The sequence below is a fragment of the Podarcis liolepis genome, assembly GCF_965112155.1.
Source record: "Podarcis liolepis genome assembly, chromosome: 16".
Classification (NCBI taxonomy): Eukaryota; Metazoa; Chordata; class Lepidosauria; order Squamata; family Lacertidae; genus Podarcis; species Podarcis liolepis.
The window spans coordinates 3526837-3587784 of record NC_139567.1 but is presented as its reverse complement, the minus strand read 5'-3'; the positions used below and the strand labels follow the sequence as shown (position 1 = coordinate 3587784).

Here is a 60948-nt window from a genome sequence, read left to right as displayed (position 1 = left end):
TTTTATCCTTAAGTGGCCAAAATGGCACCACTCACGGACAAGGGGGAACCTCTACATTTTGTATAGGTTCAGAACATCATTCCGGGGAAGACGATCCCCCCCCCCAAAAAAAAATTAGCGAGGCGAAGCCTGAGCCTGCAGAGTCGGTTCATAAGGCTAACTGTTTGGATCCAATAACGGGCGGGCGGGCGGGGGGAGTCCAGGGAAAGGGCGCGGCTGGCTAGAACCCTGGACAGTCGTGCTCTGCACTGCAACACTTTATTGCAGGTAATAGTAACAGTGAAATTATATCTTTAAAGAAAGAGCACGACAAAAGACGTGACGGGTTGCGAACTAGGCGTGGCTAAAAGGGAAGGGGGTGGGCCGAGTCGTTCCACGGGAGATACTCGGGGCCCTGCATTGGGAAGGCCGGAAAAGGCAAGGGGTGTCTGGCCGGCCGGCCGGGGAAAGGCTCCGCCTGCCCGCCTTCCCTTTGCGCAGAGAGCCTCGCTCTTCTCCTTTGGCACCCAGTCCTTCGAGCTGTCGTAGCTGCGTCAGAGCCTCCCCGGCGGTATAAATAAGAGCGAGCGTGAGCAGCAGTCCGCAGAGCAGCCTCTCCCCTTCTGTTAGACGGCGGCAACTTCTCCTCTTCCTCTTTCTCCCCTTCTCGCAGCGCCCGAGCGGCAGCCGACACCATGAGCACCTACGGCTACGAGACTTACTTCCCGTCGTACAAGCGGCGCTACGTGGACAGCTCCCGGGTGCACCTGTCCAGCGCTCGGAGCAGCAGCGGCGGCGGCTATGGGGTGGCTCGCTCCACTTATTCGAGCCTCTCGGCGCCCGTCTCGTCGGTGTCGGTGCGCCGGAGCTACACGTCGTCCTCCTCCTCCCTGCTGCCCTCGGTGGACAGCCTGGACCTGACCCAGGTGGCGGCGATCAGCAACGACCTGAAGACCATCCGGAGCCAGGAGAAGGCTCAGCTGCAGGACCTGAACGACCGCTTCGCCTGCTTCATCGAGCGCGTCCACGAACTGGAGCAGCAGAACAAGGTGCTGGAAGCCGAGCTGCTGGTGCTGCGGCAGAAGCACTCCGAGCCGTCGAGGTTCCGTGCGCTGTACGAGCAGGAGATCCGCGAGCTGCGCCTGGCCACCGAGGAGGCCACCCACGAGAAGCAGGCGCTGCAGGGCGAGCGCGAGAGCTTGGAGGAGACCCTGCGGGCCATGCAGGCGCGCTACGAGGAGGAGATCCTCAGCCGCGAGGACGCCGAGGCCCGCCTGCTGGAGGTGCGCAAAGGCGCCGACGAGGCGGCGCTGGCCCGCGCCGAGCTGGAGAAGCGCATCGACAGCCTCCTCGACGAGCTGGCTTTCCTCAAGAAGGTGCACGAGGAAGAGCTGGCCGAGCTCCAGGCCCAGATCCAGTACGCTCACCTCTCCGTCGAGATGGACGTCTCGGCCAAGCCGGACCTCTCCTCCGCCCTGCGCGACATCCGCGCCCAGTACGAGAAGCTGGCGGCCCGCAACATGCAGAACGCCGAAGAGTGGTTCCGCAGCCGCTTCACCGTCCTCACCGAGAGCGCCGCCAAGAACACCGACGCCGTCCGCGCCGCCAAGGACGAGGTCTCCGAGAGCCGGCGCCTCCTCAAGGCCAAGACGCTGGAGATTGAAGCCACCCGTGGCATGAACGAAGCCCTCGAGAAGCAGCTGCAGGAGCTGGAGGAAAAGCAGAACGCCGACATCGCCTCCCTCCAGGTGGGTCTTTATCCTTTTATTACACTGACACCCCCACCATTCTTCCAAGGGCCCCCCCCCAAGTTTAGGTTTAAGGCAAAGCGCTGGCGACTGGTCCGGGTCACCCACTGAGCTTTTATGGCTGAATTCTGGGGATTTGTAGGTCCTGGTGGCACTCCCGACCCAGGGACGGGGAGCCTGTGCTCTTCCAGAGCCCACCAGCTTCGCTGGCTGGGGCTGATGAGAAGTGGAGAGCAACAACCTCTGGAGGGCCGCAGGTTTCCAATCCCTGGGTCTTAGGATGCTGGTGGAGTTTTTGTTGAGCGCATTTCATTTGCAACCAGACAGAGGAGAGGAGAGAGCATGAATGAGAGGAGCCAACCCAATACACCTTTTTTTGCTGTCCAAGGCAGAGCAGAAAATGGTGTCCTTCTCTCCCCTCTCCCAGAAGGAAACGAAGTACAACTGCAGTCCTATACTCACTGAGTAGATCTGCATTGGAGTGCATGATTAATAACGATCAGTTTGCTGCCCTTTCATGACACCTCAAAATCAGCTGCCTGGGGCAACTACCTCACTGCCTCATGGTAGCAGCCACCCACCCCACCCTGCCCATGGGAGGAGGTAGCCTCTCCTCTGCAACTGAGTGAGGAGAAGCTAACACTGGCATCCCCCCCCCTGCTCTGTTTCCTTTGTATGAAAGAGTGTCTCCATGCTTTATGCAGCCATGAGTGTGCATATGCCTCCCCACCCCCAAGATGGGTGGCAGGATTTTTATTAGAGAAAAAAGCACAGGGGGAAAAGGTTAACTTTCCCTTCTTCAGCATAGACACACTGCTTTCAGACTTTGAAAAGCACAGTTGTGTGTGTCTTTTAACACCTTTGTACTTTGGCTTGGGCAGCTGCTATCCAATGATAGGGTCCAAGGTGGGTGTAAGGATGTGTAGCTCTCATCCAGACATTTTCTGTTTGCCAGAGGACACAATGGGTGTGTCTGCAGCAGACATTTCTGCTGCACAAGGCAGACCCACTCTGACTTGACAGACGTCTTAAGCACTGACTGGGAAGCCACTTCCGATGCCATCAATGGTGCTTACTTTCAGGTGGCATCTTCTCATTTAAGGTAGAGTGTTTGGGACCCCTGAGACACGGGCTTGAAGTGAGTCAACCCCAGAACTTGTTCAGCTAGAAAATGCATAGAAATAGCCCAGTGCTCTTAATAACAGTCCATGTGGCATGTGTGCTTGCTAATGAATAGGTATTAGCATGGTTTCTCCCCCGGCTCCCCATCCCCAATTTTTATTTTCCAAGCAATTTTGTATTGTGACATTTCCCTCTTTCTCTCACTCACTCTCTCTCTCTCATCAATGTGGAGATTCAGTCAGATTGAGACTGAACTGTATGACTGGGCAGGAAAAATGATGTATCTCCATGTGTAGCATGAGGTTGCCAACTATCTACTTTGCACCCCCATTTTTCTCTCAGTATGTAATTTGACTATGAATCTTAAGTAAATTCTGCTGAAACCAATGGAGGGTGGTCTAGAACACCACCCTAATCCACAGCTCAAGATGCTTGGGATTTAACCTATTATAATGCAAAGTGGAAAGAAGTTTGCTTGGGTACATGGTTTTAATGGACTCTTCTTCCAGGAAAGTGGTTTTAGAAAACATTGGCCAACCTCATGGATTTCCATGAGATTTACCTGTGCAGTCCCATAAGCACTCACTTGGTAGTTGGGTTATGTCATAGCAAACACAAATGTCATATATCTGTTTAAATTCTGCTTAGATTGTGAATTAGGCTGCTTGTTTGGGTCTTTAGGAGGTTCTGAGAAAGTGGCGGTGGCAAATAACAGACAGTCTCATCACAACACCCTTTGAATCAAATACGTGCCCTTTATCTGGTTACCACATGACACATCTAAGGAGAAGGAAACAGGTCCTTTCCACCGCATATCACAGTAGGCATTATTATGTATTATCTGTCACTTTTGCCCATAGATGCACCACCAGGCAAATCTTGCTGAGTTTGTAAAAGTCACCCATCAAATGGCAATGTCCCCTGTATCCATCACCCCTTGATAACTTTCTTCTCAATCAGTCCATGTTAGATGTTTGAGACATTTTGGGATATACGCAAGTTCAATACTGCCATGATTAAAGTGTTTATGTTGGCTAAAATTCATGCATTCCATTTAATACATTTAATAATACTTGTCCTAGACAAAGAGCTAGGTTTTCTCATCCTAACAAAACGTGGCAGCAGCCTCCAAGTAGGTAATGGTGCAATGCACCAACATCTGCTGGAGGAGGCACCAACATCCACCTCCACTTTTGCCCCACCCAGTTTAACCTGGGAGCTGTCCAGCACACCAGGGTCTGAAACCAATGCCTGCTTGCTGCAATACAAGATTCCTAGCCATGTAACAATGTTATCTATCCTTTTTATCCTTAAGTTCTAAGGCACCAGCTGTATCACCACACAAACCTATCTAGATTTAATCCAATTTATTCCCTGGGGTCTTCAATATTTAAAGGTAACTAAATAATCTTTGTAGCATCATATGACTGGAGGTTGAGTCTAATCTAGTCCCTTGATTCTAATCTAGTCCCTCGTGATATAGCATAATTCAGAATCAAAATCTTAAATCTAGATTCCAATTTATCTAGCTCAATTCATTTTTAAACTAGGCTGTATGGGAGGTTTTGGAGTTGGTAGAGATTTTAAAAACGCAATTTCTTGTTACACTAAGACCTAAATTCAGGGTCACCCCATAATTTATTGAACAAAGTTTGGTAAGAACAAGAGCAAATGAACTTAAACCCTTGTAATGCGTCTGACTTAAATTTTCTTCTGTTTTAATTCTTGTTACTTTGTGGTGCCTTGCAAAAAAAAAAAAAAAAGATAAATGGACAGTGCTAAGAATACATTAAATAGTAAGTTCCATTGTTGCTGTTTTTAAATGGAAAGTTCTCAAAATGAAAAAAGAGGGGGGAAACCACCTTTCAAAACTGATATGGAAATGATATGGAAAAACTGATATGAAACTCCTCACTTTGGCAACTATACAATATATTCCCAGTTCAATATATTCCTGCATTGCATTGGGGTACCTTCCAACTCTACAATTCTATGATTCTATCTATGATTCAATGATATCTGCAGGGATAGAGAGAGAAAAAATCTGTTATAAAATGCTCCCTGTTATGAAACAAAGAATTAGAAATACTCCAGTTAATTCAGATAAATAACTGTTACAATTTAATAGGCAGCACAAACTATAAAATTATTAAGCTTCAGCTTTTGGATCAAAACTATACATACAATACAATCCTAAGCCTACTTACTCAGAAGTTAGTCCCGTTGCATCCTTTGTCTCATTATAAGCAACGAAGTTAAAACTAGCATAAAACCAAATGTTCCAGTTTCACTGGACTTAGCATTATAGTCAACAGCTAAAATCAAATACATGCTATTAACAATGCATAGTTAAAGTACTATTCAGTTGCATGAATATAATTTTAATTCTGGGTGTTTGCTTGTATGTGTGATTCTTCATAAGGATTATATTAAAATAAATGATGTTTCTTTGTTTATGCCATGCCTATTTGTTATTATGCTGGAAGACTGAACTATTATGCTGGAAGCTGCTATCCAATGAACAGGAAACTGTGTTAATTCTTCATGACTTTCATTAGCAAGATCATGCTAAAAAATTCAAAAGATACAGGGAAAATTATTGATAAGCGCAGGGAAAAAGAACTACCGGGAGCTCATTATGCATTAAACAACCCTCTAAATGTAGCCATTGAGGACTGCAAATGGAATATGTTCTTGTCAATTTGACCTACAATTTAGTAAAATAGCAGCAGCTGAATTTAAGATTGACTGTTTCTGGAGTTTGATCTGATGAAACAAGTTCCAGAATCATAGCCATATTACTCTGTTGCTGCAAAACCAGTCTTTTTGCACAATATAAAGACCAACACATTTATTATGGCACAAGCTTTTGTAGACTCAAATCCACTTCACCAGATGCACTGCCTAGCCCTCGGGTTCCCATCATGGCATCCATGGGCACCACAACAATCTCAGAAAATCCTTGGTACTCAACAAGGTTCCAGGCCCCTCTGAAGTTTTAAGCTTCTTCTTTTTTTAGTGGATTTTTGTTTTGGTTGCTTGGGGAAAGTGTGCCTGTTTTGGGATGTACTGCCTGTTTCTTTCTATCTCTGATTTGTTTGGGTTTGAGGGAGGGGGAGGTTTTGAGCACCACCAGTTTTTCTTCTTTGAAACAGGCATCTTGTGAGCCTATTAGATGTGTCCCCAGATCCAAAAAGGTTGGGAACACTTCATCTAGCCCATGAAATCTGATGTGACAATGTTTCTTAGTCTTTAAGGGGCTGCAAGAGTGCAAACTTACCTATATCAGCAGTGAGTCAAAGTGAATTCAATGGGACGTTCTCCTAAGTTTGTAGCCTTAGCTGGTTTTTGAATGAGACCAGCATTATAAGAAGATTTTGTCCAATCTACAGCAAGTGAAGTAAAGAAAGCAAAGGGAATAGGTGTGTCTTGGGCTTCTGTGAATTGTGCCCATTATGTAGAAGCAAGTTCTAGTAGGACAAGTTGGGTATAAACTCACTTTCTTTAAATCTTAAATCAATTTAACAAAATTTGTGGACCAGGTTTCTAGCCCCATTCTTAACCATGGATAACGCCAACAAATTCAGCAGTGAAAAAAATTGATTTAGGCTGTGAACACACAGAGCACTTAAAGTAGCCCCCCCCCGAATTCTGAGAACTGTTGTTTACCAGAGCTGCAGTTCCCACCATCCTTAGCAAACTACAGTTCCCAGGAATCTTGCAGGAGGTGTATTTAAAATATATGGCATGTACCCAGCATAACACATAGGGCATACAGAGTAGACCAGCTTAGAATAAATACAACTCTCTTTTTCAAACCCTCCTGAAAGTTGTTTGGTTTTTTTAATTCGTGGAAATGCAAACAAGCTTGTGATGGGTTACATGAAAAAAAGTTAGAAGTTTCAGATACCTTTTGAAATTTCAAGCATTACAAAGTGACTGGACCACTGAATGTGAGGAACACTCTCCTTTGTCAAGGAAGAAAGAATGTAGCCTCTGACCCATCCAATGGTGGCATTTCTCTGAATTTTACTAGAATGAACGAGTTCGTGCTCTTATCTCTGTCCTTGCTCCCAACAGGATACAGTCAGCAAATTAGAAAATGAACTGAGAACTACAAAGAGTGAAATGGCTAGGTATCTGAAGGAGTATCAGGATCTTCTCAATGTGAAAATGGCTCTGGACATTGAAATCGCAGCATACAGGTAGGTAATCTCAGAAAAATGTTCAGCAATCACAGATTTATTTATCCCTCCTTCTAAAAATAAATAAATAAATGTATTTTTTATTTTTATTTTTGTGTTGAAGACTGTGGTCCCAATTCACCTTTTTATTTAAGTGCTTTCAGCTGAAATTGGTGGTGGCCTTTACACATGCAATGTTTGACAACGGGAGTTAAATATTTCGTTCAGTTTCTCTGCTTCAGCTAGTTCCAAAATAAAGAATTGTAACTGATTTCTAACATATGATTTCACTGAAAACTTAGAATTAACACTTTTGTTGGAATTTGGCAAGCAGTATAGCTGTGAGCTGCATTGATCTTTCACAGACCAGTGAAGATTTAAAAATTGACAAAGCTTCTAAATAGATTTCATGACCAGACTTCATGGCCATTGAAAGCATGAAAGTATTGAAAGTATGGCCATGAAGGCCATGAAGTTCATGAAGGCACTTTGAAGGCAGCCTCAACACCATCACAACCATCTAGTGAGGGTGATCCCATGTGAAAATTAACATCTGAGTATCAGTCCTCAGCTGACATGAATCCCATGTGAAAATGAACATCTGAGTGTCAGTCCTCAGCTGACATGAATCATGAATCCTGCCCCCAAATGATGCCACATACAGCCTTGGTCATCTGCAGTTTCTTTGAGCAGATGAAGACTCTGTCTCAAAGAAATGGTTGCCCAGCTTTGATGGTGATGATCATGCATAGCTCCTCAACAGATGGCACCAGATGGAGAAGATGGGAGCCTCCTGACTCTCAGACATGTTCTGGGAGTAGTTGGAACGCACCCAAAGGGTGCATTTTGGAAACTGAAGCTCAGCAGATTATATGTATTTTATAAAATTATAGTTTCAGACAAATAGAAGATCAGGCCATGCCCTCAATGTCACAAACTAAAAAGACAAGGGGAGGTGAGTGGAAGGCAAAAAGTAGAGAATAGAGATCTGTTTGATGATGTCAGAAGAGTGTGGCAAGCTTGAAATGGGTGCTTCTATACCCCTGGGCCCAGGCTGCTTTCTTTCTGAGAGCAGAAGCCATTTCCTCAGGGCTGCTTCTTTGGTTAGGGCATGTAAATATGATTGATTTGTGTGTGTGTGTGTGTGAGAGAGAGAGAGAGAGAGAGCGTGCATTTTACTCACTCATGGTAAATCCATTGACATGATATCATTGTCTAATAGCAATCTTCTTTAATAAATTTCCATCTTGGTTTCTATTATTCCGATTGCCTGATGCTCATGTGCTTCTTCCTCCCCCTCCCCCAGGAAACTTCTGGAAGGTGAAGAGACCCGGCTTAGTTTCACCAGCGTTGGAAGCATTAGCAGTGGTTATACGCAGAGCGGCTCCACCTTTGGAAGGTCAGCCTACAGCGGTTTGCAGAGCAGTTCCTACTTGATGTCAGCCCGCTCCTTCCCTGCCTATTACTCCAGCCATGTGCAAGAAGAACAGATTGAAGTGGAGGAGACGATTGAAGCATCCAAAGTAGAAGAGGCCAAAGAGTCTCCCCCTTCAGAAGGAGAGGAAGAGGAGAAAGAAGAAGGGGAAGGAGAGGGAGAGGGAGAAGGGGAAGGAGAGGAAGAAGGTACAGTTGCTGTTTTCTCTCTTCCCTAACAAAAAGAGCACACAGTACAACAATAGTATATATCAACAGTTATTAAGGTGTAAGATTGGCCTTGCTAGCCAGTAGAGGAGCTTTAGTCTGTAGATACTGATTTTTATAAAACAACAACAACACTTTTGCTGATATGAAAAACATAGTATGATATGTAAAGATTTATTTATTTATTTTTAAAAAACACTAGTAAATGAATCCCAAAAATTTGCACATTTGAAGTTTCTTATCTGAATTTGCTTTGGTTCCAATTACTTCAATGAGATGGTGTCCATTATGGAGCAGAGTGCTGTTGGTTCCAGTGTATTATTTATTCCATTTAAACAGAACTATTTGCAGAATCAAAGAATCCAAGATTAGCTAAAATCAGAAAAATAATTTTTAAAATCTCTTTTGAAGACTTCAGAAACAGGGCTGGCCCAATATGCTCTGCTACTTGAGGTAAAGCATGAAGCCCCTTCTTCCCCATCATGGTGCATAGTATCCCTGGCCATGCACAGAAACTGGTTTAAAGGAACCTTCTCATTCAGATTAATAAGTAGAGCAAACATAGGGTTGTAGCCAATGCTAGTCCTATTCAGAGTGGATGCACTGAAATGAATGAACCTCACTTCCACTGGATGTCTGACTAATCCAAAAAGCTCTGCATAAACTTTGACTTATTTCAAGCACCCGCCTTCTGGACAAAACAGAGTTTCCCCTTGTTGGAATTTAAACCCATCCTCTTTGTACTAATCCAAAAGTAAGAGCTGTTCCACAGTGGAACAAACTCCTTCTGAAGTTGGTGTACTCCTTCGTTAGAGGTTTTTAAGCAGAGGTTGGATGGCCACCTGTCATGGATACTTTAGCTGAGATTCCTGCATTTGAGGTCCTTTCCAACTGTACAATTCTATAATTCTGTGATTCTGTGTCTGTGGACTTCAGTGGGTCTGTTTGGAGCAGAATCAGCATTGGCTACAACCCATAATCTACTTTACTATCCATGTTGGGAAGGCCCGGGAAGTGAGGGGGGCAGCTGCTGTCCTTGCCTTCTGCCCCCTTCCTTTGCCTTCTCATGTTGAGAAATGTATTACCATGAAATGCTTTCAAGCAGGGCTTACTCCTGGTCTTCTCCAAGTGACTATAGAACAGCATCCATTGCCAACTCTGCCTACTTCATGCTGCAGTGAACCATTCACTCTTTTTGTTGTTGTTGTACCTTTTCTTCCAGGAGCCACGGAAGAAGAATCTAAAGAGGGTGAAGGAGAAGAGGAAGAAGGCGAAGGCGAAGAAGGAGAAGGAGAAGGAGAAGGAGAAGAAGAAGAGGGAGGAGAAGAAGAGGCTGCTGAGGAAGCAGATGAGGGAGAGAAAAAGGAAGGCGAAGATGAACAAGAGGATGCTGGTGAAGAAGAAGCTCCTAAAGAGAAGAAGAAGGATTGATATAGACTTGGATGTAGGTTTCCCAGATAGTTTAAGTGACTGAGCTAAAATTGCTGTGCCATGTATTTAAATCCCCCTACTGTTCTTAGGTTTAAAGAAGTTAATTGTCTCTATGCCTCTGTTCCCCCTCTCCCCTTTTGATGCAAAGGAACCCTAACGCTTGCCATGTGTCCCACTGGCTGCTACCAAACTAAGCATGGTGTCTTCTAATGAGTCCCAGAGCAACGTGCAATTTGACTGATTCAAACCCAAATAGATACCTACGTATATTAAAAATCAAATCAAATCAAATTTTAAAAAAGCAGGGAAGCCAGTAGGGAAGGGGGGGAAATATATATATGTCAAAGCTACTTTCAAAGTTGTTCTGGAAACCTTGGATGGTGATAAACAATAATAACAACAATGAAGTCTGTGAAATCAAGCTAGTCAATAAAGTTAAAACAAAGCTGCATACACAATTTTTTGTTGTGTGTCTTCAATATTTCCCATTCATGATTTACTGCAAAAAGTTTACAGCCAATTCTATAAATGATTGGAAGTAAGACTTATCATGTTTTGCAGGGCTTACTCCCACGTAAGCCCTTGTCTGATTGCTACATTTGAAACTAAACACATTGATGGTGAAGAAACCAATGCTGAATGGTGAAATCCATCCATTTCAGTGATGGCAACCCCACCAGATGCTCCTGGGCATCTTCAGGAAGCAAGGCTGTGAGAAGCTTTGCTTGAGCATCTCATTTATTGCCTGAAGAGCTTCCACATGCAACAGTGAGCAACTTTAAGCCTGCCTCTGGTGGAAAATAATTGTTGGAGCCGAGATAATGAAACAAAAAGAGTGTGAAGAGGATGTGTTGGGATAACACTGAAAGTGATTCCCCTCAAAAGCTTTGCAGAGTAGAATAGTGAAAAGGGAATTCACACCTCTGGTGTCCTCATTAAGAATAGGCAGGCAGGAAATCATCACACATTTCCCCTGGAATAATCCCAATCAGATGAGGAGGACATAACACCCTTCAACTCAAGAGTGGGGGACTTGTAGCTCTCCAAACATTGTTGGACTACCATTATTCCTAACCATTGACTTTGCTGATTGCTGGAGCTTACGGGAGTCCAACAACATCTGGAGGGTCATATCCCTCCTTAACATCTAAGGAACCATTCACTAGCACAGCCCGTGTAATTCCCAATTAAATGGATCATGTAAATTAATCTTGGCCCAGCACAAACAGCATCTTGTGGTATCTTTCAAGCTAACAGTTATTGTGGCAGAAGAATGGCCCACATCACCTGATGCACTGTAAATTTCACTGTAAAGAGTGGTGCCACAGGATACAGAGAAGGAGTGAGCAGCACACTGAAATGAAACAAAGGGGCAGCGTCTGGACTGGGTTAGAATCATAGAATCATAGAATCATAGAGTTGGAAGAGACCAGAAGGGCCATCGAGTCCAACCCCCTGCCAAGCAGGAAACACCATCAGAGCACTCCTGACATATGGTTGTCAAGCCTCTGCTTAAAGACCTCCAAAGAAGGAGACTCCACCACACTCCTTGGCAGCAAATTCCACTGTCGAACATCTCTTAATGTCAGGAAGTTCTTCCTAATGTTTAGGTGGAATCTTCTTTCTTGTAGTTTGGATCCATTGCTCCGTGTCCACTTCTCTGGAGCAGCAGAAAACAACTAGTTTGCAAAACTAGAGTTGCAAAACTACTAGTGCTGTGCTGAAATTTCATAGCATTTGCACCCCAAGAGGGGCTTGTCTTCCCAGCAGCACAACAGTGGATTCAGAGGCACCCTAAGCACCATCCCTGTGTCTCTATAATAGACTGCTCCAGCCAGCATGGCTGCTGCCCTCCAGTCCCCACATGGAATTTTGCCCACTTCCTCCCCCTCCTCCTCAGTAGCACTTGCAGAAAACCAGTCCTGTTTCAAAAGGACACCTTTCTTCATGTGGTAACAACACACCACTGTGTTACCCCTGGCCACCCCCTTCTCAATTCTTCTGCTTTTGTCCACTTCCACAAGCCAGGGGAAGGAGAGTATTTGCATGGCTCAGTACTTAGTGCTCCTTGTGTTGCTAACGGTATCACTATCAGTGATCTCCTGAACAGGAGAACTGGTCCAGCCTGTGTTTTGCACTGGCCTGGTATCTTACTTTCATACTCCAAAAATCAGCTAAATTCTACTCCTTTACTAAATTTAGGGTTAAGGGGAGACTACCCCACCCCCCAAAAAACTCTAACAATAATTACCTCCTTTGTAGTCTTGTGGTAGCCAAGGCATGGAGAACATTTGACCCTCCGGATGTTGCTGAACTACAACTCCCATCAGCCCCAAGAAGTGTGGCCAATGGCCATGGATGATAGGAACTGTGATTCATCAGCATCTGGAGGGCCAAAAGTGCCCAACACTTGGGTTAACTTGATGCAGTCTGATAAAGGTATATTAAACCAGGAATCTCCAATCTTTTCAGATGCACTTCCCACCCAAACATCCATTTGGGGACCCATTTCCTAATCTTTTACCATATGATTGTATGGTGGTCATTCTCCTGTTGCAGCCCACCTTGGTTCAGGTTGTGATCCAGTAAGTGGATTGGATAGATTTTAATGAGAAGGAGAGGATAATTTATTTAATAAATGTCCTTTCTCTTTTCACATGTGTGAGAATGCAAGTACCTACAGTAATTCGGCAGAGTTAAAAATCACCACTGTGTATAGCTTATATTTAGAAGTTATTTGGGACAAGGTTGCATAACTTTCTACAACAATTATGATATCCAAGGATGCTTAGGCAGACTTGGATCATCTTTTCCCTCTTTATGTTTCCCTCTTAACAAAGAAATTACTCAGACTGTTTAAGTAAACAGGAAAAATACAAGGTTTACTCACATCATAGTCTTGCTCAGATTCAACAATTACAGTGATGAAAATCAGACAGGCAATAATTCATAAAAGTTACAAAAGTCCACAGTCCAGTTCAAAATGGAGTGGAGCATTCCCCAGAGAGCTTAGCAGACATCCTACCCCATTGCAGGTAAGAAGAGTGCGGTGACAGGATGAAGAAGTAAAGGTTAAGTTTCTATTGTTTCCATTTCCACCACGCAAGTTTGGGGATATGGGATCTTAGAGTCCCCTGTTCATGACTATCTAGCAATCATGCATTTGTGATTTGACTGCAGATCCTCCTAGAGGTCCCAATCCACTAGCTGAAGAGCAGTGTCTTCACCCACATGTAGGGAACTGTTGTTGCTGTTTATAGCTGGTGAGAGCCACAGTCCCTCAGAGGGCAACCCACGAGGGCTCACTTATTAATTATGGGTGGGGTCTCTCTCTCTTTCACTGCACTGCACTGGACTGCACTGTTTGTTTTGCCAGGTGTTTAAATTGCTTGTTGCAGAGGACTTTTGAAACTAGGCTGCATGAAGCCCTACTCCTAGGGCCACAGATTAATCACACTTGTGTCAACTTTTGAAATACGTGATTGGATTTATGCCAAGGGTATATTAATGTGTGTGCAAGCGCTCAGAGTAGGAATTTGAAAGAAAGGCACTCTGCACATGCCTAGTCACTCATTTTGTTGGAATAGTAATACCTTGAGCATAGCCAGGATTTATTTTAGGGGGGCCGGCATGGGGGGGAGCAGAACCAAGTTATCTGCAACACAGTTGAGCAGTTGGTTATTTCTACTTATTTGATTTTGGGGAGCAGCTCCCCTCCCACCCACCTGGCTATGCCCATGATTAAGACACCAATTTAGGGGTTTCCTTGCTCATTTTTCAAAAATAAATAATAAAACCAATTTAGGTCTGAACTAAGACATGGGTGGCGCTGTGATGTAAACCACTGAGCCTTGGGCTTGCCAATTGGAAGGTCGGCGGTTCAAATCCCTGCGATGGGGTGAGCTCCTGTTGTTCAGTCCCAGCTCCTGCCAAACTAGCAGTTTGAAAGCACGTCAAAGTGCAAGTAGATAAATAGGTACCACTCTGGCGGAAGGTAAAAAGCATTTCCATGTGCTGCTCTGGTTTTGCCATATGACCTGGAAAAACTCTGCGGACAAATGTTGGTTCCCTCGGCCAGTGAAGCGAGATGAGAGCTGTAACCCCAGAGTCGTTCATTTTACTGTGTGTGAATCATACATACATATGCATTCTGCTGTACACCTGAAAAACACTTTCCACCATGCAGTACATTAGCATAGGACCAAATTGTTATGATAATTAATTTATCATGTTGGGTGGGAGAAGCATGATCCCTCACCTTCAGCACTGAGCAGAATTCTACCTCCTTAGTGTTACTGCCTCATTCTGAGTAAAGGGTGATTGACATAGACATAACTGGTGCACCTAAATCAACTTCTAATGATGCTGGCGTTGCAGCCAGGAAGACCATGGACTGCTTGGAATGGAAGCCTGCAAAACTGCTCTCCTTTTAGTGAGTGGAAAAGTCAAGGTGAAATGAACAAATAAACAGCAGGGAAAGAAATGAGAGTGCTATAATAAAACCTCTGATTATCTAATGGGAACACATCTTGTTCAAAAACTTCAACTTTACGGCACTTTAAATAAATTTGAGGTGGCATAAGCTTTTGTGTATGTCGAGTCTACTTCATCAAATGCATGAAAGCTTATGCATAAGTTTGTAGATTTGTTAATCTTTAAGGTACTGCAGGACTCACTGTTATTTTTGCTGCAACAGACAGACTAACTTTCCCACTGGATCCTGCTCAGATATTTTTTGGATCCTTTTCTTTTCCATTACTAGTATTTAATTGGTTTAGAAGCAGTGGTGTCCAAACTTTTTTCAAAGAGGGCCAGATTTGATGAAGTGAAGGGCCACCAGGGCTGCCCAAAGGGCCACCTAAAGTTGTTGACCTTTTTTTAGGATTGAAGTTGGGGCTGGATTTAACTGACCAGTGGGCCAGATTAGGCCCCCGAAATGGACTTTGGACATGCCTGGTTTGAAGAAACAGTAAAAGTACAAGAGAAACATATATCAGCAAATGACTCTAGGGTTTTAGAAAGTAGGGTTACGACTGCAGCCTAAGTCATTAAATATCCCAAGAATAAGGTAATGTTTAGGATGGTGGTTATAAACAAATTAATACAGAACACATAAACTTTTGAATTTAACATTAACTTTAAAAGATTGAGAAACAGAGGTTAGCCTTGGGCTATAAACAATTGATTCTACAGAAATCAATAAATGACATCCAATTTGCATTAAAATTATTCAAGTTTTGCTTTCTCTCCCCACCTCTTAGTCTTTGCAGAATTCATTAATTTTGCCATAAATGCTGAGCTCAGCTCCACATCCCATCTATTCTAGTAGGGATGACATCTCCAATATTTTGCTTTAAGAACTGCAGTATCTTGGGTGCTTTTACTATATATGCTGCTAGATCTCTGTGAATTGTTCAATGAAGCCATCACTATTCCAAATGGAAGTAAAGATCAAGGGAGCTAAAGGGATATGGGGGGCATTGTTCCACCATCACTTTTTCAAACATCTTGTAAAACACAGGAGTGTATCCAATTAACAATTACTTAGAGTAGACCCATACTCTAATAGACATAAGTTAGTCACTGTCGATAATTTCAGTGAGTCTACTCTAAATGGACCCAGCATTGGATGCAACCCACATCTTTTGGTTAAGGCTTTCTCTGACCCATAAAATTGCACCCTGTTAAATACCTGCATTTTAATCCAGTTTTACTGAATTTTTATGGGATATATGGGATATTGCTGCATACCGCTTAATAACTTTTTAAAAACAAACAAAACCCTAACTGGTTTAGAAAGGCTGTTAAGTAAATCAATAAAAGTGTGTTAGAAAGAGCGAAAGTTCTTTTGTCCTTGCCGGTCGGGTTTTTGTTTCTTAAAGGAAAAATGTCTGAAGTTCTGAAGGGCTGCGGTAGAGTCCCTAAGCTGCTCATGAATACAGACTGCGCTCCAGCAGACAATTGGGGGGAGGGCTTACTTTCCGAAGCTCAGGGAAATCCAGCAGCCACAGAGCACCGCCGCCGCTCCTTTGGCAAACCTGCGTCTCCGTGGGACGTCCCTGCTGGTTTCGCTAGGAACAGTCACCTCGTCGGTCTCGTGGCTCAATCTCGGAGCTTCGCTTTGACGCATTGCAGTAAAAGAGAGCCGCGTACCAGGCAAATTGGAGGGCGGAGGAGGTGGGGGAGAGGGGGGAAGAAAAGAAAAGAACCGAGACAACTTTTGCTGGCGCTTTACATCCTGCCCGGCAAAGACAGAGATACAGAGACAGACAAAGTAACTCCAGCTGAATTAAAGGGGGCTTGTTTATGTTGGAGCCTTGCAGACAGAGCAGAAATGGGTATCATTTTACCCAGCGAGGACCCCTTTAGTAGGTTTTCCAAACTGTGGAGATATTTTCTGGGGGCAGACTAGTTTTTCCAGGGCAACAGAAGGCAATGCACTCTGCTCATGTGTAGCGGTGCCCTTATTTGTAGAATTACTTCACGCCCGTTGAGGCTTAGCCTTTGCATTAAATCATATTCCATGACTGATTTTTATTATACCCAGGCACTCCCTTCATCCCCAGACAGTTCAAATACTAAGGAATACTTTGTGGGGGGAGACAGGGCACAATTAAGGGTGTGTATAACCTTGGACTAGGGACGCGGGTGGCGCTGAGGGTTAAACCACAGAGCCTTAGGACTTGCCGATCAGAAGGTCGGCAGTTCGAATCCCCGCAACGGGGTGAGCTCCCGTTGCTCGGTCCCTGCTCCTGCCAACCTAGCAGTTCGAAAGCACGTCAAGTGCAAGTAGATAAATAGGTACCACTCCGGCGGGAAGGTAAATGGCGTTTCCATGTGCTGCTCTGGTTCTCCAGAAGCGGCTTAGTCATGCTGGCCACATGACCCAGAAGCTGTACGCCGGCTCCCTCGGCCAAAAAAGCGAGATGAGCGCCACAACCCCGAGTCGGCCACGACTGGACTTAATGGTCAGGGGTCCCTTTACCTTTATAACCTTGGACTAAGTGGCCTTGCAGGAAAAATTCCGCAAAATGATAAATTCTGTTGAAACAAAGTGGCTCTTTAGTGTAACAATTGACATCTTTTTCTGGTTGTGAAATGTCAGGGCTCTTTGGCTAGTCATGGCATGATGTCTTTATCTCTATCTCAGTGATGGCTGGTGTCCACTGGGACTGATGGGATAGAAAGCAGGGAGCCCAACAGCAGGTAGCGTCAGAGACAATGACAGGCAGAGCCTGACTCATTCTAGTTTTGGTCCCCATCCTCATCCCTGCTGAGTTCCACAAGGGCAACGCTGAGACTAAGGAGGAGGAGGAAGCTGACAGCAAGAGCCACCCCATAACTGGTTGCAAGTAAAAAGGCAGGCAGGCAGGGGTTGGCTGAGGACAAATTGAGGTTGGTGGGGCAGTGCCCCACTAGCCCTAAAGGACCACCCTCCATCGCTAGATCTGATCTATATCTATGCATCTGCTCTAAATTTCCCCCCACAGTTAAACAGAATCTGCACAGGCTTTGTGAAGGATTAACAATCTTTTGAGGGTTTCTGAATCAATTATTCCCATCAGAAGTTTACACTGTGTTTAACACACACACACACACACACACACAGAGAGAGAGAGAGAGAGAGAGAGAGAGAGAGAGAGAGAGAGAGAGAGAGAGAGAGAAGCATTAGTGCAGATTGGACAAAAGAGAAAATGCTTGCACTTCTCTGTATGATGTTATATGTCAGCAGATGAAACCTCATGGCAAAATGAAATATTCATCAGAATTAAACTCTCCTATTTATAAATATTTTGAAATGGCAACTCCACTGGGCATTTTAGATGCATAAATGTATTTGGGGAAAACACTCAAATTGGCTTGTTCTGCACATTCACACACACACTTCAGCTGTAGATAAAAAAGTACTAATGCTGAATCTACAAAAGGATGCTGGAGATACAGCTTTGACCCATGGGTGGAAAGGGAGGGTCTTGCAGAAGAATATGCAAGACCTTGCTCCCTGGAATTCAATGACAGATCTTGATAGCGTAATGGCTAGATCAGGGATGGGTAACTTGTCCTCCAGAAGTCTCCAGCTCCCATCATCCCTGACCACTGGGCATGCTGTCTGTGGCTGATGAGACTTGATATCCAGCTATATATTTGGAGACCACACGCCTGGGTAGAGGACTTATACCATAGAGACCCTGGCAGTGGATACAAATCCTGCCCAGCCACAAAGCCAACTGGGTAACTTGGGGCCCTTAGCAATTTAGCCCTTTGTGCTTGTATGCATGAGTGGAAGAGAAGGATAGACACACATGCACGCACACACATTCATGTTTACTTCCATGCATAGACCAAATACATGGCAGGGGAGGAGGACCATGTCTGAAGGCCCTTTGTTTACCAACCAGCCCCCCTGCCTTCCTTACCAACTGTGTGTTAGGTGCTATGTGTACAGCTGTATGCACATAAGCAGCTGTTACCAAAGTTGCACTGGACATAAAGATGTATGGGGCAGGCAGGCAATATCAGGGGCAGGTCCAGTATGTATGGTCTCCTCCACAGGTATAGCCTTCCTGAAAGCAAGATCAAGAGTGAGTGCAAAAGAGACCCTTCACTGTATTGAAGAAGTTGCACAATGAAATGACAGGTCTTCTTAATGGAGGTAGAAATGTAACCCAGACAGTGGCTGTTTTTGCATTCACCTCTATGAAAGCTAGAGTTTGGGGCATTACATTGCCTGCAGGCAGATAGCAAATTGGGATGATGTGGTTTTACATTTATTTATTTCCTCTTTAAATTGAGATAACTGACTGCATAATAGTGTGGAGTTTGGTAGTTTCTTTTGCAGAACCATATACTTCATAAGGGGTATGTATCTTGTCTTCAGGTGCTCAGCAGCCTTTTCGATTCCAATGCATGGAAGCAGCACATAAATGTATGAGGATGGTGGGGGGGCAGAACTTAGATCAGAACCTGCTGAAAAAAGATGTGTAGTAGATCAGCAAGGATTTCTAATAGTCAATAGTGTACAATTAATCTTTTTTTTTAAAAAAATATCAAAATATTATGCTTATCTCTCAACTTCAGTATTAAAGGTAAAGGGACCCCTGACCATTAGGTCCAGTTGTGACCGATGCTGGTGTTGTGGTGCTCATCTCGCTTTATTGGCCGAGGGAGCCGGCGTACAGCTTCCGGGTCATGTGGCATGACTTCTGCCGTGACTTCTGGTGAACCAGAGCAGCACACGGAAACGCCGTTTATCTTACCTATTTATCTACTTGCACTTTGACGTGCTTTCTAACTGCTAGGTTGGCAGGAGCAGGGACCGAGCAACGGGAGCTCACCCCATTGCAAGAATTCAAACCGCCAACCTTCTGATCGGCAAGCCCTAGGCTCTGTGGTTTAACCCACAGCGCCACCCACGTCCCTCACCTATAAAATATCAATATTAATTGATTGACCAAGTTTGCTCAGCATGGGTGGTCTGTTTTCAAGTTTTGTATTAGATGTGATTTGTGTTTATGTTTGTGGATATATGCAGGTTAATCAGTGAATGACTTATGGGCTGCTACCAGTAACTGGCTCCATACTCTGAGGCATCGTTTTGCTTCTGATTGTGACTGATGGACATCAAGCAGTCCTGAAATTTGCCTACCTCTGTTCTAGAACTTCTTCAGCCTTGGGCTGCAGCTTTACTCCCAGTCTGAATTAGGGATCTACTTGCAGAGCACAATCTTATGGGCTGTATCACATGCTAATACTGCTCAGAGCTGACCCACTGAAGTTAGAAACGCCTCAGGTTACAAACACTTCATGTTACAAACTCCGCTAACCTGGAAGAGTTACCTCGAGTTGAGAACTTTGCCCCAGGATGAGAACAGAAATCGTGTGCTGGTGGCGCAGTGGCAGCAAGAGGCCCCATTGGTGAAAGCACGCCTCTAGTTAAGAACAGCTTCAGGTTAAGAACAGACCTCCGGAATGAATTAAGTTCGTAACTAGAGGTACCACTGTATTCTGAGTAGAACTTAGTGGGCATGTTTGCTGAGAAGCAATTCCCACTGTCTTTGCTGTGAGTAAACATGCATAGGATTGTAACCTAACTTTGGGCAGGGTCCATAAAAACAGACAATTGCTCCATCTAGCTCAGTATTGCCTACTCTGGCTGGCAGAAGCTTTCCAAGAGTCCACACAAGCATCTTTCCCAGCAGGGACTAAACCTGGGGCCTTCTACATGCATGGTTGAAAAGCAGTTGCTGTATAACTGAACTATGGTTCTTCCCAGTGGTAGATCTCATTATTTGCCTGCAGAATGTTTGAGGGTCATTCTTATCTCCATTTAAAGTGTCAAGTATTGAGTGATGGAGAAAAACTCGGGCTGAAGCCTTAGAGCATGGGTAGGCAAACTAAGGCCTGGGGGCTGGATCCGGCCCAATCGCCTTCTAAATCCGGCCTGCGGATGGTCTGGGAATCAGTGTGTTTTTACATGAGTAGACTGTGCCCTTTTATTTAAAACACATCTCTGGATTATTTGTGGGGCATAGGAATTCGTTCATATTTTTTCCCCAAAATATCGTCCGGCCCCCCACAAGGTCTGAGGAACAGTGGACCGGCCCCCTGCTGAAAAAGTTTGCTGACCTCTGCCCTAGAGAACTGCTGCAAATAGGATGGAGAATTTTGAGAGGCCAGTTGCACACAGCTTCACCTTAGAATGATTTCCCTTTACGTAGAATGTTTAAAACCACTGAAGTAGAACGAGCAGTTAACTTTTATACCATTGATGTCAAAATCAAGATCAGGAGCTGTCCAGGGCTGTAATTCTAAGCACATTTCCCTAGAAAGGAAATTCCAGGGCATATTCACAGAAACCAGTTCTTAAGCTTATCTGGATGCCAGCCAACATTAGCATACAAAGGACTGTTATGAAATCCCCCTTAGCCTTCATGGACTCTTCTCACAGAAGGTAAAACAAGGAAATTCATCACTGATTCATAGTCCTTAGGAATTGTGCTCAAAGCTTGCATTATGTTGTCTATATTTCATTGTTGACTTTGTTCCATTCCTTCTGAATTACAAATTCTGAGCTGGCTCACTCATGTGTGCCCAGTGGGAACTCATGTGATAACTGGACCCTTGCGGGCCTGACACCAGAGGTCACCATGACATGGTTGTATGGAACTCAATACTTTCTGGAATCAAAGGGTCAGAAGTGGAAGTTGGAAAACAGCACAGGAATCGTGACCTTATCCTGTGTCACATTGTACTAGGTGACCAATGCAGAATAAAGTCATTTACTCGATCTCCTATCAGCTTGCACTGTTTGCAGCTGCAACAAAGGCAATCCAAATGAGGATCTTGAACCAAATGCCTGTGGTTTGTAAAGCTGACTCATTAGTTTGAGCATGCAAGGTTTAATGTAATTTTGATTGCATTTTAAATAGAGTGCATATTTATCCTGGTTTATGTCTGTGCTAGAAGGCATTTTACTATATTTGCAATAGCTTATGGCTACAAGCAATAATGTTTATTAGATTTTAATGCAGCCCAGCATATACCTTCTATCAGATGCATGTTCCTAGTTTGCTGCAAAGACTGAATAATTTATAAAACTGTGGAACTATATGAGAAATCCAGGCAAAGCCAGGCACATTTCCAATATGACCTTTATTGAGCACAAATTGCTGTGACTGCTTACATCAAACAACAAAAGGTTGCATACTGTGCATGTCAAGGTAGGTTCTCCCATGAACAAAAGTCCATCTTAATTGCACCAGTGAGGTAAACATAATGATTAAATAGCTTAAGGCTAGGAGAGTTCTGGGTATGATTAGTATTATTATTACTCATTCATTCATTCGTTTGTTATTGTTTGTTTGTATTTGGCTCAGTTGATTCTTTGCATAATACATCTTAAGACGTTCCTCAGAAGCGTCCCATCAGCAGCTTAGGAAATTCAGCAACTTCCTCTGTAAGAATAACAGCTCATGCATTTTTTAAAAAATTCTCTAATTTCTGCAGAGGGAGCACATTGGGCTTGCATGCATTCCCCCTGACATCCCTGGGTATTGCACAAAAATAAAATCAGAAATGAAAGAGTGGATCTGGAGACTCCACGAGAGAACCCGTTCTGCTTCGAAGCCGTCACTTACATGCATTTTGCAGCTGTCATATGGCTTAACCTTTTGCACCGACCCAAGAAGAGGGAGAAAATGATTGTTTTAGTCACTCTCCTTAACTTCTTTCAATACGGCATGTGAAGAAGTGACCTTTTCTACCTTCTTAGTAGACACCAACTTCTCTGCAACTGTCCCCTCATGCTCTTCTGTCTTCTTGGTGACAGTCACAGACTTTGTGATGTATGTGGTCGTCCCGTCATCCCCTTCACTAGTGAATTTCTCAACTTTTTTGGTTACCATGACTTTCTCTTCACTCTTCCCTTTCTTCTCCTCTTCCTCAGAGGGGCTTATGTCTAGGCCATTGGTCACCACCCCTTTGTCTTCCTCCTCTACTTGTTTTGCCTTGGAGTCTTCTTTTTCTTCACCCTTCTCTTCAACCTCTCCATTCACTGCTATGTCTTCTTTGGTGGACTCTTTTGATGCTTTCTCACTTGTTTCTGTCTTCTCTTCTTTGGAATCCTTCTCTGTACCAACTTTTGCTGCCTTAGTGACTGAGATGGTCTCTTCCACTTCCTTCACAGGGGACCCTGCTTTTTCTGGAGATGAAGCTTTTTCTGGAGTCCCAGCTTTTTCTGGAGTACCTGCTTTTTCTGGAGAGGCTGCTTTCTCTGGAGTCCCTGCTTTCTCTGGAGAGGCTGCTTTCTCCGGAGTCCCTGCTTTTTCTGGAGATGCTGCCTTCTCCGGAGTCCCTGCTTTTTCTGGAGATGCTGCTTTCTCCGGAGTCCCTGCTTTTTCTGGAGAGGCTTTCTCCGGAGTCCCTGCTTTCTCTGGAGTTGCTGGTTTTTCAGGAGACCCTTTCTCTGGAGTCCCTGCTTTCTCTGGAGTTGCTGGTTTTTCAGGAGACCCTTTCTCGGGTGTCCCAGCTTTCTCTGGAGATGCTTTCTCTGGTGTCCCTGCTTTCTCAGGAGAACCTGCCTTTGCTGGGGAGGTGGACTTCTCCTCTTCTCCACCTTCCTGCTCCTTTTGCTCTTCACTTTCAGCTTCTTTATCATCCTCTGCTTCTTCTGCTGCAGGAGATTTAGGAGGAGATGCTTTGGTCTTTTCTACTTTCTCTGGTGCAATGGTTTCTTCCACCTCTTCACCTTCTTCCTCTGCTTCTTTTTCTTCCTTGCTTTCAGCTCCAGCTTCTCCCTCCCCTGCTTCCTCCTCCTCCTCCTCTGCTTCTTCCTCACCCTCTTCCTTTTCACTCTTTTCTTCTTCTTTTTCAGAGCCTCCTTCTTCTGCCTCATCAGACTTTGCACCTTCATCTTCCTCACCGCCCTCCTCCTCACCCTCCTCTTCTCCTTCTCCTTCTTCTTCAGCTTCTGGAGCTGCTGCTTCAACTCTGGCCTCTTCCTTGGCTATAATTTCTTCCTCTACAGCTTCCTCCTCCTCTTCCTGTTCTTCCGGTGCTGTTCCAGCAGCCAGTTCTTCAGCCATAGCTGCAAGGGCCTCATCCAGTTCAGACTTCTCATCCTCAACTTTTGTCTCTTCAATAATTTCTTCTACAAATTTGTGCTGGACCTTTAGCTTTGGAGGTTCAACTTTGGATTTTTGTATTTTGGAAGATGATATTGTTACTGAAGGTTGCCTATGTGTAAATGTTGGACCAGTGATGCTTCCAGAGAAGGCACTGAATCTTGTTTCTTCACCCTCAAGAAGTTTCCTAGGGAAAGAAGAGGGAGGAATTAACATCCATCTCTAACATTTCAAGATGAATTTTTGAATGAACAAGCACCTCTGTAAGTAGCTATGATAGATTTTAAAAGCTATTTTGAGTAACTGGGAATTGCTTCTAGCTTGTTAAACTATCAAATAGCTTCCCACACCCTGCAAACCTGTCAGCCCATCTTCTCCTTCTGAACTAAATTGCTGACATAAATGGAAAAGGTACCAACACAAAACCCAGATAAGCGATGGGGAACCTGTGATCATCAAATGGTATTGAACTACAGCTCCCATCATCCTTGGCCATTGGCTATGCTTACTGGACCTTATGGGAGTTGTAGTTCAGAAACATCTGGAGAGTCAAAGGTCCCCCAACCCTGACCTAGAGGAATGAGGAGAAAATACATTGTGTCTGGGGGAAGTTGCAGACTTTCATTTAGGGGAAAATGCCCCTTTCATACTGGACCTTCTTTAGGGGCCATTTGTAACATCATCAACTGCCACACCAATACTCTCTCTCCTATCAGACCAATTGCCTGCCTAGCAACTAAGGGACAAGACTAGCAAATTTGGAAGGAAAGCATCAAGAATCAATGTGAACAATGACCAGCTAAGCTTCTTCATACACATTCCATCATTACATGGACATTTTTCTAGCTATGCATAACTTGTAGAGCATTGTCCACAAATAGTGCCCTCTCACTAAAATTCAATGATTGCCTACTGAGGGATAAATATTTGTGTTGCTTTTTAAAGGGCCATTGCATATAAGATTATAAATTCTCTATATTTACTTCAAAGGGTTGTTCACATACATGGGACATGATAATGCCAAATTTAAGCTCCATTAATTTCAATGAGAGAAATTTAACCATGGGCTTAACTTTCATATTTCATTGATTTCAGTGAGTGAGTGCTTAAAGTTTAGCTTATATATATATATATATTTCAGTATATAACCTAAGGATGAATTAATACTGCCTTTAGATAGCTGCTTTCTGTCCTGTGGACAACTAGCACTCACACACACACATGTTCCTGGACAGTGAAACAGGAAAAATAACAACAGAAAAAATTCAAGTGAGTGTTTAAATTTCAGGACTAATATTTACTTTGTTCGAACGTATTGCTTTTTCCCTTAGCATTATTTAAATCTAGGAATGCACATAGCAATAAAATATTTGTAAGAGATGTGGGCAAGTATAGAAGAACTATACTCTATCAATCTAAATTGTGTTGTTTCAATATTTAGCATTTTTGCATATCAATATTAAATCTTAAGTGTCCTCTGGAGAAGGAACATAGCTCAGTGGTAGAACATCCACCTTGTATGCAGAAGGTCCCAGGTTCAGTCTCCAGGTAGAGCTGGGAGAGGACCCTGCCTGGAACCCTGGAGAGCCTCTGCCAGTCAGTGTAGACAGTACTGAGTTAGATGGTCTGACGGCCTGACAGCTTTCTATGTCCCTATGAACACAGCAGACAATGCTGCTTCCAAAACTATGCAGTGTTCTGGATGAGGAGTACTATTGTGGCTGTGATGCAGCTTGTCAGTGCAGGCAATTCTAGGCTAATGGACCATTGCTTTGAACATAAGGCAGTTTCCTATGTTCCAAATGTTGTTTCTTGGTAAATGTATGAAACAATATATGCGGGCCAAGTCATCTCATGATTTCAGGAAGTAGAATTTGGATGAGAAAGGCAGGAAGTTGTCATTGATTGCTTATTATACTTTTACTGTGGATCAGGGCTGGATGACATTTGCATAGTCTACCAACTGAATTAGTAGTCATTTCTAGTCTGCTCATCTCCCACTGAAAAAGATTTGTACTTTAGCATTTCCTTTTGGAGTATTTCATAAGCTTAAATTATCTCTCTCTTTGCCATGTTACAAAAGCAATGCAAATATGATTGTGTATTAAGAAATTAGAAATTAAAGGGAAAATTATAATGGATAGGGAAAGCTTTGCATTTTCAGCTTAATTTCACATTCTTGCTTGTATTATTGACTGTAAATTTTAAAGGGGGAAATGCTGAAGAAGAAAAGGATAAAGGACCCCTCACCTCCATGGGAGCACCCCAGTTATGGAATATTCTCCCCGAAAAGGTTTGTCCAGCACCCATGCCATAGTCTTATCGGCACCAGGTGAAGACCAGGGTTTTTGTTTGTTTGTTTTGGCATTAAGTAGTTTGTTTACTTATCACCACCATTACTAACCATAATAATCACCATAAATTGCCCTATCAATTTGTCCACTGATCTTTGGTATGTTACCTTGCTAACGTCTTTTCTGCTGAAACTCTACAGCACAAAGCAGAACGTTATTGCCCAGGTTTCAAATTGTGCTAAGAATCTGGCAAAATGCCTTGCTTATTTGTCAACAATGCCTTATGGGATTCAAAGATTATCCCTGTGGGGTTTTGCTGTTGTTGCTGCTGCTGCTACTGGAACTAAAAACATCTGCAGTGCAATTCCTAAATCAGCCACGTCGGCATTCTGTTCACTATACCTGTATGCGGCAATTTCAATATCAAGAGCCATCTTGACATTGAGGAGATCCTGGTATTCCCTCAAATGACGAGCCATCTCCCATTTTGTGCCTCTCAATTCATTTTCCAGTTGTTGAATTGTATCCTGCAACCAAGACACAGGCAGTTATTTAGGATGGTTACAAGCAAACTGTAAATAGGAGTGCAGTAGTGAATAAAGCACTTTATTTATTTATTAAACTATATATCTACTGTTATTCAGAAAGAAATATTAGAGCAGTTCACAATAAGAATACATAAAGCCATACAGTGTGTGTGTGTGTGTGTGTGTGTGTGAGAGAGAGAGAGAGAGAGAGAGAGAGAGAGAGATCAACTGTTACAGAAGAGTATTTTCTTAATTACCAGCATATACCTGACAACATACAAAGGTTTTCAATATTTATGAGGAGGACATGGATGGAAGAGTGATTGAACTATGAGAGATGGGATAAGTGAAGCTTGAATTGGGCTCCTCAACTCCTGAAGAAGTGGCCTAGGTTGTGAGGGTCTCCATCACCTCAACTTGACCAGCCAATACTAGATGAGATCCAATGACCTAAAGATCTCTTTTCTTACAGCAATAAAAAGCTCATAGGTTGTGAGCCCCCAGAAAACTAAGTCCCAGAGACCACTGGTCTGGGAAGGATGGTAGTAAATTGCTATTCTTGTGTGAAATACTGAGAGGAACCTTATGGGATTACTGAACTTTATGGGAATACTGAAAAGTTGATGAAAATTCTCCCCCTAAATCTCCATATCAACTATTCCTATAGACTAAATATTCAAAACTAGAAAGATCTATGCTGTGATAAATTCTGTTTTGGATTAACTTCTAAGAGAGAAATATGGAGCAAAGTCATGAAGTAGCCTATTCCTGCTCCTAGTACTCTGTACTTACAATCTGAAAACCAGAAGCACAATCTACACAACATCAGCTTGCTATTGTTATCATTTATTTAAGATTGCCTCTTAAAATTACTAGGTAAAAACTGGAACCTGGTTAAGACAATATACTTAAATGTAAGTCAGTTTTGGAAATTGGACTTCATCAATTTGTATTTCTCTATTTTGCTTAACCAAGCTGTGAATCTCACTGACCTATGAAAAGAAAAAAATAATTTCCCAAATTGCTGTAGTTCTCACAAAAACATGCAATCCTTGTGCTTCAAAATGCAACTTCTGAATTATGGAAATTAGCTCCAAAGTCAGTGGTAGGAACACTGCAGCCTAGCAGCCTACTCTAGTGTCCTTTACTATCCACACCTTTGTTAAATAGAACAATATAATTATTTAAAAGTTTGGGTAAAATTGTGTATTTGTTAAGGCTGTGTAGAAATGGCAACTTGAAATTCTTCACTTTATTTGTGGGATGAGAAATGGTGAGGGTAGGCAGTTCTCTCAATTTCTCTAGAGGAAGAAGAAAAGATTGCAACAATTTATTAGGGTTGGGGCTCCCCATTAGGACAGTTTATTTATTAATTTTCAGGGCAATAAATAAATAAAATGATGGTGTTCAAGTGGAGAAAATTATGTAAAGTGATCTTTTTCTAGCGGAGAAATGAGAAAAAGTAAACTCTCAAAAGTTTTCTCAATAAAAAAATCATTTGAGAAATTTGGGCTCAGCTCCAATATTTGAGGCCAGCAGCAAAATATAGTAATTTACTTGAGTCTAACTATGCAATTGATTTAAAAGCTCAGAGTCTAAATCCATTGAGTTAACTAGATCTGCAGCAATCTGATGCCAAAATGCTTACATGGGTCGATTGCTCTAGATACTACTCCACTTAAAAAGCAATATCTATAGGAAAATTGATGGGAAATGTTGCCAGTATTTGTCTCTTAAGACTAAAACTGCACATCACTAGCTCACTTCTAAGCCTATTGACTTTAGCAAGCAGAAAGGTTGCTTATGTGAGAGACTGTTCTATTCCCCTTGTGGTGGAAGTTCCTGCAGCCCTCCTACAAAGTCACTTCTAGGGGTCTGAAGCCGTTTTTCAGGGTGTGCCCTCAGGGGCTGCAGCTGGAGAGGGGAGAACCTCCCTTGTATGGGTGGAGAAGGGTGCCTTTGACTCAGGCATGGGTGGCAATGGCTGTTTCCATCCAAACAATTACATTAGAATGAAATCCAATGGAGTTCAGTGCAGTTTTGTCGCACCAAAAGCATTATTTTTATGGATGAGGGATGTGCAGCCTAAGGTCGCATTTTCTACAACATTTTTCATAACAATAAGTATTTGGTGGCTAAATGGTTAAATATCTGGAAACAAACCACTCTGTTGTCTTGGCATAAGAATTGAATTTGATGAGACCCTTGAGCGGTCCCATCAAATTCAATGTTGGTTTCAAGTTTGCGCTGCAAGATACATTTTTGCTATGTTATTTACGTATCTGAATCCTATACTGAACAAAAAGCACATTGCAATCAAATGGGTAAGTCACCAGAGCTTTTGCTATATGTGGGGCATTAGAAATAGGCTGAGCTAGAAGGCAGTGCAAGCTCTCTTTCATGTCTGGACTTTGATCACATTATGCAATTCTGCATTGCCTCATTTTGCACCATAAAAATAAGGTTTAGTTGGTCTGTTTATTGATTCGCTTTTTTCCTAACTAATATTTATTTTAGAGGGATTCAACTATTTTTCAGATGCTCTGCCCAATGTCATTCTGCAGTGCACAAGTTCCTTTATCAGTGGAAATCTTTGAGGGCTGCCTCTTGCACTGGAAGGGTGGTTTTATGACTTCCTTGGTGCCATCAAGTTCTGCATTGCAGAAGTTTGGGGTGCACTTGGCAGAGAGAGCCATCTCAGATTGCTTTTTGTTGCTTGCTCATCTTATTTTTATCCATAGTCACCTCCATGGCAGTTAATTCAATGCAAGCACTGGTCCTCACTGCAATCATGTTAGCCAAAGCCACTTTAAGCTTTGTGATTTGCCCAGGTGGGGGTGTTCACATATAGTCTATAGAGTATAGAATTCAAGCTCAGAATCCATCTTCCTATCCCAAAGCAGGCACTCTGGGATTTGCCTTTTGCACTGATCAGCTCTATCAGAAAATCTGCTCAGCACTTTTAGCTTCTGCATTGCTGAAGTTCAGCAGACACTGATGCAGGATGGTGGCTGCCGTGGTGCTTGCATTTTGCAGCAAATATAACCTTTAATTATTGGCACACAAAACACAGCACCCCACTGCTGTGTCAGCCTTCTCTAAATTTTATGATGAATCATCCTGCAAAAGTCCATCCTGATTCCCACAGATTCCCCATGCTATGAGAAAAGGTTCCTTTTCAAATAATGATTATTAATAAAAATAAATACCAATAAAATATTATTTCAAATACATTGGGTTTTTGTTGCAGAAATTATTATGTGAGCCTGGTTTGATTTTACACAATGCTGTTGATCAGAATTCCTATTCTTTATTGAATTTATTCATACATACTTTATTGTGAGTTGCATTTTATTTAAATTTTCAGAAATGCTAATACTGTAATAATAACAGCCAGCAGTTCTTGATAGCAATTTTCCGCAGGACGTTGCTGCTGCTTTTAGTCAGTTACTATGCTCTGGAACGTTAAATTTTATCCAGTACCACTGGATCAGAAAGAACTACTGTAAAGGTCATGCTTTGCAGCTCAGGTTGTCATCAAAGGATCAATTTTTAAACTGCATTGCCACAACACATTCATTTTTTATTGGTACTACTAACAACTTTGGGAAGCAGCATATGCATATTTTTTTCACTTCTTCCTGTGGTAGTTCTGCAGTGCATCAGTTATGGGATGTTCTGCATCAGGGATGCTTATGATTGGTGAATGGAGTTCCAGAGCTATCACAAGAACTTCCAAAGTGACACTTCTTTCAGGCTAAGTTTAGCATCCCTCATTCCAAAGTCAGTCTTGCCTTAGGGCACAATACTTCCCTACACTCCTAGAAAATGCTTTATTTTCTTTTTTACCAGAGAGCTGTTTGGAAGTGGATGATTCCATCCAGCATGGAAGCAAGTGGGACCCCTCCTTTCTCAATTGGGGAGCTGCATTTTGTATGGGACTAGGCAGGCAGAATCTTTCCCATCTCTGCTCTGCCATTTAGAGGAGTGGAGCTTAGCGCAAGTTGTGGGATGGCTCCCCCCCCCATCCCTTCCTCTTCTCGGAGTTGCACTTTGCTGGCAAGAAAAAACACTTATTATCCACTTTAAAAAACCAAAAGCAAAATAAATATTTTCATTATGTATTTTGTTGCATCATTTCCCCATTCGAACTAACACACATTCGCCAATGCAATCAAGGTATCCCTTAGGGCTGAATTACACAGGAAGCTGCCTTATGCTGAGTCAGACCACTGGATTCATCTTGCTTAGCACTGTCTCACTGACTAGGGGTGACACTCCAGGGTTTGAAACCAGGGGGCATTCCCACCCTCGAGATTGAACATGAGGCAAAGGTGAAGCTTTGTCCCTAATCTATGGCCCTCCCTCTTTGATAAAAGACAAGAAGCTGAAGAACATTTCCTGGCCCATTCATTTTGCATAGAGTCAGTTGGGATCCCCCCATGGGGGTAGTCAAGGGGGACAGTGCCCCCCCTAGAGCAAGTAAAACAATAATATACTTAACTAACTGAGGTTCTGCCCCCCTAACATGAAGCTTGCCTCCTAACATAAATCCTGGCTACGTCCATGGATCCCCCACTCTCTGAAATCTGCTTCATTTTGAGGGTGTGGTGTGGCTCAAATGTTAAAAGACTCCCCTTTTCACTTTCAGTGGCACGTATTGGGGCACAGAAGGGTCAAATCACATTTCACATTTCTGAAAGAGCAAGGAATATTTTTTTTCACATTAAGGTGCCGATCATGAATGCCTTTCCCCGAAGTTATCGATTCCAATGGAGTTAAGTTTTGAGCAAGTCTTATTTTGAAGCTCAGTTTTTGATTCAGTTGGAATTCCGTTGGAAAGTGCCCTTCCTTCAAGTAACTGCAGGGATCACTGCAGCTGGGAGGGGCGGGTAGAACTACTTACGGGCGGGGGGCTTACCCCGCCCCTTGAGGCGCACTGTCTCCTGATCGCCCCCCCCCCCGTTGCATTTTGCATGGAAACAAATGTAGGCAGCCGCAGATGGCAGGTGGAGAGCATCACTGCCCCCTCCCCAAGCCACGCCCACCACCAGACCCCCTCCCCGCGCCTACCTGGTAGGTGGAGAGGTCGTGGTTATGGCGCTCCTCGATGTCGGTGAGTTGGCGCTCCAGGGACTCCTTGGTGCCGCGGACGGATTCGAGCTCGATGCTCTTCGCCTGGAGCTGCCGTCGGTACTCGGAGATCTCCTCCTTGGCCGAGCGGATGGCTTCCTTGTTCTGCTCGGCGGCCTCGGTGAGCTTGGCGTAGCGGCACTTGAACCACTCCTCGGCCTGGACCATGTTCTGGTCGGAGTGGCACTCGAGCTGGGAGCGGATCTCCTTCAGGGCGGACGAGAGGTCTGTCTTCAGGTAGTCCTTGCGCTCGACGGTGACGTGCGAGGCCTGGATCTGGGCTAGGAGGTCGGCCACCTCCTCCTCGTGGTTGCCGCGGAGGAAAGCCACTTCGTCCTGCAAGGACTGCACCTTCTTGTCCAGCTCGACCTTGACCATGGACGACTCCTCGATGTCCTTGCGCAGAGCGCGGATGATGGCCTCGGTGTCGTCCCGGAGGCGCGCCTCGTCCTCGAAGCGCTCCTTGAGGCGCTGGATGTCCTCCTCCAGGTGCTCGGAGTCGAGCTGCAGCGCCGCCTTCTCGTGGTTGACTTGCTCGAGAGCGCAGCGCAGCTCCCGCAGCTCCTGCTCGAAGGCGTCGCCCAGCTGAGAGCGGCCCGCCTGCTTCTGCCGCAGCGCCGCGATCTCGTTCTCCAGCTCCTTGTTCTGCTGCTCCAGCGAGTGCACTTTCTCGATGTAGCCGGCGAAGCGGTCGTTGAGGCCCTGCAGCTGCTCCTTCTCGTTGGAGCGGCTCAGCTTCAGCTCGCCGCTGCCTCCGCCGCCGCCGTTGAAGAGCGACGACTGGCTCAGCTCCAGGCTCTCGGAAGAGCTCAGCACCGTCGAGCCGTAGGAAGCCCGCGCCGCGCCCAGGTTGCGCTTGTAGGACGAAGAGACGGTGCTGGGGGAGCTCCGCGACCACGACTGGGACCTGAAGCCGCTGGAAGGCGACATGCTGGCCCGGCTGAAGGTGGTCCGGCTGTCGGCCACCCGCCGGTAAGACGGGTTGCTTAGAGGCTCCAGCGTGTAGCTCATCTTGGAAGACTTGGTGAGAGGCGCTCGGCGCTGAGTTCAGGGCAGCGGGGACTGGGCAGAAGGCAGCGCCTTATATACCGGAGACGCACGTTGCCTCTGAAGGGGACATGCCGGCCGGTATGAGGTAGCGAGGAGAGGCGGGGCCAAGGGACGGAAGCCCCGCCCTTTGAGAGTAAACCACACCCTTTCCTTCAGATTCTCCCCTGGAAAGAGGCACCCGAATGCCAGACTGTCCTTTCATAAACTCCTTCCTTCCTTGGCTACTTCCCCCCTCCACACCCCACTGCGCGCCTTCTGAACGGAATTTGAACGTTCACTTACGGTTCTGGTGCACTTTTTCTGCGAGGTGAGTCTCACAATGTTCAGTGGGGCTTAAGTGTGCATATAGGAGTGCAGTGGTGCACATTCTCCCCCCCCCCCATGGTAACCCGCTCCTCACCCACATTTCTACTTCCTTATTCTTGTTTCATCCAATCCTCCCCTCCCCCCGTCTCCTCCCGAGTCCCCCCCCTCATTTCCTGCCCCGGCTCCAGACGTCGCTGCAGCGGCCCCCTGTGGAGCAGTCACCCAAGGAGCCGCCGCCTGGCCCACATGGGGCAGGGTGGTGACAGTGGCAGGGGGCGGCGTGAGTGGCTACTGGATCTCCTTTCTAGGAGATCCAGGCAAGCATCGTATGCTGGGTTGGTGGGGGTGGGTATTCAGGTAAGGCGCGGGCGCGTGTCTTGTCTCTGTCAGTCATGGCGGCTTCAGCACCAAGGCCAGCGCCGCAGGGAAAAACGGGCCGTGAGCGGCCTAAGGAGGAAGAGTTTCGCTGCTGAATAAACCTCCCCAGTACCGGCGTGTTGGTTTTTTTTTTGTGTGTGTGTGTGTGTGTGTGTGTGTTTGTGTGTGTGTGTATGTGTGTGTTTGGTGCCTGAATTTTTGCTTCTAAACTGACATAGCAAAGCTCGGCCGTCCTGCCGCTTTTCTGCAAAGATCTAAATGTGAAGCTGATTCCCCATCTGCAATGCAGAGCGGCAGGAAGAGCTCCTTCCTAACCCTTTCGATTTCCCAACAAAGAATTTCTCTTTCCTGAAAAACAAACAAGACTTTTCTATTAAAATATGACAGATCCTCATTAAAAGGAATCGCGGTAATCAAAGGATCAGTAGTTAAAAGTACCTATCAAGGGCTTGACATTGAAAAGGTCAGACAGCCCGGGGCGGTGGCTGATTGGGGCGGGAAGAGAGATTTAAAAGGAAGAGATGTCTAAAGTAGTTAAGAGCTGGGAAGGCTAACTTACAGTCTCGCTGTTAACAATTGTATGAGTGATATTGCATTCACCAAGTCTATCCTTTTTAAAATTGGCATTTAGTCACATTCTTAACAGCTGTCCCATCTGTCTATCTGTCCTTCTATTCATTACACACCCGCAGTGAGCTATTATTTTATATATTAAAAATACACATATTGTTTGCTGCAGTAGACTTACATGGCAACTCCCCTGTTTCATTTCTGAAACCTATGAGGCTCTTCACATCTGAAGAAAGTGAGTTTCCACGGAACTAAGTGGGATTTACTTTACTGAAGACATTCATAAAATTGGGCTGCACAGCTCGCAATTTCATTGCAGCAGCAGGTGCTCATCCCACACTCCACTTATTTCACAATGGCCCCACTGAATCTAGTGGAACAACTCTAGAGTAAGTTGTACATGAACTGAATCATTCCACACTTAATGGAATTGGTGTGGCATGATGTTTTTAAAATAAAATAAAATAAGCAGTTTAAAAATGGTTTTTTAAAAAACGAATTGAATAAGTGAGTAAGAATTCATTTCTAAACCGAGGGAAGACTTCTCTGTGTGTATCCCATGGCAAATGATGAAACACAGGCATGCCTGAAGGACTTTTTCTCAGAAGTAGGTCCCACTTCATGAAATGGAACTCCTTCCATGTAGGTGTGGAGCCTTATTCAGACTTGTTTTACAGCTCTTGCCTTTGCAGGGTTCAGAACATACATGCAGATTTCTAAGGAGGCACCTGTGAAATGATTCTAAGCTTGGCTAGTTTTAAGTCCTGTGTGCGTGTGTTTGTGGGAGATAGATAGGTTATTCTTGCATTCTTGTTTGTGCAAGAGAGGTTATTCATGGTGCCACTATTACCCAAAGTTGGAATATCAACTTTGAAAGCCATCCGGAAGTCCACGCTGCTGCTGGCTCATTAATATGGTGTTGTCATAGAACTGCAGCACTGCAGTCAGCGGAGAAAGGAGACTGAAGCAGGCTTCTCTGGGACGTTTGCAGAGTTGCATTTGCACAGACAGCTTGTTAGACGGACTCTTTTTAATATTCTTCCGACCATGTGTGACCCAAAGGTGCCATTTTTATCACAGCTTGCATCCTGTGTATATTAAGACTGCAAACATGCTTGGGAACAAGCCCCATTGAAATAATGGGACTGACTCCTGAGTAGAGATGGGTAGGACTGTGCTGCTTGAATCATTGTAATACTGAGATATTTCCCAAGAGTCTCAAAATGCTGAAGGGTGAAGGCAATCTGCTTAGTTAGCCCTGGGAAGAGGCAGAAATCGATGTCTGAATGGTGCAGAAAGCCTTTTAAAGTGCTAGTCCTAGTGGGGGATGGGGAAGGAAGACAGCATGTGGGCAGGATATAATTCTTTGGGTTGTACAAGAAGAAATTCAATTTACAGCAAAACCAATATTTACTTTTTGCAAGGCACACAACACTAGGCATTGTGAACATTTGCAATCCTATTTCCATTGAATGCAGGAGGACATCTGGGTGGGGGTGGGGGGGGGAGAAACAGGACAGCTGCAACCATCTGCATACTTATTTAGGGGAAAGCATTCCTGAAGTCAGTAGCCTTCCTTCTAAATAAGCATGCTTGGGAGCATGGTGGTGGGAGGGGCTATAAGAATGTCAAACCATTTAAGGGAATGAAGGGACATAATGTGGCTTCTGCATGGAATTTACTTGGAAGTAAGTGACAAGGATTTCAGTGTAACTTCTGATGATGTGTTCTTGATCATGGTAGGCTAAACTGGCATGAATCCAAATAGTTCAGATTAGCTAGACTGTGAATGAGGCTCTTAAGTTTCTGCAAAGGCAAAATAAAAATAGAGCAAAGGGAGGAAATATGTGCCAAGCTGGCTTAAGGTTATGTACTGTCTGTCTGTCTGTCTGTCTGTCTGTCTGTCTGTCTATATATATATCTATCTCTATCATCTCCAGTGCTATTTTTCTAGAAAAAGAGGTGCCGCCAGAACTCACCATGAAGGCCTCCCTTGTTCTCTAATATGTAATGGCACCCACCTGAGAGGTGCTGGAACTGAGTTACGGTGAGTTCCATCTTTTAAAAAGCCCCATATATATCCAATATATCAAACAATTGACTGATAGGTTACAATTTGAAAATAAAATAAAAATCTTATACTTTGTTAAGGAGGTTGGTTGTATCCCAGACTTGTCTTACACTGAAGTTAATGGACATAAGTTACTTAGGTTCATGGTTTTCAATGGTTCTTCTCTGAGTAGGACTTAGTTGGCTACAGTCCAATGCTATGATGCAAGATGACACTGCAAAAAAGTACCTAAGCTGTAGCTTGATTTCACAACCAACTATTTCTTCCTTCCTTCCTTCCTTCTGATGTATGGATTACTTGTAAGTCCATCTAACACAATGAATGCTTACTCAGCTTGGCATATTTATTGAATTTTTAAAATTCTGAAAACTCTGCTTGTCTAATGATTTCAGTGCAGTTATTTTCATAGCCCATACAATTCTTCTGATAATGTCATTATTTGAAAGGATCTGTGGCTGCTATTTCCAACCCACATTCTTCAGATTGGTGTCATTAAAGGCAATAAGGTTGCTTCAGATTAAGTGAATTATAGCATACTGGAAAAATGAGTGTATATTTATGCAAAAAATTCTATATCTATTTCAGATATTTTTAAATGCAAGATTTTCATTTCCAATGATTTATTTCTCTTATAACATGAACTCCAGACCATAAATGGGTGGCTGGACAATATTACTTTCCAAATATTTTTATGAAGGTGAAATGAAGGTTAAATAAATTGGTGGGCTGCTTGCAAAAACTTTTAAAGAAGCCAGTTCAGCTGCAACATCAGTGACTGCAATTCTGCATTCCATTTGACCACATATACCCAACTAACTGCATGTGGGATTGCAGCAAGTATATCTTGCAGTCCTGGCACAACTTCTACTTAAGGTAAAATACACATATTTGGAAGATGACTGTTATTTTATTGGAACTGCTTACCATGTCTTATAGCCTTCATAGGTTTTTAACCCTAAAGCTTATTTTTAAGAAGATCCTCTTCCCATCAAAAAACACAATTCCAAGCAGAAGAACCCCTTACATTCCAAAGCTCCCATCATTCCTGACAAAGCTGGATGGGGCTGATGGGAGCTGGAGTCCAGCAGCAGAGTCCAGGAGTTCAGGTCTACAGATCCCCCACCCCACTCCCACCTCTCTAAAATAAAGGTTTGCTTTGAAAATTTCAGCTATGCAGAGAAAATGGGTTGCATAATTTTCATTCTGCTTCACCAACAAAACTTCTTAATGAGGAGACAGTAGAAAACCAATGCCATTTTTTATTAGCACTGTCTTGTTTAAGCTGAGCAAGAGGAAGGAAGAGAACATTATGCAGAGAAGTAACCTATGCTTTGCATACAGAAGTTCCCAAGTAAATCCCAAGCATCTGGCAGTCAAAAGAACGCAGCAGCAGGTGATGTGAAATATCTCTTCTGGAGAACTTGGAGAGTCGCTACCAGTCAGAGCAGACAGTACTGACCAAATGGACAAATAGTCTGACCCAAGGGCTGGGCTGGTATCAGTGGTGGACTTGGCTGGGTCTCTTCTGAGGGCCCACACACCAGTGGGGCGGGGGGGGGGACACTGAGAAGAGCCACTTGTGACCTGCTTGCTTCAACCACAAGCGCTTGTTCTGGCCACTACCGGCAAGCAAGCAGCTGGTAGCAACCATGATGAAGAGGAGGAGCAGGTGGTGGAAATGGTGATGAGAATATCTACTCTCAGCCAATCCCCCCACCTTCTTCTTTTTTTTTATAAATATTTTATTGCAAGTTTTTAACAAAAGAAAATCACCAAACATATAAAACACCATCACCAGTAAATAACAAACAAAGAGCACATGAATAAACAAAAACATAAACATAAACATAGAATATATAAAAAGTTTTTTCATAACTATCTAGACTTCCTCACATCTCCCTTTCCTGCGTTCTCCATAAAAAAAGTTATAAACTGCAATTTATTACCTTATTTCTGTTCTTATTTCCTAATTCTCATATATTATGCCTCATATTTTAAGCGCTTTCATCAAATACTTAACTGCTTAGTTTAGACATAACATTACTTCAAATTTCATCTTTATCATTCCACTTATTCTCATATATTTCTCATCTAAACTGCTGATGCCATGTTATTTCCTTTCGTGCACTTTCTTAACACTCATACAGCTTATAATGTTTTTGTAAATAGTCTTTAAACTTCTTCCAGTCCTCTTCCGCCGCCTCTTCTCCCAGGTCTCGGATTCTGCCAGTCATCTCGGCCAACTCCATGTAATCTATCAGTTGCGTCTGCCATTCTTCCAGTGTGGGCAAATTTTGTGTCTTCCAATATTTTGCGATAAGTATTCTTGCTGTTGTTGTTGCATACATAAAAAAGGTTCTGTCCTTCTTTAACACCTTCTGGCCGACAGTGCCTAAAAGGAAGGCCTCTGGTTTCTTAGGGAAGGTATACTTAAATACCTTTTTAACTCATTATAGATCATTTCCCAGAAGGCCTTCACTCTCAGACAGGTCCACCAAAGGTGAAAGAATGTTCCTTCAGTCTCCTTACATTTCCAACATTTATTATCATACAAATGGTATATTTTTGCGAGCTTGACTGGGGTCATGTACCACCTGTATATCATTTTCATAATGTTTTCTTTCAAGGCATTACATGCCGTAAACTTCACACCAGTGGTCCATAACCTTTCCCAGTCAGCAAACATAATGTTGTACCCAATGTCCTGCGCCCATTTTATCATGGCTGATTTAACTGTTTCATCTTGAGTATTCCATTTTAGCAACAAGTTATACATTTTTGACATTACCTTAGTCTTGGGTTCTAACAATTCCGTTTCTAGTTTCGATTTTTTCACCTGGAATCCTATCTTTTTATCCGAATTAAAAACCTCCTTAATCTGAGCATAATGTAACCAATCTCGCACTTTATCCTTTAATTTCTCCAAACTCTGCAACCTCCAAGTATCTCCAACTTTTTCAATTATTTCCCAACATTTCGGCCATTCGGCCTCCATATTGAGTCTTTTCCGAGCCTTGGCCTCCATTGGTGACAACCACCTTGGGGTCTTGTTTTCTAGTAAGTCTTTGTATTTTGACCAGACATTAAATATTGCTTTCCTGACAATATGGTTCTTGAAAGTTTTATGAATCTTTACCTTGTCGTACCACAAATAAGCATGCAATCCAAAAGCATTATTGAACCCTTCCAGATCCAGGACATCAGTGTTCTCAAGAAGTAACCAATCTTTCATCCAGCAGAAAGCTGCAGCTTCATAATATAACCTTAAGTCCGGCAGGGCAAACCCCCCTCTTTCCTTTGCATCAGTTAATATTTTAAATTTTATTCTGGGCTTTTTGCCCTGCCAGACAAACTTAGAAATATCTCTCTGCCACTTTCCAAAACATTCCACTCTGTCCACAATCTGTAGGGTCTGGAACAAAAACAACATTTTTGGCAACACATTCATCTTTATAGCAGCAATTCGGCCCAACAAGGAAAGTTTCAATCTTGACCAGGTTTCTAAATCCTTTTTAATTTCTGACCAACATTTTTCGCAATTATCTTTAAATAAATTCAAATTTTTGGCAGACAAATTAACCCCTAGGTATTTCACTTTTCAAAGATCTTGTTCAGAAGACAACACCTCACAAACGTTTCAAGGCTCTGATTCCAGTTTTCACAACAGGGAGGACTCTGGGAATGTTTATCCCTCCAGAGAAGTTACTCGATTCCAAGAGGATAATAACCACTGCAAGGGTCCAAAATCATAGGGACCCTCTTAATTATTTTTTTGCTATGTGGTTTTTTGTAAGACCTGACGAAATGTGTCCTTTGCACATTTTGTCTATTTTGTTGTAAACTTCTTCACATTATCAACACACTGTTGTGACAGTCACGTGTCTTTCAGCACTTTCTTGTGGTTGCTCTATAGACCTGTTCCCTTGTATGTGATTTTTTATTTTTATGATATGGAGGTATTGAGCACACTTTTGGATGAAGGCTGGAGGTGTTATTCATGTACAACACAGAATTTATTTGAAGGAGTGTTACTTTTAATGTAAATAAGTTTATAGGGAATTTCCAATTAAGTCCACCTCTTGATGCTGATGCTGATGATACGTGGAGCCAGGATGTCTCACGCTTTCCAAGCTGTTCTTCAGGTGAGGCAGGCAGTGCAGCCTCCCAGGGCTCCCATGTCTCTTCTCCTACAGCAGCAGCCAGAGAGAGTTAGCTTCTCATCAGCTCTGCAGTCCCAAAACCATTCTTTTACAATGTAAGCATTGGAAGAAGGTCTAGGATTCTAACAGGAAACAGTGTTTTCACCGGCCTCTTTGTCAGACTGCTTTTAAATATGGAGGTGATATGTGTGCCTACTATGGCAGGGAAGGGAACCTCAAGCCTGAGAAGGCTCTTTTCAGCACTCACCCCAGCTCACACTCCATTTCCTAAGGCCACATCCTTCACAGGCCCTGCTCTTGAGTGTTTTTGCCTGGTTGGCATGTGCCCTTGAACTCTGATGAGGCCTCTTGCTTGTCTAGGTGGAGGACAGAGAGAAACCAGTCCCCTGTACAGATGTAAAATTTACTCTATTGCTCCTCCCACTTTTGCCTCAGGCCCAGCCACCACCATCAGGTGGCCTCCAGAACGCTGCCCAGAAGGAAGTGCAGCCCTCAGGCTGAAAATATCTCCCTATCCTTGGTCTGCAGTTACAAATCTAGAGTTTCTTTCCCTATCAATAATCCCAGGAGCAGCCAAATGATGCATCAGCAAGATGGCTTGCATCAAGCTTTTCAATTAACTAGGTATGTACTGCATAAAATTTCTAAGTTCAAAATCTTAACTTACAAGTGTCAGTCTACAAGAAGAGTTGACTTCAGTGATATTAGTCATTGGGGATGGGGGTATATTAGTGATATTAGTCATTGGGGATGGGGGTATATTAAAAGCATGAAAAATGTCCATGAGGAATTTCTAGATTTATTTATTTTTAAAAATATATATATATCAGAGGGTTAGGGATTTGTGTTGTGCACTGATCTCCGTGGAAGATAACTGGTATAAAATAGTGATAAGAAAAAATGCAACCATTCTAGGGAATCTAGATAAAGATCACCCAAGACAGGCTTGGAAACTAATCTGGGGTTCAAAAAGCCTAACTCTAAGGAGAAGCAATAATTTTAGTCCCTCAGATTCTATTCCATCCTGGACGAAATCCTAGCCAGAGAGGTCCCCCCCCACCAGATGCACCCCAAATATCTCCCTCCATGCCCAGAAGCACTCTTTGCCATTTCCAAACCCTAGAATGCAATCACACTGCCCTTCCCTTTGAATAGGCCTCCCTCATTCTGTCTCTAAAATTCCATCGTGCTGATCAGAGCACACTGGGATGTGGCAGACAGCAGTGGCGTGTATTGTCATGGAAAACAATGTTCCCCTGCAGGCTTTCACAATTGCCTTTGGTCTCATGAGAAGAGAAAAGCTCAAAGGTCAGTGGTAGAGCATTGGCTTTCCATGCAGAAGACACCAGGTTCCCACCTCCAGCTAGAACTCAATATTCAGGTGGGGATGTTCTCCATCTGAAACCCCAGAGAGCTGCTGCCAGACATTGCATGGACAGGTGGAATCCCCCCAACCCTAGGTGACCCCCGAGCGGAATAATGACTCAAGACAACGTGCTATGGGATTAAAATTGGCCACAACTTTATTAAGTTTCAGATGTAGGGAGACCTTGGCTCAGGCACTGGGCGTTTATCCTTCCCAGTCCCCAGCCGTGGATCTGGGAGACTTCAGGGTTATCCAGAATGTGTGGGGATTGTGCTGGCTCTGGAGAACATATGTTCAAGCAGAGAGCCTGCCCCCCCCCCGTTTCGCCGTCGTTGGAGGGGAGAGCAATGACAACCTCTCGGCATATGGCCAATGCCTCCCCTCAAGACCCCTTTAACGGGGAACCCTGGTATCACCGCCGCAAGGGGGGCATGGGTCACTGCTTCACGCCCCATCCCCCCATTTAGGAAGATAGACTAAAGGATTCTGCCCAAGGCCTGAAACCTCCAAAGTTGTGACATTTTGCCATGGGAAAGGCAAAACCTGGAAATGCAGGAAAATTCCTTTCCAGCCCTTCAACAGCAACCCTGACATAGCAGCACCTGCGTACCTGTGGAGGGAGGGGAGGGTGGGAGACGCTCTGGAGCCAACTGCCACTTCACAGGTAAGATTCATCTTCCGTTGTGTGGGCAGGATGGTCCCTCCCCTTACCCCTGACAATGCCTCCCCAGGCGGGATTGGGCGATTGGCAGAGGTAGGTGGAGACCTCCAGGTATCCAGCCTGGGGAGGATGAAGCCAGCCCAAACTCCCAGGGGCCACAATGGGATCCGGGGGCTGCATGCCACCACGCAAAAGGCGCCCCCATTGTGGACAATACTGACCTGGATAGAGCAATGATTTTGCTCAGTATAAGGCAGCTTCCTGTGTTGCTAAGGGGGAGTGTCATGGGTCAAGGAAGCAGCCAGGGAGAGCCCTTTGGACTGGCTGATTCTGTGAAAAATTGTATTATTTCTTTATCCACCCCTCCTTGGGGAAATTGTGTAATTTCCAAGACAATTCAAGTGAAGCCTTGGAAAGCGTGCCCATCTCTAACAAATATATAACATTGGGTGGGTAGGTGTGAAATTTTCTGAGCAAATCTGAATTTGCTTGGGAAACCCCCTTCTTTCCCCAAATTGGTCTCAACTCTAATTTCAGCACAGCCTCCTTCTTTTTTTGTACTCAACTTGCCAGATTTGACAGGAGGTGGCGACAGATAATTTAAGCAGCATATGCTACTCAAGTGATCAATGAAACATTCAGTACCAAACTTTTTTGTTTGCTTTGCTCTGCTATATTCATTATTCAGTAGGTAATGTGACCCCCACCCAGCCACCCACAAATCTGTGTCTTCCTTGGAGCACTTGACTTTTCCTTTTATCGACTTGCCTTTGCCAGAGAGATAAAACTGGAGTGCAGATCCCTGTAGAAAGATAGTGTTTCTGCAAGGAAGACACAGGGAAGAGGAAACATTTGCTGCTTCGAGTCTCATTTGTATCTGGGTTAATTGCACTTCCAGGGGATGTGTCTAATTGATTTGTGGAGAGAGGACTAACTGTCTGCCACTTGGCAATGACGCTGCAGAACTGAATCTCTCTTTCTGCTGGGGCAGAAAAGACAGAGCCCATCTGCAGCCTGGAGATGAGAGGATTGCCAAGGGCTGAAGGGCTGGGGAAGGGCCATAGCTCAATGGCAGAACACCTGCCAGGCATGCAGAAGATCCCAGGTTCAACCCCCAGCATCTCCAAGCAGTGGCAAAACAAGGTGGGGGCGGTGGGGGCAGTCTGCCCCGGGTGTCATCCTAAGGGGGGGGAGTGACATTCGCCACAGGCTTGGGAAGTTGGGAGCACACTCCTGGCTGGAGGAGGCAGGCAGGCAGGCAGGCAGGGGAGAGGACGGGAAGGAGGCAGATGAGGAAACAACGGGGGGGGGGGCGGGAAGGGGAGAGGAAGGAAGCAGGATCAGTGGGTGTGCCTGGAAGACGAGCGCCTACAGCTGGACTATCAAGGGATTGAAAGGGCCACTTCAGGGGTGGTGCTGCAAACACGGAAGGGATTTTGGCCAGTGCTTAAAAAGAGAAAGTGAGTTTCCCTCTGACAAACCCTTTCTGTCTCACCTCTGCAAAGCCCCACATGTTTCCGTCCAACCCTGTCCTCAGCCAACCCCCCCCCCCCACTTAGAAGCCACTCTGGGGTTATTGACTTCTGTGTGCTTGCAGTGTATCTGCGTCTCCCTTGTATCTATTAGGGACTATTCTCTCGCCTTTCCTTTGATATCTATGCTGCCTATTACTTCTGCCATTTTAATTTTAGAGAAAGTGTTTAATTTAAAAATGTTCTGTACTATAGAAGAACAGTGGTAACAATACATTGAAGACAAGTAAATATTTTGGGGAGGGTGGTCCCAGAGCCCTAGTGCCCCCATCCCAAAGAGGATCAAATGGACGGACTTTGGTCCTCTTTTCTCCTCCCCTCCCCCAATGTCTTCCTCTCTCTCTGATCTGGCTCCCTGCCTGTTACGTTACATGCGGGGAAACCCATGTGGGGTTCCTCTCTGTGTAAAGTCTTCATGCTGTTCCTGCACATGCCTGACAAATCCACCCCATTGTCAAAATTTACCTTTCCCCCCACCTCCGGTCTCCATTGTTGGGTGTCCTGGCTGAGGGGGGAAACAGAAGACGGATGGCCATCGGTCAGGGATGGTCTAGTTGAGATTCCTGCATTGCCCAGGGGGTTGGCTAGATGGCCCTCAGGGGTCCCTTCCAACTCTACAACTCTCTGCAGGCTTGTGCAGAGGTTTAGGTACAAGTTGGATGCAAGGGGTGCAAATGATTGCAGCCCATCTTATGCACCGTCAGCTCGGGAATAAGTCCCACTGATCATGATGAGACTAGATTGCTGCTGTGCAGTCCTGTTGTTTAAATAAACATTTTCCTTTTCAGATAATAGAGAGCACGGTGAAATCACAATAAATAAAACCTCCCCTTCAGTAGTTTCAAGCACTACTACAGGTTCCACAGAATATCTGCATTGCCTTGTTTACTGCGACAGCACCTGCACTTTGGAACTCCCCGCCTCTTGCAACAAAGCACGTGCCTTTGCTAGAGGCTTTTTGGGCACCTGGTAAAAGCATTCTTCTTTAGGAAAGCATACCCAGACGCTTAGGAAGTTGAAGTAAATTTAATCTGTTTTAATATTTTAGCTTTTATATGTTTTAAATTAGGGCTGTTAATTTTTCTTGATTTTACTGCTGTGGTGTTTTTTGGTTTTTTGTTTTGGTAAACCACTTTGAAGGTTTTAATAAACAATAAATATAAATAAAATAATACAAGCCAAAACACAATCCAGCCTGTAGATTTAAGTATCTGTCCACAGTCACCTACTTGTTATCAGAGGCCCAGAATCCACATTCCTTTGTAAGAAAATAAGAAATAAAGTCAAACTATTTTTGCAGGCAAAAAATAAAATTCAGTCTGTGTGTTTGTGTGACAAGAATTTTCCACACTGGGTACCACTTGACCTTGCTACACCGCTGGGTTGTCCCTCTAGTGGGGAACACATTGTGCTCCTTCTGGGGTATTTTGTCCACCTTTTGTCCTCTCACCTGTGGCTCCTAGAAGGTGCCAGCATGTGACAGAGACCACACCCTAGGAACGCTTTGACTGGCTGGCTAAACCAAACCCTGGGTCTCAAACCCTCCATTAGTTAGAGACTTCCCCTGCATCCGTAGATAGGCTCTGGCTGGCTGATTGAGCAGACGTGACCAAGAGTGGGTCCAACCATCAAAAAGGCTGTTTCTGCACGTGCTGCAGAGGGAAGTGAGGGGCAGGTGGGGCTCATCCACCTCGGAAGGTAGCCCATCTAAGAGAAGGAAAACTCTGATCCTAAACATCTCCTGCCTTGACTTGCTTGGTGTTGCTGAAGTACAGCTCCCATCAGCCCCATTATGTGCAGTGACCAGTGATGATGGCGACTGAAAGTTCAGCAACATCTGGCAGCCCAAAAGTTCCCGACACCATCACTACTGTATACCTGAAGGAGCGTCTCCACCCCCATCGTTCAGCCCGGACACTGAGATCCAGCGCCGAGGGCCTTCTGGCGGTTCCCTCATTGTGAGAAGTGAGGCTACAGGGAACCAGACAGAGGGCCTTCTTGGTAGTGGCGCCCACCCTGTGGAACGCCCTCCCATCAGATGTCAAAAAGATAAATAATTACCTGACATTCAGAAGACATCTTAAGGCAGCCCTGTTCAGGGAAGTTTTTAATATGTAACGCTGTACTGTTTTTAACACTGATTGGGAGCCGCCCAGAGTGGCTGGGGAAACTCAGCCAGATGGGTGGGGTATAAATACTAATTTTTATTAATTATTAATTATTATTATTATTATTATTACTACTACTACTACTGAAACAAATGGGAGCACCCTGGGATCACTACTGCAGTGAGACAATGGCCTCGCCTCCTTGTCCCTCTCTGCACTGCCAACCCAAGCCTCTTGAGTTCTCTTGGTGCTATTCCCACTTCCTTGTGGAGGAAGAAAAGATGGCAGCTAACGATTAGAGACCAAGGTTTACATTTTGCTTTTATCGTGCCCTTCCTCCAAGGAGCTCACATTCTACCTCACCCCAGCAGCCTTGTGAGGTTAAATCAGGCTGAGATATGTCTATGATCATCCACTGATGATCGATCCACTGTGATCTTCACATAAGGGAAATAACAACCTTTACTTAGACTAGAAAGGGTTTCCAGACTTCCTTAAAATATTCTAAATTTGTATCTTTTAACAGTTCCATCCATTTTGCCATTTCTGCAATATGCCAAGATTTTGATCAGATGATAATATCAAAGGGGATTGTGAGTTGGGCCCACCCGTACCTGGAGATGCCAGAAATTGAACCCGGGTCCTTCTAAATGCTAAGCATGTGCTCTGCCACTGAGCTACAGCCTTTAGGGGCGGCAACTACCAGGACGCCTTTGACCAACACTCTCTCCTTCCTAAGTAAAGTTAGGGTCAATCTCCACTTCCCATGATCAGGGGAAACACAAAGGGCCAGGCTGTCCGGGATGCAGGTCAGCATGAAGAAGCAAAGGCAGTTTCCAGTGCTCAGTCAACTTTTTATTCAAGGAAATGAACATACAACTCAGAGACACTTCCCAGTAGGTCTTGCCCCTGTGCAGCAGTTGTCAGGACTGAGGTCCCTGCCTTCTAGGGCTCCTCCTCTCCCCAGCAGCCTCAAACAGCTTCTGAGCATCTTTGGCCTCTGTTCCACTCTCCTCATTATTCTGTGTGTTCTTGGAGACAAGGCTGGAGGGGAGCTTGTTACATCAGGAGAGGGAGACTCCCTGGATTCCTCAGCAGTCTCTTGTCGCCCCTCCTCTGCTTCAGCCTTGGAGTCTGAACTGCTCCCTTTCACAAGTTCTTCCTGCTCACGAAACTTTGTTGCCCCTTCAGCATCCAGATCCTCCTCTCCATCTTCTCCCTCTGACCTCCCCTCAGTGTCCAAATTGCAGAAATTGGCCTCTTTGCTTATAGTGACCACTGACACATGGCTTTAAAAACAAAAAAAAGGAGGAGAATAATTTGCAAATGCTGTATACGTATGCACATTTAAAAATGATTGCTACCCTACTGAGTCATACAAAATAGAATGTTCTCTCAGGGAAAAACAAACTTAAGAGTTACGAAGAAATCTGCTGCAAAAGGCTTCCACTTCTGACGACTCAGTCACTGCAACCTGAAAGAGCCATAGCACAAAGAGTTTCATACAGAACACAATATAGATTTCCTCCCTAGCCAAGCAAGGGATACTCACCTAAATGTATGTCAATCATGGAATACCATTTCGACTAAAGCAGCACTGTCCTAGAGCTGGTGACTCTCACTGCAGGGTTTTTCTTGAAGTATCAAGAGCTCTTATTGATACTGCATCTTTCTCGTCAACTAAACATATTTGCTTCAGGTACAGTGAATTCTGGGAAGCCTGAAGAAAGGAGGAGCTGGGACAAAAGAAGAAGTCTTCTCCTACCTGCAGGTGAGTCTCACTGTGGTGACACGGAATAGGGCCTCTTCTGACGACTCAGTCACCGCAACCTGAAAGAGTCTTAGCACAAAGAATTGTAGACGGAACACAACAGAGATTTTCTCCCTAGACAAGCAAGGGATACTCACCTAAATGTACTTCAATCCTGGAATACCATTTTGACCGCCATTTTTGATTGAAGCTAGATAAGCCATTAATCTAGAGGGGCAGAACAGAAAGGTGAGAGTCAGATTTAAATCTCTGCCATTAAGCTTGGTGTGGAAAGAGGAAAGATTGCTCAATGCTCACCCTTTCGTTTGTCCATTTGAGGTGTGACTTGGCAGCTTCTTCAGTTGGGTTACAATATAGAGTCACTAGTTTGTCCCCAGCCACCTTCCACCAATTCTGCAGAAAATGTTTTGTGTTTTTTTAAAAAAAGCTTTTCTTACCACTGTGACTTCTGGGACTCAGCTGGAAGAGCTGGCTTCATTTGAGTGTTGCAGGATCTTTGGAGAGAACTGTGAAGAGACCATCAGAAAAGAAAATGGGAAAAAGGAGAGACCCATACAAAAAGCATTGCCCTGGAAAAAAACACACTGAATGGTGCAATGTGAATTTACCTAAATCAGCACTGTCCTAGAGCTGGTGACTCTCACTGCAGGGTTTTTCTTGAAGTATCAAGAGCTCTTATTGATACTGCATCTTTCTCATCAACTGAACAGATCTGCTTCAGGTACAATGAATTCTGGGAAGCCTGAAGAAAGGAGGAGCTGGGACAAAAGAAGAAGTGTTCTCCTACCTGCAGGTGAGTCTCACTGGGGTGACACCGAATAGGGCCTCTTCTGACGACTCAGTCACCGCAACCTGAAAGAGTCTTAGCGCAAAGAGTTGCAGATGGAACACAATAGCAGGGGAACACAGGTATCTTACACCCTTGACCGAAGAACGGTACACTCCTCCAATCTGGGATGGTTGTCCTCTTCCACCAAGTGCGCCACTTCGGGAGGGATGCACATGGAACGGTGAGGGATACAGCATAATCCACCCCCTTAACACATTTGTCAGTGAAATCATAGGCCATTATTTTAGAGGTATTACCACCACAGCCACATGACGTACCAGTGATAGTTTTGCCTGCCCTTTTGACGTCTGTTTCCCATTGATTATGTAATCTTGTCACTGCTGCTGGAAAGGCCAGTCATTTCAGTACAGCTCACTACAACGCTTCTCAAGCATTCGTTCTCCCTCCACTGGAATCCTCCACTTGCAAGACACACTGGAGACATAGTCCAGAGTTCAAGGCTCCATTTTAAGATGGGAATATACAGAAAGGAGAGACAAGTACAAAAGCATTGCATTGAAAAAGATCACCGAGTAGTCTTCATCCAAAGACTAATTAGTTTGTAAGGTAAATAAAACGTTAAGACTTTAAAGTGTCTTAGCACAAGAATTGCAGGTGGAAAAGAGATTTTCTCTCCAGCCAAGCACGAGATACTCACCTAGAAGCCCTTCAGTCAGAATACATGCAACTGCATTGTTACTTTTATTATGATGTAGCGTTTCAAGTTTACTTGTTAGGTGTTTGCACTTGTCGCCACTTCTGACAAATCAAGAGCATTTAAAAGTTACCTTCCTTCAACTGCAGCGCTAGTTTCCAAAGGAAGCTGGCTGCTAGATTTGCTTTTTAAATTGGTATTTTAAATATATTACCTTCAGTGCTAGAGGATCCAAGCTTTTTTGTATAAACGCTTTGTGTTGTCTGAGCTATGTGCTAAGTAGCTGTTCCTAGAAGATGCTTACCAAAAATAAAGTAAAATCCAAAATCCTTGGTTATTCCCACTAGAGAGTCACGTTACACATCAGGGATAATTTTGCCTGGCCTGTTCCATAGTTACCTTTTGAGCTCCATTTCCCATATCTTTTTGTAATCTTGCAGGTTCTGCTGGAAAGGCTTAGTGGAGTTGATGTTCTCGTCTGCTTCCTCATTTGATCCTCACAAGAACCCTGTGAGGTAGGTTAGGCTGAGAGAGAGAGAGAGCTTCATGGCAGAGGGAGGATTTGAACTCTAGTCTCCCAGGTCCTAATCCACCACTCTAGCCACTCTCAGGAACTTCCCTCAGAGAAAGCACTTTCCCACAGGATCCTGGACTTGCCATGTCCCTGAGCAGTCCCTCTCCAGTCGCCATCAGCAGGTTCATCCTCAAAATGCTTTATTGGCCTTTTCAGCAAGTTTTTAACTTACCTGTCTTTCTCTCCTTCCAAGGCAACCTGAGCAAACATGAAATCAGAAGGAACGGTTTTGTCCTCTCCCTGTCTTCTTTGCTCTTTTTTCCCCCTCCACACGCACATTTCTAGCTTCAGCAACCAAAAACTCAAACTTTCCACTCATGAAACGACTTGTCTCATTGGCTTTTAAAAGAAAAGCCTTCTATTTTCCCTACTCATTCTCCCACTGCTTTAAGCAGTGCTCCTTTCATGTGCTCCTTCTTTTCATCCAAATACTCATTAGTTTGAAAGGTAAATAAAACTTGATTCCCCCCTTCACATACCTTCATTTATCTTTATTTTCTCTTGGCTTTTCCAGTCCAGTATTTTTAATTTTCCTTGTTCACTTTAAAATCTCCATCTTAGTATTTTTCTCAGTTTTCAGTTTAAATTTTGCTTGGCTAAACTCTTTTGGGGGGACTTTCTCAAAGTCCATCATCAGTCTACAATTTACTGTCCCTGTGTTATTAGGATTAAGTCTTTTTTGATCTTCTATTTTTCTTCAGCTTCCTTCTAATTAAAAAATTAATGTCTCTCCTAACACTTTTTAGGGAGAAATACCTGACTAAGATATATGCGTGCAGTATTTGAAATCAACCACAGCAGAGATCACAGATGAAAATTACCTGTGTCCCTTTTTAAAGTTGTAAACGATGAATTTCAGCAGAGTAAAACCCCTTCATTTTCTCTTTAAAAAACTGCCCAATGGTTTTGAAAAGTAATCTAACCTAAACTGGTTTCAGTTGCCTTTTCAAACCTGTTTCATCTTCCCCAGCCTCCCTCTCCTAATCCCTCTGCCCATTAGCTCCTTCAGCTCCGACCAGTGAGAGGGCTAAAACCAGTATTACAGCCCAGGACAGGCTCACTCACCGGAATGCGGCTCGCTCCTTCCACCACCAGTAGGTCATAACCACACATAAAAAAGTCCCTTGCAGCATTAATACAGTGGGTGCAAATGTCTTTATTTTTTACATGGGGTCACTTCAGGGCTTTGATGGGAAATGAGTATTTTCTTTCCAAATTAATACATTCTGGAAATACAAGGGAATTGAATTTGTAATCCGCCCAAATCTCATGGATTACAAACTACAGGAACATGACCTGTACAGGAAAATAAGGGAAAGACAATGGGAAGAGGGGATGGCTTGGATCTCAGTGGCCCCCATTGAATTATATGCAATCTGGGGCACAGCTGGAAAGGAAAGCAGTTGCTTCTCACTCCTGATATTTATGCTGTGTATACACAACATTCTATGATAGAATGAATGAAGACTGGGTGCTTGTTTTTTTTTTTTTTAAATGGCTTACAAAGAAAGAAAGTGGGGAGTAATTTTAAATCATTGCTCTTGTTTTTAACATACTGGCCATCTTTCCCTTGAAAATTGCTGTGTTGAAATATAATACCTGGTTGGTGGATAGGAAGGGTTTGGAGTGACTGAAATACCGTAGATGTGCAGCTCCACTAATTACAGAAGAAAATTCATTTCACTATGACAATTAAAAACTTCAGTGTTTGATGCTTAAGAATGCCTTGTGAAGTTTAAAGTTAAGTGCTCTTTTCTCTGTTCTATCTCTGTCTTAACTTTAACTGCCATGACATGATTGCATAATTATTGTAGCTCGCAAAACTGGGTGAATCTTAGCACAATGTGTAAAGGCACTTTCCAGATAATCATCACTGAAGTTAGACTTATTTTACAGGAAAGTAGTTAGAGGTGAGAGACCATGTGAAATTGCTTTGGATATGGTTTTATCCTGCTATTCACCTCAGTTGTGTAATGCATGATGCCATTCATCCAGTTGCCATTGCCAATAGATTCAAAACTCTCCTAATCAGCGTTCATTTTTAAAGGAATCTGCCTTGCATGGTACACTTCTTTCTTGCACTGGGCAAGGAAAACATTGCCACTGAGAGCGAGCAGAAGGCTGATCTGTTAGAAGATGGTAAACTCGTATTTTCCTTTAACATTTTAGCAGCCACTGGCCCATTTGAAAATGGGGGCTGACTGGTAGTATTCCAAATAAGACCACACTTGACTTGTCTAGCTTGATGTCCTAAGGTTTTTGCTTGAGATGATAGCTTGTTTGCATGACTATTCAGTAACTATTTTCTCCTATGAGCTTCAACATCTGCAGTTGACAACATACATTAAAAGTGAAAGAACTGTGTTTGGAAATAGAAAAAACCCTCAAATATTGTTATATTCACCCCAGTTCTCTGAATACCAAGAATTCCAGGGGTGCAGCATGCTTTTTGTGGTTGTTACATTAATTGCCTGTACTTCACCAGTAAGTCCCAGGGCTACAATTTAAAATTCAGTATTTAAAATGGTATTAAAAAGAGGTATGTTCCTTTGGAAGGAGATCACTCATATGGCATTTTGAAATAGTTTCTGCCGTACCAAGATTGTCTTGAAAACAACAGAGCACAAAACACATGACATGGAATTCTCAAGCATGTTCATCAAATGTTAAAGGGTATTTATCTACCAGCATTCTCCCGCTAATCGAGTTAAATTTGTCTGTCTGTCTTTTACAGGAAGATCAATCAAAGAGGAAATCTCATGACAATATCGACCTACAAAAAATGAAAGATTCCTACCAGTGATGTTGCTTAAAAGGTCCATACCTGGAGACTAGCTTGTGATGGAGAATAATCTAATATTGTTTGATTTTTTAATGTAATAATGTTTTGCCACACTGCATAAAATTTTCTGGATTGTCCAGTCCTTTTATCAATCACATTTGATTCCTTATTTTCTCTGCATTTTCTCTGTGCTTTGTAATAGTTGCACTTATTTGCAAATGTGCAGGCAGAGCAGGATCTGTGTCAACAGCTGGGGTGGGTGGGAAATTGTTGTGATCCCATGCACCATTCAGGGGTCTACTGAATGGGCCCCCTGGACCCGCTCTTCCTTTTCACCATTGCAATGTGCTTGTTCACCCGACTCTCACTCTGGCCAGGTGGTTTGAAGGAAGGGCTGTAGAAGCAGGAGCCACGGACTGCTTGCTCATGGATTTTTTTGCCTGAAAAGCACACAGCAAATGGAGAAGAGAAGCAGCTGGCAATAATAGCATGGAGGGTATAGAATCACTGAGGAAACAGGGGCCCATGGAGGGTTCTTGCCCTTTCTCCCTTCAGTCCTTGGAACTATCATTGAGGTTGAACATAGGGGAAAGTTCACAGCTATAAACATGCCACTGCTTTCACATCAGATCTCTAGGGAAACAACCTATTTCCAGAGCCCAAACAAAAATGTCACCCTGTCTCTCTATGCCGGGGTGGGCAGAAGGTAGACCACAATCTACTAGTAGACCTCTGAGTGATTTGCCAAAGATCTGCAAGAGTTCCTGACTCCCAATTATTTAACATATACATACTTATTTGATCACTTTGACCCTGCATTGCAGGGCGTTGGACTAGACGACCCTCGTGATCCCTTCCAGCTCTACAATTTGTATGATTCTATGATCTCCATAACTTGCACCTTTAAAAGTTCCACCTAATTACTATATTCAGACAGCACTTTATTCCATTTTTCCTCACATTTTCTTCCCTGTTAATTTTCACATTTTATTGATGTTTCACATAATGTAAAATACACTTCTGGAAATCTAACAATCTGGTAGAAGTCTAATGTTCATTTCTATGTTAATTACTTACTTTTAAAAAAGAGGTTTGCAACCCTTTTTACCTGCCTGGTTGTGTGCTATAATTTTCCTGTGGTCTTCATGGATTGCTGCTGTGGTCTTCATGGATTGGGGGGGGGGGGGAGCATTCCAGCATATGGCTTCAGTGGAGTGGGGGGGAGCAGCACTTTTCCATTTCACCTCAGGCAGTTGAAATGGTACATGCCGCCCCTAGCTCAGAGGTAATAATAAATAATAAATTAAATTTCATTTACACCCTGCCCTTCCCGGTTCAAAAACCAGGCTCAGGGCAGCTAACAACAAATTTTAAACACTTAATTGATGCAACAAGAAACAGCATAAAATACAGTATAAAACATGAATAACAATAAATTCAGAATTCAAAATCAATTTAGGGGGAAAATCCATCCAATAAACATTAGATGATCACGAGGGCTAGCTGGCTAAATTAGTCCTATTTGGGCCAGCGAGGAGACCAGGGGAGAATTAGCTGTGGGATCCCACAGCAGGTAATCTTCATAAAAAGGGGAGGTGGAGGGAAGTAAGGGGAATAAAAGATCAGGCTTTCAAATTGAAAGCCAGGCGGAATAGCTCTGTCTTACAGGCCCTGCAGAAGGAAGTTAAATCTTGCAGGGCCCTGGTCTCATGGGACAGAGCATTCCACCAGGTCAGAGCCATCACTGAGAAGGCCCTGGCCCTGGTGGAGGATAATGTGACTTCCTTACGGCCCGGGACCTCTAAACTATGATTATTCATGGACCTTAAGGTCTTCTGCAGGGCATACCAGAATAGGCTTTCCCGTAAATACGAGTCCCTAAGCCACAAAGGGCTTTAAAGGTCAAAACCAGCACCTTAAACCTTACCCTGTACTCCACCGGGAGCCAGTGCAACTGGTAAAGCACTGGGTGAATATGCTCTCATGGCAGGGACCCCATGTGGAGGCTCGCTGCAGCATTCTGCATTCTGCACCCGCTGGAGTTTCTGGGACAGTTTCAAGGGCAGCTCCACATAGAGCGAATTATAGTAGTCAAGCCTGGAGGGGACCGTCGCATGGATCACTGTGGCCAGGTCGGGGCGGGAAAAGTAAGGGGCCAAAGGTAAGGTACCCCATCCTTTCATTCTAATTTAATGTCTTTTCCACCTGGCCAGGGCTCGATTTAGGTTTGATGAGGCCCTAAGCTAATGAAGGCAATGGGGCCCTTTATATGTCCAGCTCTCCTTTGTCAACAACAAATTGTCGCTGTTTTTGTGTGTGTTAAATATATGCTATATATGCCCATTACTCACATTGTAGGAGCCTACACAACACAAAACACTGCTGCTGTATGTAGGTTTCATTTTATTTTTTATCTTATATTTTGGAAGTGTACATCTAGTTTTTTCCCCTTTAAATTTTTTTGGGGCCCCCAAGAGAGTGGGGCCCTAAGCTATAGCTTGTTTAGCTTATACATAAATCTGGGACTGCACCTGGCTTTGCTTGGTTGATCTTGACGTTCTAGTAGACAATCAGAGTAAATCTGCCAGGCCTGAAGTCCGCCCACTTCCGTTCTGCAGCTTTCTCCCCAACTGCTGTTTCTTCACACACAGGCAGCTTGAATCACATCTTCCCTGCAAGGGGAAGGGGGGGGGGAGTAAATCCCCTTCTACAACAGCTCCCCGTTATGCCAAAGCCAGCTGCAGATGCCACTGGTTGCTTTTAAGGGCTTTCTGGGTTGCAGGAATGTGTTGATTTGATTTATTTGTTTAATGTAGTCATTGTTCAGAGATTTTGATGACAATGATTTATTGCATTGGTTAGTGGGCATACAAACTACGGCACAGTAGAACCCAGCCTCACCACCCAAGGCCTGGGTAAATGAAAAGGTCTTGAACACCTAAAAACTGAAAACAGTGGTGCCAGGACACATTTCCCTGGAGAGAAGATTCTTTTTTAAAAATTACAGATCTTACAGCGTCTTTTTCCTTTACAGTTACATACATAATCTATTTTTCTTTCTATACATATTCATCTTCATCTATTTCTCTATAATGCTTAACTTCCCTCTACCTCTTAACAGCTCCATCTTCTCTCTTTATTTCCTTCTCTTTGTACTGTATTCCAATATACCTTCAACCTTGTCTCCTCCAATTAACTTTTATTTTGTGAAATTTATCCCTGGAGAGAAGATTCTATAAAATGGGGGGGGGGGAGGCACCACTGAAAATACCAGTTCTCATGCGGTCACTGTCTCCATCTCTCAGGTGAGGCACATGAAAAAGGGGCTGGGCTGGTTCTGGTTCTGGTTCTTGTGGTGAGAAATGGTCCTTGAGATATTGGGGTCCTGAGTTGCATAAGGTTTTATAGGTCAAAACCAGCACTTTGAATTGCATGTAGCTGATTTCTATTATTTCTGATTTCCCCCCTACTAGTTCTATTTTGTGTTTTTAAAGTAAATTTGTAAACCACTCACTTTGTTTGATGGACAGTGTGAAAATAAGTAGAATACAGTTCCACAATCAAAATGAAAGATATTTGGGCATTTTGCCAGGTCTTCAGAATAATCTCCAGTATCTACTGGTTTAACCAGCAGATCTCACTCTTACATACAGTAGAATCATAGGATTCGAAGGTACAACCCATATGTACACCAGAGATGGGCAAGGGTCATAGCTCAGGGATAGGGCGCCTGCTTGCATATAGAAGGTCCCAGGTTCAACTCCAACGAGGGCCAGGGATGTGCCCTGCCTGAAACCCTGCAGACCCCCTGCTGGATGGACCAATGGCCTGACCAGGGCCATCTTTACTTGGGGGTGCAAGGGGTGTGGGGCACATGGGTGCCGAATTCGGGGGGAGGGTGCCAAATGTATACCTATTGTATACCAATCCCTCTCGATTGGTGGGAGTGAAAAGCAATGGAGCAAAAGTCCCCCCCCCTTACTCTGTTACTCCTTAGCATCAAATTTTGCAGACAAGTCAGGAAACAAAAGCAGTTTTTTTCTGCTGCGTCCTTGTTACAGGTGAGCGATATCTTGCAGATACATAGGAAGCTTCTGGAGTAGCTGGTTTCAGTCTTTTAATTAAGCAATTCAGGGTGCCCTTTGTGCACACTGGATTCTTCTTGATAATTTCTCCTTTACTCCACTCTTAAAATAAGAATAGCACCATACAGTATTTTTGAAAAGTAAGAACAAAGTATGCTCACATTCAGTAGCAATCTGAAGGCAGGCTTTAGTTGCAGTTACAGGTACAGTTGTTGATTTAAGTGTAGGGAAGAGAAGTCTGAGCTAAGTCTCATCCTTTGTTACAGATGAGCCATGTGCTGGCTAAGAGACAAGAGCTAAAGCTGGCCAGAAGAGAAGGTCCAAAGAGAAATCCCCAAAGAGGAAGATGGCTGTGTGCCCAGCCCTTTTATTTGGGTCAGCTAGGGCCATGCCTTCTACCTGGCCACAGGAAGTCTTCCTTGTTTGGAGCCACCTCCCCTTGAGTGCCTTCCTCTCTGCGTCCATTCTAGCAGACAGGAAATGTTGGACTTGACTGCTCCCACAAAAAGAAGGAGCATTTTGATTTCTCCAGTTGAAGGGTCCTGATATCCATTTCCTGCCAGGCAGATCAACTGGTTCTTCAGGGGGATGGGGAAACCACAGTCCTTTGTTTAGTGTTCAAAGTCTCGTAATGGATGTGGCATGTGTTCTTTGTTGATAAATTGAGTTGCTTCAACATTGTTTCTTTTTCATTCAATAGTGGGGACAAACCACTCTTTCTTAAATAGCTCTCTTATCTTTGTTCAACACTGAGCAAAATTGCTTAATGCAGGCGTCTTGCTCATTTAATGCTTGTGATCTAGGAGTCTATACTAAGCTCTCTTCCAAAAGCCTAATCCCCAATGTCCTAAATAGATTTTCATTAATGCAAGGAAGCTCTCTAAAATGTCATATCATAAACATCTTGGAGTATTTCCAGGTTTTGGAAGACCTGGTGACAGAAGCTTCCATCCTCCCATGGATTCTCCAATCTCCCCTACTTTGTCCTCAGCGGCAATTGCTTGGCATGGCGTAGTGGGATTGGGCAGACCTGGGTTCAAATCAGCCATGAAGCTCACTGGTTAAACTTGGTAACCAGTGAATATGGGTGAATATTTCAATTTCAGTTTCTCACTTTTCCAGTCTTAAGTTTAATTCTTCACAATTCCATATCAGTTTGCATAAATAAATACCGTATTTTTTGCACCATAACACTCACTTTTTTCCTCCTAGAAAGTAAGGGGAAATGTCTGTGCGTGTTATGGAGCGAATGCCTATGGGTGGCGGGGGGGGGGGGATCTGCTGCAGTTGTGAGCAGAGGATCCATGGTTCCCCTTCCTTCCCTCCTCCGTGGCTCGCTTTGAAACAGCAAAGAGGGAGAAGAGCCGCTGAGTGGGGAAGAGAGAGGGACAGAGAGCCTGCTTCTTTAAAGGAGCAAAGCGGGAGAGGAGAGGAGCTGCTTACACGAGTCCTGTCCGGTTGGTTCCTCCCCTTATACCCCTCTTCTTCATTATTAGCAGCATCCTTCTCCACCCACCCCATGTGTGCTCCTTGTCCCTTGAGTGCTTTTCCTTCCCTCCCCACTTAAAACGTGGTTACAAAGCACGGATCCACATGGATCCTCAGGATTTTTGCACTGGGTCACCCAAAATTCACCATCAGATCACATAGCATGTCCATGGCTGCATCTTGCACCAAAAAAATCACGCACCCACTGTTGCCTGGGGTCGCAGTGGTGAAAAACGTGGTTACAAAGCATGGATCCACATGGATCCTCAGGATTTTTGCATTGAGCTACTCCAAACTCACTGTCAGATCACATGTCTGTGGCCACAGCATAAACCACAAAAATCATACATCCACTGTTTCGTTTAGAATATTTTTTTTCTTGTTTTCCTCCTCTAAAAACTACGTGCGTGTTATGGTCCGGTGCGTGTTATAGAGCAAAAAATACGGTAAATGTGAAAAATCACCAGCATTTTAGTGCAAATGTGATGCAATCTCCCACAATATACCGGTAATGCATTTTTTATGTTAGTTTCACTAATACATTCATTTATATGCACACTTTACTTAAGAATATGCATTTTTCCACACATTGCTTGGTGTGAGTAATGCATTGCAAAAATGGAGAAGTGCCGATTTCAAAGGATGTTGTGTTTTGGTTCTCCTATTATTTCAAAAAGTGCAAATTATATAAGCTGGCCTAAATGTGAGCTGAATCAAATTTATCCCATATATCTCCCTCCCTCCCTTTGAGTCAAAGGGCTGTTGTGAGGATGAAATGAGCAGAGTATACATGTGCTTTGGGGAAAAGGCAGGATATTAATGTAATTTGTATGGGTAACTCCGCAAATGTCTTTTTTTTTACAATGTAGTATCTCTTTGTGTTGAGTTAATGAGTTATCACCACAGTAATGCATTTCTTGGCATAGCCTCATGTGTTATTTTAATATCAGTTCAGTTGCACTTGGCATTCCAATTCTTTATCAGTTTCAGACATGAAAAGGCAAAGTGGATTTTGTAGAGCTATTAAGTTTTCCTTTGCGTGACTTGTAAAAACAGTCTTTAATCAAAAGATCTTCAAGTGGTAGAGTGAAAGGAAGGGGTCAAGAAGACAGGCTGCAGCTTGGCACGCCCTTGTGAAGCTCAGCTGAACTCTTACTCTCCAGAATTAGGTCACATCCACAGCATGGCTTCCCCAGACAATCATGGGAGCTGTAGTTTGTTAAGAGTGTTGGGAAGTGTAGTTCTACAAAGTTTCTAGGATTCTTTGGGGAAAGCCATGTAGTTTAAATGTATAGTGTGGATGTAATCCTAAGCACTGGAAAACAACCATCTTGAAAGTTTGTAGCACAAGCCACCCGTGGATGGCACCAATCAGCTAGCATCCATATAAACACCCCCCCCCCAAATCCTTAGTGCACAGTTGTGCTTGAAATTGTTTTTCATATAAAATAACACACACACACACACACACACACACACAGCAGGTAACTCAACTGAAGTGTTTCTGTAATGTAGGGGTAGGTAAACTGTAGACCCCCAGATGTTGTGAATCTTCAGTCCCATCAGCCCCAGCCAACATAACCAATAGTCATAGACAATGTGAACTGTAGTCCAACATTTGGAGGTGCACAAGCTTACAAGCCAGTCCAAGACATTCCGCTGCCTGTGGCAAAGGGCAAGATGGTGCCTCCTTCACCTTCCATATACAGAAACTGACCTGATTGGCAACTGAATCTTACTTCCACACTGGGGATGGGACACTGCTCTCCATATCACCTTTGTGCATTCTCAGTCAAATGTTGGACACACACCATCTTCCTCATGTCTTCTTATTCACTGACTTAACCAGCATCACAAGTTTTCTGCACATTTTCCACTTATGACATTCCCACTATAGATTAAATCAATTGATTTGCCACCCACTCTTGCTCACAGCTCAATATACTCCTGCATTTAACTGGGTGCTGAAAGGCTTGACTCACCAAGTGAGAGCATCATTATGCTTTGTAGGAACAGAGGTGGGCAAGAAAGGTATCTATATGGTATATATCCTGCAGTGGGAGTTCTTTAGTCACTCACAGTTCAGAAACTTTTAGAAACTGCATTTATTTACCAAACTGTGCAATGCATCTAGACAAGTAATGTAACAATTTTTTTCCTAGTGTGGAAAGACTTTTGAGACCAAAAGCTCCTAGGAATCACACACAGCTTCCCATCATGGCAATAGCACTAATGTTAATGTTGAACTAAATAATTGTGAAGAGTTAAGCAGTAAGTTCTTCCAAAGAAAGAAATATAGGTCAGAATACAATGCTACCCCCACTCAGAGTTGACCCAATAAAGTTAACAGACATGGCTAACTTGATTCATTTCAAGAGGTCTACTCTGAGTAGAAGTCAGTTGGCTAAAAACCAGGCATAGGCAAACTCGGCCCTCCAGATGCTTTGGGACTGCAATTCCCATCATCCCTGACCACTGGGTCCTGTTAACTAGGGATGATGGGAGTTGTAGTCCCAAAACATCTGGAGGGCCAAGTTTGCCTATGCCTGCTATAACCTATAGCAGTGTTTCCCAACCTTTTTTGGGCAAAGGCACACTTGCTTCATGAAAAAAATCTCGAGGCACACCACCATGCCAGATGGGGAAAGGTCACTTTTTACTTATGTAAAAAAAATTAAAAAAATAGTAACAGCATAGAAGGTAATGGTTAGGCTAGCATCCCTCTTCCAAATATGCTAGGTTTTTATTTGCAGGGACTGTTCTACATGGGAAAGCATTCAGCACTGTCATTCTCCCATCTGCCATCTGAATTGGTACTATTCTGGGTCAACTTACTCTGCTGCATGTGTAGATGAAAATGGCACCAAGTGTGGGGGAGGGG

The 60948-nt window shown here is 43.9% G+C and overlaps 2 protein-coding genes and 2 long non-coding RNA genes across 9 annotated transcripts; 2 read left to right on the top strand and 2 right to left on the bottom strand.

Moving 5' to 3' along the window:
• The first annotated feature begins 354 nt into the window (after positions 1 to 354).
• On the top strand, positions 355 to 10563 carry NEFL (neurofilament light chain). Its single transcript, XM_083480280.1, has 4 exons — positions 355 to 1727; positions 6930 to 7054; positions 8340 to 8656; positions 9897 to 10563. Exons 1-4 carry the CDS (start codon positions 675 to 677, stop codon positions 10103 to 10105), a joined length of 1704 nt encoding a protein of 567 aa, XP_083336406.1. The 5' UTR covers positions 355 to 674; the 3' UTR covers positions 10106 to 10563.
• Positions 10564 to 21740: 11177 nt separating this feature from the next.
• On the bottom strand, positions 21741 to 32701 carry NEFM (neurofilament medium chain). Its single transcript, XM_083480391.1, has 3 exons — positions 31622 to 32701; positions 26424 to 26548; positions 21741 to 23914 (listed from the first exon to the last, which is right to left on the bottom strand). Exons 1-3 carry the CDS (start codon positions 32690 to 32692, stop codon positions 22312 to 22314), a joined length of 2799 nt encoding a protein of 932 aa, XP_083336517.1. The 5' UTR covers positions 32693 to 32701; the 3' UTR covers positions 21741 to 22311.
• A 229-nt stretch (positions 32702 to 32930) lies between these two features.
• Positions 32931 to 52649, top strand: LOC310695841. The gene is made up of 2 exons (XR_014520274.1): positions 32931 to 33038; positions 52447 to 52649. It is a non-coding gene; the product is annotated as an uncharacterized lncRNA (long non-coding RNA).
• On the bottom strand, positions 46717 to 51076 carry LOC310695829. 6 transcript variants are annotated; one of them, XR_014520244.1, is made up of 4 exons: positions 50192 to 51074; positions 49885 to 49910; positions 48442 to 49663; positions 46717 to 48047 (listed from the first exon to the last, which is right to left on the bottom strand). It is a non-coding gene; the product is annotated as an uncharacterized lncRNA (long non-coding RNA). The 6 variants fall into 6 exon arrangements; XR_014520247.1 differs by having other exon boundaries at positions 46717 to 47357; positions 47436 to 48047; positions 48442 to 49910; positions 50192 to 51064; XR_014520248.1 differs by having other exon boundaries at positions 46717 to 47172; positions 47436 to 48047; positions 48442 to 49910; positions 50192 to 51063.
• Positions 52650 to 60948: the final 8299 nt, after the last annotated feature.

Bases quoted from the DNA above. Each gene is read 5' to 3' on its own strand.
- NEFM (XM_083480391.1), bottom strand. From the start codon at position 32,692: ATGAGCTACACGCTGGAGCCTCTAAGCAACCCGTCTTACCGGCGGGTG. The intron at 26,549-31,621 runs GTAGGCGCGGGG...TCTTGGTTGCAG, and splicing joins ACGACCTCTCCACCTACCAG to GATACAATTCAACAACTGGA. The intron at 23,915-26,423 runs GTATAGTGAACA...TTCTTTCCCTAG, and splicing joins ATTGAAATTGCCGCATACAG to GAAACTTCTTGAGGGTGAAG.
- NEFL (XM_083480280.1), top strand. From the start codon at position 675: ATGAGCACCTACGGCTACGAGACTTACTTCCCGTCGTACAAGCGGCGC. The intron at 1,728-6,929 runs GTGGGTCTTTAT...TGCTCCCAACAG, and splicing joins CCGACATCGCCTCCCTCCAG to GATACAGTCAGCAAATTAGA. The intron at 8,657-9,896 runs GTACAGTTGCTG...CTTTTCTTCCAG, and splicing joins AGGGGAAGGAGAGGAAGAAG to GAGCCACGGAAGAAGAATCT.